We start from the raw sequence: 72089 nt of genomic DNA, 5'->3' as shown, positions 1-72089 counted from the left end.
CTAGTATGGTTCTCAGAGGCAAGTGTCATTAGTTGTCTCTGATTGAGAATCATACTTAGGTAGCCTGGGTTTCACTGTGTGTTTGTGGGTGATTGTTCCTGTCTCTGTGTTTGCATCAGATAGGACTGTTTTTGGTTTTCGCACATTTATTGTTTTGTTAGTTATTTCATGTATAGTTCCTTCATTAACGAACATGAATAACCACCACGCTGCATTTTGGTCCGCCTCTACTTCACCACAGGAAAACCCTTACAATATAGTTATAGAGGCCCAATAATTTGTTTTATTTTTATTTGTAATAATGACAATTACAACAATACTGAATGAACACTTATTTTAACTTAATATAATACATCAATAAAATCAATTTAGCCCCAAGTAAATAATGAAACATGTTCAATTTGGTTTAAATAATGCAAAAACAAAGTGTGGGGAAGAAAGTAAAAGTGCAATATGTTCCATGTAAAATATGTGCCATGTAAGAAAGCTAACGTTTCAGTTCCTTTCTCAGAACATGAGAACATATAAAAGCTGGTGGTTCCTTTTAACATGAGTCTTCAATATTCCCAGGTAAGAAGTTTTAGGTTGTAGTTATTATAGGAATTATAGGACTATTTCCCTCTATACCATTTGTATTTTATTCATCTTTGACTATTGGATGTTCTTATAGGCACTTTAGTATTGCCAGTGTAACAGTATAGCTTCCGTCCCTCTCCTCGCTCCTCCCTGGGCTCGAACCAGCAACACAATGACAATTAGCGCGCGCTAACTAGCTAGCCATTTCACTTCGGTTACACAAGCCTAATCTTGATAGGCTTGAAGTCATAAACAGCGCAATGCTTGATGCACAACAAAGAGCTGCTGGCAAAACGCATGAAAGTGCTGTTTGAATGAATGTTTACGCACCTGCTTCTGCCTACCACCGCTCTGTCAGATACTTAGATACTTGTATGCTCAGTCAGATTATATGCAACGCAGGACACGCTAGATAATATCTAGTAATATCATCAACCATGTGTAGTTAACTAGTGATTATAATTGATTGTTTTTTATAAGATAAGTTTAATGCTAGCTAGCAACTTACCTTGGCTTACTGCATTCGCATAACTCCTTGTGGAGTGCAAAGAGAGAGAGGCAGGTCGTTATTGCGTTATTGCGACTAGTTAAGGTTGCAAGATTGGATCCCCCGAGCTGACAAGGTGAAAATCTGTCATTCTGCGCCTGAACATGGCAGTTAACCCACTTTTCCTAGGCCGTCATTGAAAATAAGAATGTGTTCTTAACTGACTTGCCTGGTTAAATAAAGATCAAATAAAGGTGTAAAAAAAAAACGGCAAATCGGCACCCAAAAATACAGATTTCCGATTGTTATGAAAACTTGAAATCTGCCCTAATTAATCGGCCGATCTCTGCTCCAAATACACCTCTGCTGTTTTCAACCAAGATCTCAGGGATCACTGCCTCATTGCCTGCATCCGTAGTGGGTCTGCGACCAAACAACCACCCCTCATCACTGTCAAACGCTCCCTGAAACACTTCTGCGAGCAGGCCTTTCTAATCGACCTGGCTGGGGTATCCTGGAATGACATTGACCTCATCACATCAGTAGATGATGCCTGGCTATTCTTTAAAAGTGCCTTCCTCACCATCTTAAATAAGCATGCCCCTCTCAAAAAATGTAGAACGAGGAATAGATATAGTCCTTGGTTCACTCCAGACCTGTCTGCCCTTGACCAGCACAAAAACATCCTGTGGCTTTCTGCATTAGCATCGAATAGCCCCCATGATGTGCAACTTTTCAGGGAAGTTAGGAACAAATATACACAGGCAGTTAGAAAAGCTAAGGCAAGCTTTTTCAAACAGAAATGTGCATCCTGTAGTACTAACTCAAAAAAGTTCTGGGACACTGTAAAGTCCATGGAGAATAAGAGCACCTCCTCCCAGCTGCCCACTGCTCTGAGGCTAGGAAACACTGTCACCTCTGATAAATCCACTATAATTGAGAATTTCAATAAGCATTTCTCTATGGCTGGCCATGCTTTCCACATGGCTACCCCTACCCCGGTCAACTGCCCGGCACCCTCCACAGCAGCCCTGCAAAGCTCCCACCATTTCTCCTTTACCCAAATCCTGATAGCTGATGTTCTGAAAGAGCTGCAAAATCTGGACCCCTACAAATCAGCCAGGCTAGACAATCTGGACCCTTTCTTTTCTAAAATTATCTGCCGAAATTGTTGCAACCCCTATTACTAGCCTGTTCAACCTCTCTTTCGTATCGTCTGAGATTCCCAAAGATTGGAAAGCTGCCGCGGTCATCCCCCTCTTCAAAGGCGTTGACACTCTAGACCCAAACTGCTACAGACCTATATATATTCTACCCTGTCTTTCAAAGGTCTTCGAACGCCAAGTTAACAAACAGATTACTGACCGTTTCGAATCCCACCATACCTTCTCCGCTATGCAATCTGGTTTCAGAGCTGGTCATGGGTGCACCTCAGCCACACTCAAGGTTCTAAACGACATCATAACCGCCATCGATAAGAGACATTACTGTGCAGCCGTATTCATCGACCTGGCCAAGGCTTTCGACTCTGTCAATCACAACATTCTTATTGGCAGACTCTACAGCCTTGGTTTCTCAAATGATTGCCTCGCCTGGTTTACCAACTACTTCTCTGATAGAGTTCAGTGTGTCAAATCAGATGGCCTGTTGTCCGGGCCTCTGACAGTCTCTATGGGTGTGCCACAGGGTTCAATTCTCGTGCCGACTCTCTTCTCTTTATACATCAATGATGTTGCTCTTGCTGCAGGTGATTCTCTGATCCACCTCTACGCACACGACACCATTCTGTATACTTCTGGCCCCTCCTTGAACACTGTGTTAACCTGTTGCGACGAGCAATCCCGTATCCGAGATCCTATTTATAGCCTCAAACTCATTACCATAACGCAACGTTAACTATTCATGAAAATCGCAAATGAAATGAAATAAATATATTAGCTCTCAAGCTTAGCCTTTTGTTAACAACACTGTCATCTCAGATTTTCTAAATATGCTTTTGAACCATAGCTAAACAAGCATTTGTGTAAGAGTATTAATAGCCGAGCATAGCATTAAGCCGAGCATTCAGCATGCAACATTTTCACAAAAACAAGAAAAGCATTCAAATAAAATCATTTACTTTTGAAGAACTTCAGATGTTTTCAATGAGGAGACTCTCAGTTAGATAGCAAATGTTCAGTTTTTCCAAAAAGATTATTTGTGTAGGACAAATCGCTCCGTTTTGTTCATCACGTTTGGCTACGAAAAAAAACCTGTATCCAGGAGTGTAATTATCGCCGCAAGCTCATTAGCATAACGCAACGTTAACTATTCATGAAAATCGCAAATGAAATGAAATAAATATATTAGCTCTCAAGCTTAGCCTTTTGTTAAGCACCAGCTGTCAGAGCAGCTTACATATCACTGCACCTGTACATAGCCCATCTATCTATCTACCTACCTCATCCCCATACTGGTATTTATTTATTTATTTATTTTGCCCCTTTGCACCCCAGTATCTCTACCTGCACATTCATCTTCTGCCGATCTACCATTCCAGTGTTTAATTGCTATATTGTAATTACTTCGCCACCATGGCCTATTTATTTCCTTAACTTACCTCATTTGCACTCACTGTATATAGACTTTTTGTTTTCTTTTGTTCTACTGTATTATTGACCGTATGTTTTGTTTATTCCATGTGTAACTCTGTGTTGTTGTATGTGTCGAACTGCTGTGCTTTATCTTGGCCAGTTGCAAATGAGAACTTGTTCTCAACTAGCCTACCTGGTTAAATAAAGGTGTTCTCAACTAGCCTACCTGGTTAAATAAAGGTGTTCTCAACTAGCCTACCTGGGTAAATAAAGGTGTTCTCAACTAGCCTACCTGGTTAAATAAAGGTGTTCTCAAATAGCCTACCTGGTTAAATAAAGGTGTTCTCAACTAGCCTACCTGGTTAAATAAAGGTGAAATAAATAAAACAAATAGTTTAATATATGGGTGTGCAGTGGCGATATGTAACGTGTGGAAGGTGGGGTGGAGCCCTACCAATATCCAGGAGATTTGCCATTCTGTTATTGCATGTCACAACGATATAGGACAACAGTTAGCAACCATAATCTTAAATAATAATAATATTTATTATTATTATTATATTATTATATATTATATTATTATTATATTATAATCTTCTATTATTAAAATAAAGAAAATGCTTGATTTTATAAAGCATGGCGTTCCCATGGTATTGTTGTTTTGGTCGGTTTTCGTTGAGTGAGGCAGCTCCAGAATGCAGCTGTTTCAGCCTCGCGCTGTGCTTTCTGTGTTGGAGGGGCATGCAGAAAAAGTGGAGGCGTCGTTGATCTTCTCTGTTTGCGCGTGATTGGCTCAGGTTGCTGTCACTCATGGGCAGCACCTTGCTGGGAGAGCTAGCCAGAAAAAAACGTCTCTTCGGTGCTCCATTGGTTTACAGTAGCAGTGCCCGCCTAAGAAAGCTCATTGTCCACTGATAAATCAACGTCTTGCGTCTGCTAACTTTGATTGCACTGTCAACTTCATAGCTAGTTAGTAAAAGTACATAGTAAAAGTACATAGTAAAAAACTATGTACTTTTATCATCTTCAAGCTTGCTCGTCAACATGTTTCAGCAAGCTAAGCTAACTCCTAGCAAACAATTTTCAAACAGCCTTATGAAAGAAATGTAGAGATAAAATGTCTTGGTGCTCATTAGCCACCTAACCTTTAAAATATGTCCATCCGTTAAGATAAAGCACGCTGAAAAAGAAGATTCAAGTCGAGTGGTTGGTGGTGAACCATGGTGCAGTGGCTAATATCTGTTTTGAGGTAGGCTAGCTATAATATCCGATATGTCTTATTGTTGATGTTTGATGGCAGACTGTAATACCCATGGAACCACATGTTATAAATAAGTTTGATGTAACTGAAACTGTGCAATAGCTGAAGCGAGGGAATAACGTTATGAACTATGCATATTGTTAACAGGCAGGCAGACACACGATGTGTCGCAATATTACAGACCGATTACTAGCTAGTTTACTCTATAAAGTATGCTCCACTACAGTCGTCTTCTAATATGAGTAGCCATAAACTGATCATAATGAGTAAAGATATGGGAAGTAGCCGTAAACTGATCATAATGAGTAAAGATATGGGAAATAGCCGTAAACTGATCATAATGAGTAAAGATATGGGAAGTAACCATAAACTGATCATAATGAGTAAAGATATGGGAAGTAGCCATAAACTGATCATAATGAGTAAAAATATGGGAAGTAGCGGTAAACTGAACATAATGAGAAAAGATATGGGAAGTAGCCATAAACTGATCATAATGAGTAAAGATATGGGAAGTAGCCATAAACTGATCATAATGAGTAAAGATATGGGAAGTAACCATAAACTGATCATAATGAGTAAAGATATGGGAAGTAGCGGTAAACTGAACATAATGAGTAAAGATATGGGAAGTAACCGTAAACTGATCATAATGAGTCAAGATATGGGAAGTAGCCATAAACTGATCATAATGAGTAAAGATATGGGAAGTAGCCTTAAACTGATCATAATGAGTAAAGATATGGGAAGTAGCCATAAACTGATCATAATGAGTAAAGATATGGGAAGTAGCCGTAAACTGATCATAATGAGTAAAGATATGGGAAGTAGCCATAAACTGATCATAATGAGTAAAGATATGGGAAGTAGCCATAAACTGATCATAATGAGTAAAAATATGGGAAGTGGCCATTAACTGATCATAATGAGTAAAGATATGGGAAGTAGCCTTAAACTGATCATAATGAGTAAAGATATGGGAAGTAACCATAAACTGATCATAATGAGTAAAGATATGGGAAGTAGCCATAAACTGATCATAATGAGTAAATATATGGGAAGTAACCATAAACTGATCATAATGAGTAAAGATATGGGAAGTAACCGTAAACTGATCATAATGAGTAAAGATATGGGAAGTAGCCTTAAACTGATCATAATGAGTAAAGATATGGGAAGTAACCATAAACTGATCATAATGAGTAAAGATATGGGAAGTAACCGTAAACTGATCATAATGAGTAAAGATATGGGAAGTAGCCTTAAACTGATCATAATGAGTAAAGATATGGGAAGTAGCCTTAAACTGATCATAATGAGTCAAGATATGGGAAGTAGCCATAAACTGATCATAATGAGTAAAGATATGGGAAGTAGCCTTAAACTGATCATAATGAGTAAAGATATGGGAAGTAGCCATAAACTGATCATAATGAGTAAAGATATGGGAAGTAGCCGTAAACTGATCATAATGAGTAAAGATATGGGAAGTAGCCTTAAACTGATCATAATGAGTAAAGATATGGGAAGTAGCCATAAACTGATCATAATGAGTAAAGATATGGGAAGTAGCCATAAACTGATCATAATGAGTAAAGATATGGGAAGTAGCCATAAACTGATCATAATGAGTAAAGATATGGGAAGTGGCCATTAACTGATCATAATGAGTAAAGATATGGGAAGTAGCCTTAAACTGATCATAATGAGTAAAGATATGGGAAGTAACCATAAACTGATCATAATGAGTAAAGATATGGGAAGTAACCGTAAACTGATCATAATGAGTAAATATATGGGAAGTAGCCTTAAACTGATCATAATGAGTAAAGATATGGGAAGTAGCCTTAAACTGATCATAATGAGTAAAGATATGGGAAGTAGCCATAAACTGATCATAATGAGTAAAGATATGGGAAGTAGCCATAAACTGATCATAATGAGTAAAGATATGGGAAGTAGCCATAAACTGATCATAATGAGTAAATATATGGGAAGTAACCATAAACTGATCATAATGAGTAAAGATATGGGAAGTAACCGTAAACTGATCATAATGAGTAAAGATATGGGAAGTAGCGGTAAACTGATCATAATGAGTAAAGATATGGGAAGTAGCCTTAAACTGATCATAATGAGTAAAGATATGGGAAGTAGCCATAAACTGATCATAATGAGTAAAGATATGGGAAGTAGCCATAAACTGATCATAATGAGTAAAGATATGGGAAGTAGCCATTAACTGATCATAATGAGTAAAGATATGGGAAGTAACCATAAACTGATCATAATGAGTAAAGATATGGGAAGTAACCATAAACTGATCATAATGAGTAAAGATATGGGAAGTAACCGTAAACTGATCATAATGAGTAAAGATATGGGAAGTAGCCTTAAACTGATCATAATGAGTAAAGATATGGGAAGTAGCCATAAACTGATCATAATGAGTAAAGATATGGGAAGTAGCCTTAAACTGATCATAATGAGTAAAGATATGGGAAGTAGCCATAAACTGATCATAATGAGTAAAGATATGGGAAGTAGCCATAAACTGATCATAATGAGTAAAGATATGGGAAGTAGCCATAAACTGATCATAATGAGTAAATATATGGGAAGTAACCATAAACTGATCATAATGAGTAAAGATATGGGAAGTAACCTTAAACTGATCATAATGAGTAAAGATATGGGAAGTAGCGGTAAACTGATCATAATGAGTAAAGATATGGGAAGTAGCCTTAAACTGATCATAATGAGTAAAGATATGGGAAGTAGCCATAAACTGATCATAATGAGTAAAGATATGGGAAGTAGCCATAAACTGATCATAATGAGTAAAGATATGGGAAGTGGCCATTAACTGATCATAATGAGTAAAGATATGGGAAGTAGCCTTAAACTGATCATAATGAGTAAAGATATGGGAAGTAGCCATAAACTGATCATAATGAGTAAAGATATGGGAAGTAACCGTAAACTGATCATAATGAGTAAAGATATGGGAAGTAGCCTTAAACTGATCATAATGAGTAAAGATATGGGAAGTAGCCATAAACTGATCATAATGAGTAAAGATATGGGAAGTAGCCTTAAACTGATCATAATGAGTAAAGATATGGGAAGTAGCCATAAACTGATCATAATGAGTAAAGATATGGGAAGTAGCCATAAACTGATCATAATGAGTAAAGATATGGGAAGTAGCCATAAACTGATCATAATGAGTAAATATATGGGAAGTAACCATAAACTGATCATAATGAGTAAAGATATGGGAAGTAACCGTAAACTGATCATAATGAGTAAAGATATGGGAAGTAGCGGTAAACTGATCATAATGAGTAAAGATATGGGAAGTAGCCTTAAACTGATCATAATGAGTAAAGATATGGGAAGTAGCCATAAACTGATCATAATGAGTAAAGATATGGGAAGTAGCCATAAACTGATCATAATGAGTAAAGATATGGGAAGTGGCCATTAACTGATCATAATGAGTAAAGATATGGGAAGTAGCCTTAAACTGATCATAATGAGTAAAGATATGGGAAGTAACCATAAACTGATCATAATGAGTAAAGATATGGGAAGTAACCGTAAACTGATCATAATGAGTAAAGATATGGGAAGTAGCCTTAAACTGATCATAATGAGTAAAGATATGGGAAGTAGCCTTAAACTGATCATAATGAGTAAAGATATGGGAAGTAGCCATAAACTGATCATAATGAGTAAAGATATGGGAAGTAGCCATAAACTGATCATAATGAGTAAAGATATGGGAAGTAGCCATAAACTGATCATAATGAGTAAAGATATGGGAAGTAGCCATAAACTGATCATAATGAGTAAAGATATGGGAAGTAGCCATAAACTGATCATAATGAGTAAATATATGGGAAGTAACCATAAACTGATCATAATGAGTAAAGATATGGGAAGTAACCGTAAACTGATCATAATGAGTAAAGATATGGGAAGTAGCGGTAAACTGATCATAATGAGTAAAGATATGGGAAGTAGCCTTAAACTGATCATAATGAGTAAAGATATGGGAAGTAGCCATAAACTGATCATAATGAGTAAAGATATGGGAAGTAGCCATAAACTGATCATAATGAGTAAAGATATGGGAAGTGGCCATTAACTGATCATAATGAGTAAAGATATGGGAAGTAGCCTTAAACTGATCATAATGAGTAAAGATATGGGAAGTAACCATAAACTGATCATAATGAGTAAAGATATGGGAAGTAACCGTAAACTGATCATAATGAGTAAAGATATGGGAAGTAGCCTTAAACTGATCATAATGAGTAAAGATATGGGAAGTAGCCATAAACTGATCATAATGAGTAAAGATATGGGAAGTAGCCTTAAACTGATCATAATGAGTAAAGATATGGGAAGTAGCCATAAACTGATCATAATGAGTAAAGATATGGGAAGTAGCCATAAACTGATCATAATGAGTAAAGATATGGGAAGTAGCCATAAACTGATCATAATGAGTAAATATATGGGAAGTAACCATAAACTGATCATAATGAGTAAAGATATGGGAAGTAACCGTAAACTGATCATAATGAGTAAAGATATGGGAAGTAGCGGTAAACTGATCATAATGAGTAAAGATATGGGAAGTAGCCTTAAACTGATCATAATGAGTAAAGATATGGGAAGTAGCCATAAACTGATCATAATGAGTAAAGATATGGGAAGTAGCCATAAACTGATCATAATGAGTAAAGATATGGGAAGTGGCCATTAACTGATCATAATGAGTAAAGATATGGGAAGTAGCCTTAAACTGATCATAATGAGTAAAGATATGGGAAGTAACCATAAACTGATCATAATGAGTAAAGATATGGGAAGTAACCGTAAACTGATCATAATGAGTAAAGATATGGGAAGTAGCCTTAAACTGATCATATTGAGTAAAGATATGGGAAGTAGCCTTAAACTGATCATAATGAGTAAAGATATGGGAAGTAGCCATAAACTGATCATAATGAGTAAAGATATGGGAAGTAGCCATAAACTGATCATAATGAGTAAAGATATGGGAAGTAGCCATAAACTGATCATAATGAGTAAAGATATGGGAAGTAACCATAAACTGATCATAATGAGTAAAGATATGGGAAGTAACCGTAAACTGATCATAATGAGTAAAGATATGGGAAGTAACCATAAACTGATCATAATGAGTAAAGATATGGGAAGTAACCGTAAACTGATCATAATGAGTAAAGATATGGGAAGTAGCCTTAAACTGATCATAATGAGTAAAGATATGGGAAGTAGCCTTAAACTGATCATAATGAGTAAAGATATGGGAAGTAGCCATAAACTGATCATAATGAGTAAAGATATGGGAAGTAGCCATAAACTGATCATAATGAGTAAAGATATGGGAAGTAGCCATAAACTGATCATAATGAGTAAATATATGGGAAGTAGCCATAAACTGATCATAATGAGTAAAGATATGGGAAGTAGCGGTAAACTGAACATAATGAGTAAAGATATGGGAAGTAACCTTAAACTGAACATAATGAGTAAAGATATGGGAAGAAACCGTAAACTGATCATAATGAGTAAAGATATGGGAAGTAGCGGTAAACTGAACATAATGAGTAAAGATATGGGAAGTAACCATAAACTGATCATAATGAGTAAAGATATGGGAAGTAGCGATAAACTGATCATAATGAGTAAAGATATGGGAAGTAGCCATAAACTGATCATAATGAGTAAAGATATGGGAAGTAGCCATAAACTGATCATAATGAGTAAAGATATGGGAAGTAGCCATAAACTGATCATAATGAGTAAAGATATGGGAAGTAGCCATAAACTGAACATAATGAGTAAAGATATGGAAAGTAGCCATAAACTGAACATAATGAGTAAAGATATGGGAAGTAACCATAAACTGATCATAATGAGTAAAGATATGGGAAGTAGCCATAAACTGATCATAATGAGTAAAGATATGGGAAGTAGCCATAAACTGATCATAATGAGTAAAGATGTGGGAAGTAGCCATAAACTCATCATAATGAGTAAAGATATGGGAAGTAGCCTTAAACTGATCATAATGAGTAAAAATATGGGAAGTAGCCATAAACTGATCATAATGAGTAAAGATATGGGAAGTAGCCGTAAACTAATCATAATGAGTAAAGATATGGGAAGTAGCCTTAAACTGATCATAATGAGTAAAGATGTGGGAAGTAGCCGTAAACTGATCATAATGAGTCAAGATATGGGAAGTAGCCGTAAACTGATCATAATGAGTCAAGATATGGGAAGTAGCCATAAACTGATCATAATGAGTAAAGATATGGGAAGTAGCCGTAAACTGATCATAATGAGTCAAGATATGGGAAGTAGCCGTAAACTGATCATAATGAGTCAAGATATGGGAAGTAGCCATAAACTGATCATAATGAGTAAAGATGTGGGAAGTAGCCGTAAACTGATCATAATGAGTCAAGATATGGGAAGTAGCCATAAACTGATCATAATGAGTAAAGATATGGGAAGTAGCCTTAAACTGATCATAATGAGTAAAGATATGGGAAGTAGCCATAAACTGATCATAATGAGTAAAGATATGGGAAGTAGCCATAAACCAAATGTTACAATGTTCGTATGTCTGACTCCAGACTCGTTTCTGGGTATAGTTATTAGTCCATTCAACATGTATTCAGTGTAGTGTACTGGTGTAGTGTAGTGTAGTGTGTAGTGTACTAGAGTGGTGATGTGGACACATCAGGGGGAGGAGCAGAGTGGTGATGTGGACCCATCAGGGGGAGGAGCAGAGTGGTGATGTGGACACATCAGGGGGCGGAGCAGAGTGGTGATGTGGACACATCAGGGGGAGGAGCAGAGTGGTGATGTGGACACATCAGGGGGAGGAGCAGAGTGGTGATGTGGACCCATCAGGGGGAGGAGCAGAGTGGTGATGTGGACCCATCAGGGGGAGGAGCAGAGTGGTGATGTGGACACATCAGGGGGAGGAGCAGAGTGGTGATGTGGACACATCAGGGGGAGGAGCAGAGTGAGAAGAACATCTGGTGCACCTGTAGGAAAATGTCCTCCTTCAGTGAATGCCCCACACAACTGGTAACGTTGGTCCCTTGGTCCACACTGTTTTTCAACACTACTTATGAGCTGAAGGAGTGTTCCATTTTTCTCTACTTCTCTCACTCAATCCATTCCTTTTAGTGGGGACTGAGTAGTGAAAAAGTGCACAGTTCAGGGAAGAAGAATTTGTCTGGGATTCACTGACAAAAGCGACTAATAAATGTAGCATGTACTAAACAGCCTGGACTACTGTGTACCAATCTCTCAAATGTCAGGGTGTGACCGGTCATGCTGTTCATCGTGTTTATACACCGTCCTAACACATCATGTAGCTCTCCTGGCCTGGGCCCCGCAGGCCATGTCAACAGTTGATTTAATGGACTCGCACTACAGCTTCGCTCTGAACAAACGTGTGATGTCGGAGAAATATGATCCGGAACATTGTGGCTACCCATGTTTATTAGGCCCCCCCCCCAAAAAAAAATCCCTGTATTATCTCAACACAAAAACATGTGTTATCTTAACACAAAAACATGTGTTATCTCAACACAAAAAACACATATTATCTCAACACAAAAACATGTAATTTCTCAACATAAAGAAAACTCCCAGGAGACAGGACAAATCTGTCTTTCCCATGACTAAAGGTTGTACGTCCAAAAACAATGGTCCTATGCGGCTCTACTTATCCCTTTCCTCTGCCCTCACTCATCAGCCATGAAGATGTCATTGAGAGAGTGTGTGTGTGTGTGTGTGTGTGTGTGTGTGTGTGTGTGTGTGTGTGTGTGTGTGTGTGTGTGTGTGTGTGTGTGTGTGTGTGTGTGTGTGTGTGTGTGTGTGTGTGTGTGTGTGTGTGTGTTTATTTACATGTATTCAGAAAGAAGAGAAAAAACCATTCATTATAACTGAATAGTATAGGCAGTGGGTTGGTGATTTTATGTCTATAATTGGCTGTGTCTACAAACAAATTATGTTTCAAATAAATCACAGACCATTTGGGAGTGAGGGAAGAGGACGTGGAATATTCCAATGTCCCTCATGACTCTTCCAGTCAACACTAGTTAGAATGTGTTTTCCATCATTTTTTGGTCATTCAAAAACTGAAAGTGACTGTTGGATCACAAAGCTCTTCTATTTGAAATAGGATAGCTCAGAGACATATCGCTTTCAACGCCCACTTTCAACAGCCTAATATCCATTACTGATGAATAGGGTTGCCAAATTCAGCTAGCTTTCCCGAAATTCCCGGTCTTCCAGGAATCCTGGTTGGAAGATGTCTGGAATTACAAGGAAATCTGGGAATCCTCCAATCGAGATTTCTGGAAAACCACAGAATTTGTGAAAAGTAACTGGAATTTTTCCTGTATGTTTTTGCTATAACATTTAGTGGATTAGACTGCTGTAGACTGCTCTATACTGCTATAGACTGCTCTATACTGCTGTAGACTGCTGTAGACTGCTGTAGACCGCTGTAGACTGCTCTATACTGCTATAGACTGCTGTAGACTGCTCTAGACTGCTGTAGACTGCTCTATACTGCTGTAGACTGCTGTAGACTGCTGTAGACCGCTGTAGACTGCTCTATACTGCTATAGACTGCTGTAGACTGCTCTATACTGCTGTAGACTGCTGTAGACTGCTCTATACTGCTGTAGACTGCTCTATACTGCTGTAGACTGCTCTATACTGCTGTAGACTGCTGTAGACCGCTGTAGACTGCTATATACTGCTGTAGACTGCTGTAGACTGCTCTATACTGCTGTAGATTGCTATAGACTTCTCTATACTGCTGTAGACCGCTGTAGACTGCTCTATACTGCTGTAGACTGCTCTATACTGCTCTATACTGCTATAGACTGCTGTAGACCGCTGTAGACTGCTCTATACTGCTGTAGACTGCTCTATACTGCTGTAGACTGCTGTAGACTGCTGTAGACTGCTGTAGACCGCTGTAGACTGCTCTATACTGCTATAGACTGCTGTAGACTGCTGTAGACTGCTCTATACTGCTGTAGACTGCTCTATACTGCTCTATACTGCTGTAGACTGCTGTAGACCGCTGTAGACTGCTCTATACTGCTGTAGACTGCTCTATACTGCTGTAGACTGCTGTACACTGCTGTAGACCGCTGTTCACTGCTATATACTGCTATAGACTGCTCTATACTGCTGTAGACTGCTGTAGACTGCTGTAGACCGCTGTAGACTGCTCTATACTGCTATAGACTGCTGTAGACTGCTCTATACTGCTATAGACTGCTCTATACTGCTGTAGACTGCTGTAGACTGCTGTAGACCGCTGTAGACTGCTCTATACTGCTATAGACTGCTGTAGACTGCTCTATACTGCTGTAGACTGCTGTAGACTGCTCTATACAGCTGTAGACTGCTCTCTACTGCTGTAGACTGCTCTATACTGCTGTAGACTGCTGTAGACCGCTGTAGACTGCTCTATACTGCTGTAGACTGCTCTATACTGATGTAGACTGCTATAGACTTATCTATACTGCTGTAGACCGCTGTAGACTGCTCTATACTGCTGTAGACTGCTCTATACTGCTCTATACTGCTGTAGACTGCTGTAGACCGCTGTAGACTGCTCTATACTGCTGTAGACTGCTCTATACTGCTGTAGACTGCTGTAGACTGCTGTAGACCGCTGTAGACTGCTCTATACTGCTATAGACTGCTGTAGACTGCTATAGACTGCTGTAGACTGCTGTAGACTGCTATAGACTGCTGTAGACTGCTGTAGACTGCTCTAGACTGCTCTAGACTGCTGTAGACTGCTGTAGACTGCTCTAGACTGCTCTAGACTGCTGTAGACTGCTGTAGACTGCAGTAGACTGCTGTAGACTGTTGTAGACTGCTACCTTTCAGGTGTTCAGATAGTATGTCTAGAGTCTTACTGAGTATCATCAACATCTACCATCTATTTTTTTTGTCAGTAAAGAGTTCAGGCCTCAAGCTGGCATCATTATTACCTCAATTACTATTACCCCAATTACCTCGACATCGGCACATTGACTCTGTACCGGTAACCCCTGTATATAGCCCCGCAATTGTTATTTACTGCTGCTCTTAATTATTTGTTATTCTTATCTCTTACTTTTAATTTATTTAGATATTTTTAGGTATTTTCTTAAAACTGCATTGTTGGATAAGGGCTTCTAAGTAAGCATTTCACTGTAAGATACCTTGTAACATCTGCTTCCAGCTCACACTCTCAAACACATATATTCCCTGAACGCAGCTCACTCTCCAGATCCCAATCACCTGAATTCAAATCACCTATTCACACCTGTATGGCATTTACACACACTATTTAGTTCAGTTCTTTGCACCCTGTCATTGTTAGGTATTGTTAGGTATTAGACCTCCTCTGTATCATAGTTTTGGCCCTCCTCACTAACGACACCTTTTTGCCTGTTCCCTGCCTATCGGATTTCCTGTCTCCCGGACGATGTCACTAGCCTTTTCCCTGCCTGTATTGTTGCCGTTTTGGACCCCCTGTGTATGACCTTCTGCCAGCCCCTGGACCCAGCTACCTGCCTCCTCCTGTGTATGACCTTCTGCCAGCCCCTGGACCCAGCTACCTGCCTCCTCCTGTGTATGACCTTCTGCCAGCCCCTGGACCCAGCTACCTGCCTCCTCCTGTGGTCCTCTACAATAAACACCTGATGCGCCCTGCGCTTGAAACCAGCTCTCTGTCTCCCATCGTATTCATTACACACCTGTTGTATTCGGCGCATCTGACAAATAAAATTTGATTTGATTAAAGGGAAATTCCACCCAAACACTATATTTGATGAAAAAACACACACATATAAGGCAAAACGCAGCATCATTATGCAAAATGCATCATACTGATGTTTTCTGTATTTTGAAAGTTTCATAGCTTGAAAACTTGATTGCTAACAAGCAAAACATTTTTGGCATTATGTCAACAATGGACTAATGAAATAAATACCAAAAGATAGTTTTTGGGTGGAGACTAAGTTGTAGTCTAGCAATAGAGTTCAAGACTGGCTGCTGCACCAGCCTACAGAAAAATACATTACAGTCATTGCTATTCCATGCACTTTTCCCCTCAGCTCGTGGCAGTTAAAAAACTTGCCTTCCCAAATAAACACTCCACTTCCACCCTCAAGAATCATCAAAAGGTTACTAGGATACTTCCGGAGCAGATAATAGTCACTCAAATGGATACAGGCTTTGTTGCTTATTTCTTTTGTAATGAATGACAGATCAGGGAAAGAGAAAGTTCGCTGAAGTTCTGCTTTGATTGAAATGTGTAAATTGTGACGTGAGTAAAACATGGGCTACATTTGATATCTACAGTAGTTGTTGGGCCTACAGAGGTTGTGTCTATACACACATACACATATACACGCACACACACACGCACACGCACACGCACGCACGCACACACACACACACACACGCACACGCACACACGCACGCGCGCACACACACACGCATGCACGCACACACACACACACACACGCACAAACAGCTTCCAATATAATAGTTTTCTAAAGACGTAAATTGACAACCCAGGTCTACACCCTCGCCTCATGTCCATATTGTCTCGTTTCAAGCATCGTATTTCAGTTCTCTATTACCTAAATGTATTGGACTGTAGCATCGTATTATAGTTCTCTATTACCTAAATGTATTGGACTGTAGCATCGTATTATAGTTCTCTATTACCTAAATGTATTGGACTGTAGCATCGTATTATAGTTCTCTATTACGTAAATGTATTGGACTGTAGCATAGTATTATAGTTCTCTATTACCTAAATGTATTGGACTGTAGCATAGTATTATAGTTCTCTATTACCTAAATGTATTGGACTGTAGCATAGTATTTCAGTTCTCTATTACCTAAATGTATTGGGCTGTAGCATCGTATTTCAGTTCTCTATTATCTAAATGTATTGGACTGTAGCATCGTATTATAGTTCTCTATTACCTAAATGTATTGGACTGTAGCATAGTATTTCAGTTCTCTATTACCTAAATGTATTGGGCTGTAGCATCGTATTTCAGTTCTCTATTATCTAAATGTATTGGACTGTAGCATAGTATTTCAGTTCTCTATTACCTAAATGTATTGGGCTGTAGCATCGTATTTCAGTTCTCTATTATCTAAATGTATTGGACTGTAGCATAGTATTTCAGTTCTCTATTACCTAAATGTATTGGGCTGTAGCATCGTATTTCAGTTCTCTATTACCTAAATGTATTGGGCTGTAGCATCGTATTTCAGTTCTCTATTACCTAAATGTATTGGGCTGTAGCATCGTATTTCAGTTCTCTATTACCTAAATGTATTGGACTGTAGCATAGTATTATAGTTCTCTATTACCTAAATGTATTGGACTGTAGCATAGTATTATAGTTCTCTATTACCTAAATGTATTGGACTGTAGCATCGTATTATAGTTCTCTATTACCTAAATGTATTGGACTGTAGCATCGTATTATAGTTCTCTATTACCTAAATGTATTGGACTGTAGCATCGTATTATAGTTCTCTATTACCTAAATGTATTGGACTGTAGCATAGTATTATAGTTCTCTATTACCTAAATGTATTGGACTGTAGCATCGTATTATAGTTCTCTATTACCTAAATGTATTGGACTGTAGCATAGTATTATAGTTCTCTATTACCAAAATGTATTGGACTGTAGCATCGTATTATAGTTCTCTATTACCTAAATGTATTGGACTGTAGCATCATATTATAGTTCTCTATTACCTAAATGTATTGGACTGTAGCATCGTATTATAGTTCTCTATTACCTAAATGTATTGGACTGTAGCATAGTATTATAGTTCTCTATTACCTAAATGTATTGGACTGTAGCATCGTATTATAGTTCTCTATTACCTAAATGTATTGGACTGTAGCATCGTATTATAGTTCTCTATTACCTAAATGTATTGGACTGTAGCATAGTATTTCAGTTCTCTATTACCTAAATGTATTGGGCTGTAGCATCGTATTATAGTTCTCTATTACCTAAATGTATTGGACTGTAGCATAGTATTATAGTTCTCTATTACCTAAATGTATTGGACTGTAGCATCGTATTATAGTTCTCTATTACCTAAATGTATTGGACTGTAGCATAGTATTATAGTTCTCTATTATCTAAATGTATTGGACTGTAGCATCGTATTATAGTTCTCTATTATCTAAATGTATTGGACTGTAGCATAGTATTATAGTTTTCTATTACCTAAATGTATTGGACTGTAGCATCGTATTATAGTTCTCTATTACCTAAATGTATTGGACTGTAGCATAGTATTATAGTTCTCTATTACCTAAATGTATTGGACTGTAGGGAGAGGCAATAGATTTATCTGAGAGTAGCACTCTCTCTGAGGGGCTGTGTTTTCTCCCCCCTACTGCTATCTCCTGAGTAAATGTATGCCGTAAATCTGCTCTTAGTCCTGCTCTTGAACCCTCTGGGTCTCCAGAAGCTTAGCAAGCCAGAAGGCAATGGGGAGTATGGTGTGCTGTTCTGTTTCATGAGTAAAACTGTGTGAATTGTGACATGAGTGAAACTGTGTAAATTGTAAATTGTGTGTAAAACTTGGGCTACATTTGATTTGACCTAAATAGGCCTAACAACTATCTGCAGTAGTTTTTGTCTACAGTTTGATTCATTTTATCACTATGACCGACAGTATCGTCGCATTACAAATCTATTACTGAACGTTAATAACTCCACCTACATGTACATAGTACCTCAATTACCTTGACACTGGTGCCCTCGCACATTGACTCTGTACCGATACCCCCTGTATATAACCTCCACATTGACTCTGTACCGATACCCCATGTATATAACCTCCACATTGACTCTGTACCGATACCCCCTGTATATAACCTCCACATTGACTCTGTACCGATACCCCCTGTATATAGCCTCCACATTGACTCTGTACTGGTACCCCCTGTATATAGCCTCCACATTGACTCTGTACCGATACCCCCTGTATATAGCCTCCACATTGACTCTGTACCGATACCCCCTGTATATTGCCTCCACATTGACTCTGTATCGATACCCCCTGTATATAGCCTCCACATTGACTCTGTACCGATACCCCCTGTATATAACCTCCACATTGACTCTGTACCGATACCCCCTGTATATAGCCTCCACATTGATTCTGTACCGATACCCCCTGTATATAGCCTCCACATTGACTCTGTACCGATACCCCCTGTATATAGCCTCCACACTGACTCTGTACCGATACCCCCTGTATATAGCCTCCACATTGACTCTGTACCGATACCCCCTGTATATAGCCTCCACATTGACTCTGTACCGATACCCCCTGTATATAGCCTCCACATTGACTCTGTACCGATACCCCCTGTATATAGCCTCCACACTGACTCTGTACCGATACCCCCTGTATATAGCCTCCACATTGACTCTGTACCGATACCCCCTGTATATAGCCTCCACATTGACTCTGTACCGATACCCCCTGTATATAGCCTCCACATTGACTCTGTACCGATACCCCCTGTATATAGCCTCCACATTGACTCTGTACCGATACCCCCTGTATATTGCCCCGGAATTGTTTTTTACTGCTGCTCTTGAATTATTTGTTTTTCTTATCTTTTTTTTTGTTTGTTGGTATTTTCTTAAAACTGCTTTGTTGGTTAAGGGCCCGTAAGTAAGCATTTCACTGTAAGGTCTACTACATTACATTTACATTACATTTAAGTCATTTAGCAGACGCTCTTATCCAGAGCGACTTACAAATTGGTGCATTCACCTTATGACATCCAGTAGAATAGTCACTTTACAATAGTGCATCTAAATCTTAAAGGGGGGGTGAGAAGGATTACTTATCCTATCCTAGGTATTCCTTAAAGAGGTGGGGTTTCAGGTGTCTCCGGAAGGTGGTGATTGACTCCGCTGTCCTGGCGTCGTGAGGGAGTTTGTTCCACCATTGGGGGGCCAGAGCAGCGAACAGTTTTGACTGGGCTGAGCGGGAACTGTACTTCCTCAGTGGTAGGGAGGCGAGCAGGCCAGAGGTGGATGAACGCAGTGCCCTTGTTTGGGTGTAGGGCCTGATCAGAGCCTGGAGGTACTGAGGTGCTGTTCCCCTCACAGCTCCGTAGGCAAGCACCATGGTCTTGTAGCAGATGCAAGCTTCAACTGGAAGCCAGTGGAGAGAGCGGAGGAGCGGGGTGACGTGAGAGAACTTGGGAAGGTTGAACACCAGACGGGCTGCGGCGTTCTGGATGAGTTGTAGGGGTTTAATGGCACAGGCAGGGAGCCCAGCCATCAGCGAGTTGCAGTAGTCCAGATGGGAGATGACAAGTGCCTGGATTAGGACCTGCGCCGCTTCCTGTGTGAGGCAGGGTCGTACTCTGCGGATGTTGTAGAGCATGAACCTACAGGAACGGGCCACCGCCTTGATGTTAGTTGAGAACGACAGGGTGTTGTCCAGGATCACGCCAAGGTTCTTAGCGCTCTGGGAGGAGGACACAATGGAGTTGTCAACCGTGATGGCGAGATCATGGAACGGGCAGTCCTTCCCCGGGAGGAAGAGCAGCTCCGTCTTGCCGAGGTTCAGCTTGAGGTGGTGATCCGTCATCCACACTGATATGTCTGCCAGACATGCAGAGATGCGATTCGCCACCTGGTCATCAGAAGGGGGAAAGGAGAAGATTAATTGTGTGTCGTCTGCATAGCAATGATAGGAGAGACCATGTGAGGTTATGACAGAGCCAAGTGACTTGGTGTATAGCGAGAATAGGAGAGGGCCTAGAACAGAGCCCTGGGGGACACCAGTGGTGAGAGCGCGTGGTGAGGAGACAGATTCTCGCCACGCCACCTGGTAGGAGCGACCTGTCAGGTAGGACGCAATCCAAGCGTGGGCCGCGCCGGAGATGCCCAACTCGGAGAGGGTGGAGAGGAGGATCTGATGGTTCACAGTATCGAAGGCAGCCGATAGGTCTAGAAGGATGAGAGCAGAGGAGAGAGAGTTAGCTTTAGCAGTGCGGAGCAGTACTACACCTGTTGTATTCAGCATTTCACTGTAAGGTCTTTCACTGTAAGGTTCTCATTTCACTGTAAGGTCTACTACACCTGTTGTATTCAGCATTTCACTGTAAGGTCTACTACACCTGTTGTATTCAGCATTTCACTGTAAGGTCTACTACACCTGTTGTATTCAGCATTTCACTGTAAGGTCTACTACACCTGTTGTATTCAGCATTTCACTGTAAGGTCTACTACACCTGTTGTATTCAGCATTTCACTGTAAGGTCTACTACACCTGTTGTATTCAGCATTTCACTGTAAGGTCTACTACACCTGTTGTATTCAGCATTTCACTGTAAGGTCTACTACACCTGTTGTATTCAGCATTTCACTGTAAGGTCTACTACACCTGTTGTATTCAGCATTTCACTTAAGGTCTACTACACCTGTTGTATTCAGCATTTCACTGTAAGGTCTACTACACCTGTTGTATTCAGCATTTCACTTAAGGTCTACTACACCTGTTGTATTCGGAACATTTGATTTAATTTAATTTACTGGACTTTATAATCTGGGTGCTTCGAACCCTGAATGCTGATTGGCTGAAAGCCATGGTATATCAGACCGTAAACCACTGGTATGACATAACATGTATTTTTACTGCTCTAATTACGTTGGTAACCAGTTTATAACAGCAATAAGGCACCTCGGGGGTTTGTGGTATATGACCAATATACCACAGCTTAACGCTGTATCCAGGCACATAACAGCCCTGAGCCGTGTTATATTGGCCATATTCCACACCCCCTCGGGCCTTATTGCTTAAGTGTACTGTGAGAGATGTTTTTCATGCACGCACAGTATTAGGCAAGCTGTTTTTCAACACACATACCACACTGACTGAGATGGACAACTTCATATTACTCACCCAAAAGTTTCTCAATCCTAATGGTGGAAGGTAGGTAACCTAGCGGTTAAGAATGTTGAGCCAGTGACTGAAAGGTTGCTGGTTCAAATCCTGGGCCGAATAGGTGAATAATCTGCCAATGTGCCCTTGAGACAAGGCACTTAGCCGTATTTTCTCCTGTAAGTCGCTCTAGATAAGAGTATCTGTTAAGTCACGTAAATGTAAAATGTACCAAACACAACTCAATCACTGCCTAAATTGCTCAAGCAAAAGGTTTACTTGTATAATTTTATCTTTGTCAATATGCTCCACAGAATTCTTTAAAAAAAAACTTTAATCACTTAACCGTTTCACTTATTTTGAAAGTGTCTGAATTATTCATGATTATTTTTCTCATTCTGCTCCTTTTTATCTAATAGTAAAAAAGGAGCATGCCCTAAATGCTTGAAGACAACACTCAGTCTTTGCTTTTGATCGACTACTACACTGTCCTATACTATATTATATTGTACTATGCTATACTATGTTATACAGTACTATGCAATACTGTACTATATTATACTGTACTATGCTTTACTATATTATACAGTACTATGCAAAACAATACTGTACTATATTATACTATACTATAGTATACAGTACTATATTATTCTGCTATACCATATTATACAATACTATGGTATTCTATATTATACTGTGCTATGAAATACAATACTGTATTATATTATACTATACTATATTATACTGTTCTATGCTATACTATATTATACAGTACTATGCAATGCAATAGTGTACTATATTATACTATACTAAACCCAAAGGAGCAGTAGGCTACTGCAATGTCTGAATAAGCCTCATTCACTCATGAGCCCATGGTTAAGTCCATGCCTGTCTGCCTCTTTCTTTACTATCTAAAACACAGCTAACCGACATAGTGCTGTGTAAACAGAAAAGCTTTTAGAAGTCCTGCAGACTGTGACACTCACCTATCAACACATTGACAGGGCCCAGACAGCCAGTGCAACAGAAGTGATATCACGCCCCTGTCATTGCTTAGAGACTGCATGTTTGAGCCTATGGTTGCCACTGTGAGGGAGACATGTTTATTACCTTGGCAACCACTTGTACAACAATACAGTCCCATCCCCTCTGTATACCTGACAATGTTATTGTTGAATCCCAAAAGTTAATGCAATCTGTTCTCTAAACTATGATTTGAAGTGTCTGTTTAGGGTTGTGTGGCTATAGAAGTTTCCTAGGAGAGAATGGTTAAACTTTTCAAGAACTCTAGTGACTCTTTTTCTAGTGACATCTCGGATCTCAGGACAATTCTTCTGGAATGCAGGACTCTGGGAATGTTCCCAAGATGGATTGAAGAATGACAAGAGGCCTGGATTGCACATCACAAGTGTCAGAAGGATCTGACCAGCATCCAGCCCTACCACGGTATGTCATGGACACACATATGCACACACGCATTCTTACTTATACTGTGCTGCTTGTCTAATTATTTTTAAGTCTCATGGCCAGTGTTCTTCTTAAAGCCTTCAGACTTGAAGGTCCCCACTGTTTCTTTACAATTCAACAAGAAATTAAAGCAAAGCTGGAACATTTTCCCCTCAAACCTTTCATCTCGTCAGTCTAATGTTCTGTCTTGGGTGTTAGCTTTGGTCCAAACAGCACCCGTCCATTCACTCTGCTCCTTTCAATTAAACTCAAGAATGAGCAATGGAAAATTTGAGCACCATTGTGTTGTGTTTCATTTGCCTCGAACTACACGACCACTTAAAAGATGGACCTTTCAGGAGTCCTGTGAAAACACTTTTCATCACCCCTGTCAGTTGTTTTTTTCCCCTAAGTGCAAAATTGAATGATTTGACGATTTCACTAATGCATCTTGAGTTGCTAGGCAACATACACATGATATAATAACAACGCATTTGCAACTGGAGAAATGTGCAGGAGGGGTCATAAGAAAATGTTTCCATTTCACTTAGTTGTCAGCATAATACCATTAGTGTCAGAGCAAACATACAGTATAGACAGGACAGGGTCCGAACTAAAAACGCTTTTTTTGCGAAAGTGAATTAATGTGTTGTTTGGACAGTGTGTCTCATTGGTGTAATGGAAAATATTGTCTCAGATAGGTGCTGCTCGGTGGAAAAGCACGAGCCATGGATAACCTGTACACGTGCCTCAAGAGAGAGATAGCCTCCTTCCAGGACCATGTCCAGCAATGCAAACACTCCTTCAACATGGACGCTCTTCACCCAGTCTTGAGTGCCCTAACCACAAAGCAGCAGGATGAAATCCACACCTTGGAGCAGCTGCGGGTTCTCCTCTCCAAGGTTCAAGAGGAGCCTGCGGTGGCAGTCAGTGGCTACAGCGACTCGGAAATAAAGTGTTGCATCACCTGGCTTCTCTCTTTCGTGGAATATCTCGGCGCCATGAAAGAGACCTTTGACGAGAAAGTGGCAGTCCCTCTCTGCGAGAACCTGTACGTAACTGAGGAAGACGAGAGCACTGTCGCTTCTTCTGATCAGACTGTCCCTATCACCTCTGACCCTCAAAGCCCGCCCCATACATCTGTGACTAAGGTGGCCAATGAGCTCCTTGTTCTCCGACGCAGATGGGCTTTGATGCTCGCCCCTGGTCCAATCAAGGCAGAGAACTTCAGTCTACTGACCAATACTGATGGGGCTGAGCGGTTCACTGAGAGGTTCGCCAACGTCCAATCGCTTGTACCAGATATCCTCTATAAGAGCTCTAGGGCTGCTCAACTTGCCTATCAGTGGGTGAACCTGCACCAGTGTGGGCACAGGGGTAGAAGAGTAGGGGCCAGTGGGTTGGAGGTTACCAAGACAGCCCCAATGAGGTCTACTGGCCGGGAAGCGAGTGATGAATATATCCTGGTTGAGGCAGAAAGGAGAGGGGAGGGAATGGCCGGAGAGGCCCAAGCCAGACTGATGGAGTCTAGGATGGAGCTCATGGCTTTGGCCGGGAAAGAGCATAGGGTGCTATCTCTGGAGGTGAGGTTAGAGAAGGCCACCTACAGGATCCAGGACCTCCAGGCCAAGCTCCGACAGGAGAGGTTGATGGTAGAAAGTGGGGCCCAGCAGGAGGCCAGCGATGTGGGGGAAAGGAAGACAGAGGAGCTAGTCCTCAACCCAGGGCTAGAGCTGGAGAGGAGGCTGAGGATGGAAAGGTACCAGCAGAAGATACTTCTGGGAGACCTGCTGATGGAGCTTAAGATTCGCCCAGTTCTCATACGCTACACTGATATGGTGAGTGGAGAAGTGAAAAAGAACATTCACATTTCATCTAGCTGGCATCGTATCTGTGTACAGATAGCATCAGAGTCATAAAGAGTTGTTCTCAGACTCAGACTGTCCTAATATGGATGAGTTGGAGTCAGACTCAGGCTGTCCTAATATGGATGAGTTGGAGTCAGACTCAAGCTGTCCTAATATGGATGAGTTGGAGTCAGACTCAGGCTGTCCTAATATGGATGAGTTGGCATCAGACTCAGGCTGTCCTAATATGGACGAGTTGGCGTCAGACTCATGCTGTCCTAATATGGATGAGTTGGAGTCAGACTCAGGCTGTCCTTATATGGATGAGTTGGTGTCAGACTCAGGCTGTCCTAATATGGATGAGTTGGAGTCAGACTCAGGCTGTCCTTATATGGATGAGTTGGAGTCAGACTCAGGCTGTCCTAATATGGATGAGTTGGTGACAGACTCAGGCTGTCCTAATATGGACGAGTTGGATTCTGACTCAGGCTGTCCTAAAATGGACGAGTTGGAGTCAGACTCAGGCTGTCCTAATATTGATGAGTTGGCGTCAGACTCAGGCTGTCCTAATATGGATGAGTTGGAGTCAGACTCAGGCTGTCCTTATATGGATGAGTTGGTGTCAGACTCAGGCTGTCCTAATATGGATGAGTTGGAGTCAGACTCAGGCTGTCCTAATATGGATGAGTTGGAGTCAGACTCAGGCTGTCCTAATATGGATGAGTTGGCATCAGACTCAGGCTGTCCTAATATGGACGAGTTGGCGTCAGACTCAGGCTGTCCTAATATGGATGAGTTGGAGTCAGACTCAGGCTGTCCTTATATGGATGAGTTGGTGTCAGACTCAGGCTGTCCTAATATGGATGAGTTGGAGTCAGACTCAGGCTGTCCTAATATGAATGAGTTGGTGTCAGACTCAGGCTCTCCTAATATGGATGAGTTGGAGTCAGACTCAGACTGTCCTAATATGGACGAGTTGGAGTCAGACTCAGGCTGTCCTAATATTGATTAGTTGGCGTCAGACTCAGGCTGTCCTAATATGGACGAGTTGGAGTCAGACTCAAGCTGTCCTAATATGGATGAGTTGGCATCAGACTCAGGCTGTCCTAATATGGATGAGTTGGTGACAGACTCAGGCTGTCCTAATATGGACGAGTTGGATTCTGACTCAGGCTGTCCTAATATGGACGAGTTGGAGTCAGACTCAGGCTGTCCTAATATTGATGAGTTGGCGTCAGACTCAGGCTGTCCTAATATGGATGAGTTGGAGTCAGACTCAGGCTGTCCTTATATGGATGAGTTGGTGTCAGACTCAGGCTGTCCTAATATGGATGAGTTGGAGTCAGACTCAGGCTGTCCTAATATGGATGAGTTGGAGTCAGACTCAGGCTGTCCTAATATGGATGAGTTGGAGTCAGACTCAGGCTGTCCTAATATGGATGAGTTGGCATCAGACTCAGGCTGTCCTAATATGGACGAGTTGGCGTCAGACTCATGCTGTCCTAATATGGATGAGTTGGAGTCAGACTCAGGCTGTCCTTATATGGATGAGTTGGTGTCAGACTCAGGCTGTCCTAATATGGATGAGTTGGAGTCAGACTCAGGCTGTCCTTATATGGATGAGTTGGTGTCAGACTCAGGCTGTCCTAATATGGATGAGTTGGAGTCAGACTCAGGCTGTCCTAATATGGATGAGTTGGAGTCAGACTCAGGCTGTCCTAATATGGATGAGTTGGCATCAGACTCAGGCTGTCCTAATATGGACGAGTTGGCGTCAGACTCAGGCTGTCCTAATATGGATGAGTTGGAGTCAGACTCAGACTGTCCTAATATGGACGAGTTGGAGTCAGACTCAGGCTGTCCTTATATGGATGAGTTGGTGTCAGACTCAGGCTGTCCTAATATGGATGAGTTGGAGTCAGACTCAGGCTGTCCTAATATGGATGAGTTGGAGTCAGACTCAGGCTGTCCTAATATGGATGAGTTGGTGACAGACTCAGGCTGTCCTAATATGGACGAGTTGGATTCTGACTCAGGCTGTCCTAAAATGGACGAGTTGGAGTCAGACTCAGGCTGTCCTAATATTGATGAGTTGGCGTCAGACTCAGGCTGTCCTAATATGGATGAGTTGGAGTCAGACTCAGGCTGTCCTTATATGGATGAGTTGGTGTCAGACTCAGGCTGTCCTAATATGGATGAGTTGGAGTCAGACTCAGGCTGTCCTAATATGGATGAGTTGGAGTCAGACTCAGGCTGTCCTAATATGGATGAGTTGGCATCAGACTCAGGCTGTCCTAATATGGACGAGTTGGCGTCAGACTCAGGCTGTCCTAATATGGATGAGTTGGAGTCAGACTCAGGCTGTCCTTATATGGATGAGTTGGTGTCAGACTCAGGCTGTCCTAATATGGATGAGTTGGAGTCAGACTCAGGCTGTCCTTATATGGATGAGTTGGAGTCAGACTCAGGCTGTCCTAATATTGATTAGTTGGCGTCAGACTCAGGCTGTCCTAATATGGACGAGTTGGAGTCAGACTCAAGCTGTCCTAATATGGATGAGTTGGCATCAGACTCAGGCTGTCCTAATATGGATGAGTTGGCGTCTGACTCAGGCTGTCCTAATATGGATGAGTTGGAGTCTGACTCAGGATGTCCTGATATGGACGAGTTGGAGTCAGACTCAGGCTGTCCTAATATGGATGAGTTGGAGTCTGACTCAGGCTGTCCTAATATGGACGAGTTGGTGTCTGACTTAGGCTGTCCTAATATGGACGAGTTGGTGTCTGACTCAGGCTGTCCTAATATGGATACTGTACGTTTAAGCTTCTGACATAAATGCTTATACAAAATTCCCTATTGTGGTGTCCTATTTCCATCAGCCTGGTTTAATCTGGAATAATCTGAGCTGTGATCTAAACATGTGAAAACTGTAGCTTCAATCGAAAACACAGTTGTCAGTGTTCTAATCTACTGTGTTCCCTAATTTCTAGGTGAGGGATCGATGCAAACAGCAGGAGGAGACACTACAGGCCATAGAGGGCAGTATGGGTACCAGGTTCCCTTCAAAGCCTGAGAGCCTCAACCTCTCCAAACAGTGAATCCATCTTCTCTAGCCTGTTGTCCCTCACATAGACGCCCCGCAAGAGACACTCATCCTGGTGTACAAGTCTAGGCTGCCTCCTGCTCATACTCCCAGGGTTGAAGGAGTCCTTCATCCCTGGGCCTCCAAATGGACATTCAACCCAACAAATGGATTGTTGTCTGGGGGATGCATCCTAATGAATCCTGGACAATGCTCCAGCCTCACATTAGGCCCCTCAGAAGTGATACCACCCATATTTGATTTAGTTTCTTAGTTTAAGTCTTTCTTTTCATTCCATCTAATTTAGTCAACGATGAACACACACACACACACACACACACACACACACACACACACACACACACACACACACACACACACACACACACACACACACACACACACACACACACACACACACACACACACACACACACACACACACACACAGTCATGTATGACTGCAAATTGTTTTTATTACCAGTACCAACCAAATTAAGACGGAGACACTAACTACAGTAGTGACTGTCCTTAACCCAGTATATAACTACAGTAGTGACTGCCCTTAACACAGTCTATAACTACAGTAGTGACTGTCCTTGACACAGTCTGTAACTACAGTGGTGACTGTCCTTAACCCAGTCTGTAACTACAGTGGTGACTGTCCTTAACCCAGTCTGTAACTACAGTGGTGACTGTCCTTAACCCAGTCTATAACTACAGTAGTGACTGCCCTTAACACAGTCTATAACTACAGTAGTGACTGTCCTTGACACAGTCTGTAACTACAGTGGTGACTGTCCTTAACCCAGTCTGTAACTACAGTGGTGACTGTCCTTAACCCAGTCTGTAACTACAGTGGTGACTGTCCTTAACCCAGTCTGTAACTACAGTGGTGACTGTCCTTAACCCAGTCTGTAACTACAGTGGTGACTGTCCTTGACACAGTCTGTAACTACAGTGGTGACTGTCCTTAACCCAGTCTGTAACTACAGTGGTGACTGTCCTTAACCCAGTCTGTAACTACAGTGGTGACTGTCCTTAACCCAGTCTCTAACTACAGTGGTGACTGTCTTTAACCCAGTCTGTAACTACAGTGGTGACTGTCCTTAACCCAGTCTGTAACTACAGTGGTGACTGTCCTTAACTCTCTGTACACAAGCCAATACAAGAAAACAATGGATGTCCCAAGAGAGCACAACCCCCTTTTGTGTCCTCATCATTAAGAAAAAGAACAATATAATTCATCACCATGACACAGCTTGCTACGTGTTGCTTGATGACACATAGTACAGTACACTTTTACATAGCACTGATGATGATTCATCCACACAGATGGCATTTGGGTGACCAGAGACACTGCTAGTTCCATTCTCCTTACTCAGCAACATTATTTATATCCTTGCACAATAAGCTGCCTGTGTATTTTGGCATCAGACGCAGGGTCGCCATGGGTCAGCTCGTAGTTCAAAGGCCTCGTAAAGGCCGGCAGCGTAGCCTAGTGGTTAGAGCGTTGGACTAGTAACCGCAAGGTTGCGAGTTCAAACCCCTAAGCTGACAAGGTACAAATCTGTCGTTCTGCCCCTGAACAGGCAGTTAACCCACTGTTCCTAGGCCGTCTTTGAAAATAAGAATTTGTTCTTAACTGACTTGCCTGGTTAAATAAAGGTAAAATAAAAATAAAAAGGCCACATCAAGCAAATTGGCTGTGTTGTTTGGGTAAGAGTTAATTATAGGGCTGAGACATGTGTACACTGTGAGAAGGTTCACACATTCCATATATTATCATTCATCTGACCTTATGGGTCAGGGGACTGACATTCCATACAGCATGTGAATCAGCAACAAATGAATACTTGGTAAACTGTCTGGACTGGTGAGCTAATTGAGGGGTGGAAACAGTGCTGTATCTTCAGCTCACCACTGTACTCAAACTTCAGGGAGAAAGACATTGGTTGGTTATTGGCAGTCGTTTATTACATAAAAAGCTAAATCTCCACCACTCTGTCATTGAACTTGCCTGTGCACATTGGGGCTTGTCATGCTTAGTTTTTATTTTATTTGATTTAACCTTTATTTAACTAGGCAAGTCAGTTAAGAACACATTCTTATTTACAATGACGGCCTACACCGGTCAAAACCCGGACAACGCTGGATCAATTGTACGCCGCCCTATGGGACTCCCAATCATGGTCAGAGACCTGGCCATGTGGTGCCAGGACAACAACCTCTCCTTCAATGTGATCAAGACTAAGGAGATGATTGTGGACTACTGGAAAAAGAGGACCGAGCACGCCCCCATTCTCATCGACAGGGCTGCAGTGGAGCAGATTGAGAGTTTCTTGGTGTCCACATCACCAACAAACTAACATGGTCCAATCACACCAAGACAGCTGTGAAGAGGGCACGAAAAAACCTATTCCCCCTCAGGAGACTGAAAAGATTTGTCATGAAGTTAGAGGTCAGCTTTACAACAGGTAATATTACTGCACATTTCCAACCAGAAGGTATAACCCCCTCACTCCTAATCATATGAAATAATCCCAGGAGAACATGTATGGCCTCATCCGGCTGATGCTTATACATTCACAGAGTATTAAGACTGTTCTCACGTATGGTAAAAACACCATCCAAAGAAGAGTCCATAGTATCCCTTTTCTTATACACATTAAGATGATCATTTAAAATCTCACACTTGCATATGCACGTTATTATTTCTATATATATTTGTAACCTTTTACTTAAGTAGGCAAGTCGGTTAAGAACACATTCGTATTTACAATGAAAGCCTAGGATCAGCAGGTTGACCACCTTGTTCAGGGTTAGAACAACAGATTTTTATCGCATCAGCTCAGGGATTCGATCTGGCCCAACACTCTAACCACTAGGCTACCTGCCTCCCCAACCCTCTAACCACTAGGCTACCTGCCTCCCCAACCCTCTAACCACTAGGCTACCTGCCTCCCCAACCCTCTAACCACTAGGCTACCTGCCTCCCCAACCCTCTAACCACTAGGCTACCTGCCTCCCCAACACTCTAACCACTAGGCTACCTGCCTCCCCAACACTCTAACCACTAGGCTACCTGCCTCCCCAACCCTCTAACCACTAGGCTACCTGCCTCCCCAACACTCTAACCACTAGGCTACCTGCCTCCCCAACCCTCTAACCACTAGGCTACCTGCCTCCCCAACACTCTAACCACTAGGCTACCTGCCTCCCCAACACTCTAACCACTAGGCTACCTACCTCCCCTACACTCTAACCACTAGGCTACCTGCCTCCCCTACACTCTAACCACTAGACTACCTACCTCCCCTACACTCTAACTACTAGGCTACCTGCCTCCCCAACACTCTAACCACTAGGCTACCTGCCACCCCAACACTTTGAGGATATGAAGTTACCCCTAGTTTTGTGTTTCCCTTTCTAGTGGTTAGGATAAGATATTGGCGAAGGTATAAGCTCATTATATACATGTGCCTATGGATAATTTCAGCACTGAGGATATTACTGTAGAACAGTGGCAGTTGGTGCCATTTAAGATGTGGGAGGACAGACATTTGTTTTTATGAGCATAGCCTTATTTCTATAAGAACATACTGGATGACTGCCATTCATATTCCATTCACCCAGTTCAATGTAACAGCGATAGGTTTAGACTACTACGTGATGCTAGAATGTTCCCTGTACCCATCACGAGGTTGCTACAACCTAGCCTATGAATGAAAGTTTACAACGTAGGTGCACATAGTTTGAGAGAAAATGTTGAGGTGACAGTTGGTGATGCATTCAATACCGCCTTGCACACTCTTGCGTGCATCTAGGTGATCTAGGGTGTAATCATTAGTCGAACAGTTGCAAACGAGAATTTCTATTGGGCAAATGTATGTTTCTGTCACGCCCTGATACTGTTTCACCTGTTCCTGTGATTCTCTCCACCCCCTCCAGGTGTCGCTTGTTTTCCACAGTGTATTTATCCCTGTGTTTCCTGTCTCTCTGTGCCAGTTCGTATTGTATGTTTAGTCAAGTCAACCAGGGTGTTTTTCCCGTACTCCTTTTCTATTCTCTTTTTATAATCTTCCCGGTTCTGACCCCTGCCTGACTCTGGACTACTTTTCCGCCTGCCTGATCATCCTGCCTGCCCTGACCTTGACTCTGCCTGCCCTGACCTTGATTCTGCCTGCCATTCAGTACCTATTGGATCTGGTTTTGACCTTTAGCCTGTCCACAACCATTCTCTTGCCTTACCCTGTTGGATTAATAAATATTGTAAGACTCCAACCATCTGCCTCCTGTGTCTTCATCTGGTTCTCGCCTTGTGTCATGATAGTTTCATTCTGTTTGCTTCCGTTTAAGAAATGTTTTTCAACAGAATCATTGGAATGAATAAGCCCCGGATCACACGTAAACACAGTTCTCTTCCATAGCAACTCATTGCATTCCTTCTGGCATCTACGCGCTCTCCTCCTCTCACCTTTTGTCTTTGCTCGTCGACTTCAATGCACAACAAATCAGCTGTCTGTTACCAGGTGAAAAAACCTTTCCAAGCTAAACCTTCACATTATAACGCTAACCACTACACACATTGTCACCATATTAGCTAAAGTAATGTCATAGTCAACATAGCTAAGTAAACTAACAGGTTAGTAAACCCGCTACAATCATGAAGTACAGTGTACTGTAAGTAAGCAGTTTATCAGTAACACTGGTTATCCCTGGTGGCAATAAATGAGTAAAACCAAACGTTGACCTTGACTTGGAAGAGTTCCAGTGTTGGATAGTCATAGCCGGCTAGCTAACATATCACCCCCCTGTTTGTGCCGGATGTTTGAGTAGGCTGCATTAGCTAGCTAAGTAAAAGATAAACATATGAAATCTCTCTCCATTCAATTCAATAGAATTTATTGACATGGCAAGTTAAATTACTTACATTGTCAAAGTATACATAGAGCAAAAATGGGGGGACCAACAGCAATAATAATAGTGGTTGTGGAAATGGGATTACTATTAACAGCAACTACAACAACAATATTAATGAGAATAACTATATGTTAAAGCACTAGTAGTAGACCAGTCTCCACCTGAGAATCCACCTGACATGGTGTAAAAGCCAAAACAAAACAGGAAATATTATTGACATTACATTGCACTTTTCACTGGCTGTCCCTCAGGTTGTGGCAGGAGGACACATATTTGGCTTTTCACCCAATAAATATTCAATTTTTTTCTTCATCTTTTATAGTCTCAAATTCTTTGTACTGAATAATCATTTTGGGAAAGAAATTTTCTCTTAGGTCTGAGTATTTGTCACAGTGTAACAGGAAATTCAGGTCTGTCTCTACCTCTCCCCTGGTGCAGAGTGAGCACAGCCTGTACTCTCTGGGTAGCCAGGTTTGCCTGTGACGACCGGTCTCTATAGACAGACTGTGCTCACTCTGTACCTCGTCAATGTTTTCCTTGGTTTTCTATTAGCCACAGTAGTCAGATAATCAGTCACCACGTGCTGTCTGTTTAGAGCCAAATAGTATTGAAGTTGACTTATATTTTTGTGGTGTCTCTCCAATGGGTGATATATTTTTATTTTTGTTTTGTGATGATTTGTTTGGGCCAGATTTTCTGAGTGATGTCTTCAGGCTCTATGGGGTTGGTTTGGGTTGGTGAACTGAGCCTCAGAACCAGCTGGCTGAGGGGAATCTTCTCTTGTTTCATCTCTTGGCATTGTAGAGCTGTGTGATGGAATGTTTTGGGGTCACTTGTTTTTAGATGGCTGTAAAATATGATGGCTCTTTTTTCTATTCGAATAAGGACGGGGTATTGGTCCAATTCTGTTCTACATGCGTTATTTGGAGGTTTTCTTTGCACTTGCAATACAGTCTTGCAAACCTCTGCATGCAGTACATCGATTGATGTTTGTCCCATTTGGTAAATTCATTATTAGACAGCGGACCCCATACTCCGCTGCCATATAGAGAAATTGGTTCTGTAACTGATTGAAACATTTTGAGCCAGATTTTCTGACCTTTTATGAATATCATTCAATTTGTTTTTTTGTTTCATTTTATTTGTATTTTTATATTCGTGGTCTGTTGTACGGTAACTTTTTAGACATCCAATGCTCAGGACGTGACATATGACATAGTAAATAGGGACTGAAAATAGGAAATTACATAGTCTGCTATTTATGATACTGCAAGGAATTTTCCCCAAGTTGCTCAAGTTCCTCTGTAATTATTTTGGTCAAATTTGTCTACATTAGTATGACCAATCCTTGGTTCCAAATATTGGGGGAAATACCTGCAGTAAGGATAATGTTTTTTTTACAATCATTATCAAACCATTTTTCATTTTCTCTTCTTTTTGGTTTTCTCTTATGTTTCTTTAGATTAGCCAAGGAGGCTAATTTGTAAAACAAAATAAAGTTTATGTTCCAAACGGCTGTGGAGAATGTTAAGGCTAAAAAGTTGTCCAGGAGAGATTGACTGTGATCCAGTGTTCGACAGAGCTTCAGGAGCTGTACTACATTTTAGTTTTTCACTTTGTCATAGTTGTTTCTGGGGGGCTCTGTGGGGAGGGAAAGGTTGTTACTTCCTGTCTGTCTGTGGGGAGGGAAAGGTTGTTGCTTCCTGGTAGGTGTTTGTCTCCGTGACTGTTAATAGTGTCTAGTTCTTCTGCTGTTCTAGCATGCAGGTCTCCACAGACCAGTACGTTGCCTTGCGTTTCTCTAACAATTTAATATATTTTGTATTGTTGTATCTAAAAAAGGATAACTTTTTAAATGCTTCAGTTTTTACATTTTTCTGAAAATTCACTGACGAGTATGGTCCTCCTCTGAGGAGCATCCACTGCTGTAGATTATCTTGTAAGTCTCTGCTGTCCATGTCACAGGAGGTTGCTAAGGGGGAAGGGCTCCTGGTGATGGCTGGAGAGGAATCAGGGGAATGGTATCAAACACAGCACACACATTGTTTCCTCGTTTTTGATTACATTCTATTGGCTTCATTACAGCCATTATTATGAGCCATCCTCCCCTCAGCAGCCTACTGTGGTCCATATGCATACTAAATATAATAACCCATTACACAATGCACATTTAATGAGTATTCACTGTTCCCTTAAATGGTGACCACAGCCAAGACAGGCAGCACTCCACCAATCAGACCTTTATCGTAAAGTGACCAGATGAAAGCCACTCCTCAGTAAAAGGCACATGACAACCTGCTCGGAGTTTGCCAAAAGGCACCTAAAGAATCTCAGACAATGAGGAACAACATTCTCTGGTCTGATGAAACCAAGAATAGACTCTTTGGCCTGAATGCCTTGCGTAATGTTTGTTGGAAACCTCGCACCATCCCTACGATGAAGCATGGTGGTATATATCCTTTCTGTTTGGCCCTGTCCGGGGGTGTCCTCGGATGGGGCCACAGTGTCTCCTGACCCCTCCTGTCTCAGCCTCCAGTATTTATGCTGCAGTAGTTTATGTGTCGGGGGGCTAGGGTCAGTTTGTTATATCTGGAGTACTTCTCCTGTCCTATTCGGTGTCCTGTGTGAATTTAAGTGTGCTCTCTCCTATTCTCTCTTTCTCTCTTTCTTTCTCTCTCTCTCGGAGGACCTGAGCCCTAGGACCATGCCTCAGGACTACCTGACATGATGACTCCTTGCTGTCCCCAGTCCACCTGGCCGTGATGCTGCTCCAGTTTCAACTGTTCTGCCTTATTTTTATTGGACCATGCTGGTCCTTTATGAACATTTGAACATCTTGGCCATGTTCTGTTATAATCTCCACCCGGCACAGCCAGAAGAGGACTGGCCACCCCTTATAGCCTGGTTCCTCTCTAGGTTTCTTCCTAGGTTTTGGCCTTTCTAGGGAGTTTTTCCTAGCCACCGTGCTTCTACACCTGCATTGCTTGCTGTTTGGGGTTTTAGGCTGGGTTTCTGTACAGCACTTTGAGATATCAGCTGATGTACGAATACATTTTATTTTATTTTATTTTATTTGGTGGAAGCATCATGCCGTGGAGATATTTTTCAGCGGCAGCGACTGGGAGACTAGTCAGGATCGAGGCAAAGATGAATGAAGCAAAGTACAGATAGATCCTTGATGAAAACCTGCTCCAGAGCGCTCAGGACCTCAGACTGGGTTGATGGTTTACCTTCCAACAGGACATTGACCCTAAGCACACAGCCAAGACAACGCAGGAGTTGCTTCTTTAAAACAAGTCTCTGAATGCCCTTGAGTGGCCCAGCCAGAGCCCGGATGTTCCGATAGAACATCTCTGGAGAGACCTGAAAACAGCTGTGCAGTAACGCTCCCCATCCAACCTGATAGAACTTGAGAGGATCTGCAGCGAAGAATGGGAGAAACTCCCCAAATACAGGTGTGCCAAGCTTGTAGCATCATACCCAAGAAGACTCAAGGCTGTAATCACTGCCAAAAGGTGCTTCAACAAAGTACTGAGTAAAGGGTCTGAATACTTACGTAAATGTGGTATTTCAGTTTTTATCTTTTTTTAAATAAATTAGCAACATTTTCTAAAAACCTGTTTATGCTTTGTCATTATGGCGTATTGTGTGTGTGGATTGGTGAGGAAAAAAATAATCAATTTTAGAATAAGGCTGCAACGTAACAAAATGTAGAAAAAGTCAAGGGATCTGAATACTTCCGAAGGCACTGTACATAAATTCACTGAAAACACACACTAACACACAGCTATATTAACAGTATTGTACTTTTCATGTAGCCTAATTTTGGCCAGCTAATAGCCTAACCACAGTTCAAAAACACATTATGGACTTAACATAAAAATCATGTTGAATTCTTAATTTACTCTTAAAATTAACATATGGTGTAATCTAAGCCCCCAAAGCATTCTTTGACCCCTCAAATGCTGATGTATCATTGGCTCCCAGCTACAGAATTGCTTTGCTTGTCATGTGAAAGTTTATGTTTTTGTGGGTAAATTACATTTAGTTTCATACTGTAGATGTTTGAGAGATCTGTATAGCATATTGTGAATCCTCAAATTAATGAACTGTGTGTTGATAAGTTGCTTTTAAATAAGTGGTTTAAGGTTCTACATAAATAGACATCTCCACCCAAACTAGCTTCTCAGTTTCCTCCTCCTTCACTTCACAATTCATTCCAGATAGGTAACCCGCTGCCCACACATATGTATGTACACAAACGCGCTATCTTTGTCCCCCTTGAGTCAACAACCATTGCTCTCAACGGTGGCCAAGAGATACAGACACCCTGTATGGGTTTACAGAAGCCTGTTTGGTGGATAAGCACAACAACCGCTACTCGCTACCAAGAAATCAATGGGACGTACTGGAGAGGGAGAGACATTTTTTTTTGGTCCAAAAGGCACATCTTTAATTAAGTGTCAATGAACATGCGAGAAATGGAGTGGTCAGGTCAGAGACACTCAGCACACGCTGTAATATTATTTTGTATTCTTGTCATTTAAACATACTCTTATGAAGAGCAAAAATGATCTTGACATAACGGCTGAAACGCATGAATGCTTAGGATCATTTTTCACTAGGGACAGCAGTGCAGCCTAAGATAAAATATAATGTTTTCTTATTAGAGATAATACCATTAGAAAGCACACAGCAGGCTCTTGCTATTATAGAAGCATGGATATTAACACACAAGCACATAATTATTCAAATATTGACATTGTACAATTTGTTCCTTCAATAATTTGTAATCCATTGCACACAAACGTTATGTAAGAGACAACCCACTACTAGATGCATGTCGTCACCTTCGATTCTGACATACACTATCAGAAACATGACAGGTGATAGGACCCTGAGGCATGCACCACTGGGTCTCTCTCCTGTTTGCTATGCTAACACAGATGACAGTTGCACTTTTGGACACAACGTTTACATCCTTATCTTTTCCTGTTACTCTTTAATAAACAGTACAGCTAGAGGCAGAATGGTGCTATATTTTGGCTGCGGTTTGTTTCTGCTTACGTTACTTGTTCTGCCGGGCCTATTGCTCGGGGACTTGGTATTTTATTGTCCGAAATGCACTGCGGAGCGCCAAACTGCATGTCCTAAGCTCGCCACCAACTGTACTGAGATAGTCAGGGAGCCCGCCTGTGGCTGCTGTCCGGTGTGTGCCCGGTTAGAAGGTGAATTCTGTGGCGTCTACACACCGAGGTGTTCCACAGGGCTGCGTTGTTATCCCACTGTAGATTCAAAATTGCCCTTGGAGCAGCTGGTTCAGGGGTTAGGGCGATGCTCACAAAAAGTGGACACAGTACCCAACCGCACTGAAGAGCACCGGGACACGAGTGGTAAGTAACTAGACTGTCACTAAGAGAAGGTTATCGTTAATTTAGGGTAAGTATTCTGTGTTATACATAGGGCCCTGTGTTTTGGTTAATCATGTCACATGACCTGGATTTTAACCTTTATTTTAAGCCTTTTCCAGAAATGAGAATTAGACAACAAATTACAGCATTTGTCTGAGGATGGTGCTGAACCATCTGATATAAAAACAAAAGGGGACAGTTTAATGAAAATGATTTAAATAAAGAGTAAAACCCAGGTCATGTGACATGATAAACCAAAACATAGTGTGTGAGTTATTTAATTGGCCACAAAGGTCTCCACACAATGAAAGTGCATGGCATCTGCTAAATGTCATGTCACATAACCTGGTATCATACGGAATATATATTGCTTCTCTGGGTGTTTCTATCATAATTAGATCAGCAATATATCTGTTGTCTTTTTTAATGGCTTCCATTGTTAAGCAGCATGCAAAAATTCCTTCATTAGTTGTAAATGGCACCAGGCCAGAGACAAAACATGTATTTTGTTTCTCCAAACCAAAATATGTGTTAAAATGGGTCACTATTGATATCTGGGAATAAATGTTGACATGGTATGTTTGGACTAACTGGTAGATGCTATTGATCTTTGAGGCAAAACAAGCTAACCTCTTTTTGTCAAACTTGTTTTTTTTTTTCATATCATTTAGTTTCTTAGAGAGTAGATCAGCTTTAATATTGCAGATAGATTGTACCTTCCATCAATGTAATTGTCTGCATCATTTCCAATACACCCATAAAAAACATGTTGAGTGGAGGATGGGACAAAAAACAAACAAAAGATAACTACTGTAAATTATACTGTGTCCGTAAAATGTATATACTGTAGTATGTAAATGTATATACTGTAGTATGTAAATGTATATACTGTAGTATGTAAATGTATATACTGTAGTATGTAAATGTATATACTGTAGTATGTAAATGTATATACTGTAGTATGTAAAAGTATATACTGTAGTATGTAAATGTATATACTGTAGTATGTAAATGTATATACTGTAGTATGTAAATGTATATACTGTAGTATGTAAAAGCTGGAAGTAGAAGCCTAAGAGTTATTGTCCATTCGTTTACTCCAACAAGGGGAAAATAAGTACCAAAATATATATCTCTGAACACCATCAAGATTTGATTGATTTCTGTCATATATTTTTCAACTGTGCTGTGATGTTTCACAAAAGTTCTGAACCTTTCTAGGTTCATAGATTCGACAGATTGTAAATTAAAGACAACATTTTTTGCGAATAGTATTATTATATTATTAATCGATTGTCTATAACTTTTCAATCACCCAGCAGTGCTATTTGCAGAGTTATCTCCAGGTAAATGTTGCAATTATTCAGCCATTCCTGAACTTGCGACCAAAAACAAGCTACATATGGTACCAAAACAAATAATCTAATAATTCTGTCTCATAAAAGCAAAATCTGCAGAGCTGGGATTGTTGTATCACCCATAAATATAACATTCTATTGGGTGCGAGAATTTTGTATAATAATTTAACAAGAATTTAAATAGAACATTTTTAAAGTTTTGAATCCAGCGTTGTTTTGTGTATCAGTTCATAGACCATGTGCCGTGGAATCAGTACGTTGAAAATCTCTTCCCAATTATTTTACAATCTACATGACACATCTGTCAATGTTTTGGTCCTTAAATGAAACTGGTCTATTTTTTTTTATTTAGCACAATTTTCTTTAGCCAATGATGGTCTTTAATGCAGGGTCATCAGACAAGTTCCCTACTTTCTCCCCTTTCCACTTTCCTCTTCCATTTTTGCTGTAATGCTGCAATTAGTTGGTTGTAATTTTGAGTAGAGCAGACATTTCCATATATTGTTGTTGTTTGCTGCATGTGACATAACTCCACCAGTCCTATTATGACATCATTTACAAAGATAATACTTCTACTTCTATCCATTAGTATATATATTTTGTTGAACTGCTAATCATGTTTGGCTGACCCCATTTCTCCCATTTCTTTAACCGGAAAGTAAATGTTTAACAATTTCCCCCGTTTCTAGTTCCCAGAGCAGAGGTCAAACATGAATACTGCTGCCAGTAACTATGTGCCATCTGACATACAGCATTTTTTATTTTTTTTTATTATTATTTATTTTTTACCTTTATTTAACCAGGCAAGTCAGTTAAGAACATATTCTTATTTTCAATGACGGCCTGGGAACAGTGGGTTAACTGCCTGTTCAGGGGCAGAACGACAGATTTGTACCTTGTCAGCTCGGGGGTTTTGAACTCGCAACCTTCCGGTTACTAGTCCAACGCTCTAACCACTAGGCTACCCTGCACATCACATTTCCATTTCATGAGCCAGTCAAGTGTACAGAGGTGCTATCAGTTGTCTTTTACTTGAGGGGAAATGTCCCAGATCTAGCACCTTGGGGCTCTCTACATCCTCATGAATTAGTTAGCACGTCATACACCCATACAGATTATTCCTCTTTCCACCCTCCATCGTGTGTTTGTTTCATAACAGTTTTTTGTTATTGGCATGACATCACATCTTGTAGCAAATTGAAGAGCTGCATGAACTCATGCACCATGTGCTTTCGTTCCCCAATACACTCAACAAAAAAACTTGAGAGTACACACAGTACACCGTTAACTCAATGGTTTCACTCATCACTTTAAAGGGATTATGTGCTTGGATGGATATTTAAACCTTTGTCCTCATCTGCTTGAGTGCACATTGCACAGGCTGGAGCTGCATTCAGTCTCTCAAAGACACTGTTCTGACACAAAAACATTCCCAGATGTGGAAGAGTTAATAGTGGCAGTTTGGAAGCAATCAAATCCATTTTCCTGTTGTCGCCCCATGACTGATGTTTGACCATAAGTCTGTTTAGGGTTGCAAAGTTACCTGCATTTTACCAAAGTTACCAGAAACTTCAGTACCTTTGGTAATGAACAGAACATCTATGGCAATCGATCGTAGCTTTGATCATTTATAATTAAATAATTGCACATATAGTATTCATGTTTTATATTTGTGTCTATGTTGTCCATGAGTTTCTAGTAGATTGACCATATGGTTGAAGAGGAAATGACTCATTTTCAAAAAGCATGTCATCAACAATGATTATTATTTTTAAATAACAATGCAACTCTTCAAAATATTTTTTTTTCTTCACAACTGCCACCAGTTTGACGACAACATATTGACAACAAACACATATTGACATAGTAAAATAAATACATTTGTAAAAAATAAAGAAAAATGCATAAAGGATATTTGATGCTGAAACCCTCCCATTAAACACCAATGGTATTCAAAAAGTTCATGGTTTGTATTTAGGATAATATTTTACAGCTTTGGCTTTCTATTGTTTATTTAAAAATCATCTTATTTAATTATTTCATATATCTTTTACATGTGATAAAGCCACACAGAGGAACAAAAAATTCTTACAGACACCTGTGATAATCTGTAGTACCTAACAGGGCCACTAGATGTCTTGTGATAAATTACAATCCTTGAAAGGTACCAAAATTCTGATAGTTTACTGGTAAACTGAGAATGTTTTCAATAATACACCCTCTCTTGCGACCCTAAATCTGTTACCTATTTTTGAATCTCTATTTTCTCTCTTTCTCCTCTCAGTGTGTTGTCTTTGGACTGGCATTGCCCTTGTAGCCCTGCAGGTAATGGTGTGCTCAGACTTGGTGTGCTCACACCCCTACAGGTGTTTTATTACTGTGTGTGCGCATGCGTGCATGTGTGTGGGCGTGTGCGTGTGTGTGTGTGCACGTGCACGTGTGCATGTGCATGTGCGTGTGCGTGTGTGTGACAGAGCGAGAGATAAAGATAGAGAGGGAGGGAGTGCTCTGGGTGGAAGCTGCATTTTAGTACATGTGACCCTGAAGACACACCCTTTAGGTGGATAAAGAACTCCCTTTTCCAGGAAGGCAATCAGCTGATGTTCTCCTTAATTGAATGCCATTAGCTTTACATTGAACCTGTTCTGAAAGGAGAAGCTATGGGCCAGGAGAGTTGAAAAAGGTGGTTTTCTAAACGAATCAAATACTGAGCTCACAATAGTCAAAAACGGCAACTTGTTATCATAAGTTAGCCTATTTTAGCACATCCTAATCTTGTTCATCAGACTTCCTCCCAGTGCTCAGAAGGTCTGGTAAGCCAACACTTCAAACATGGCCTTTGTTGGGCCAGTGGAAAGTTCTGGAAAATGTCCATAAGCTAATATAAAAAGTCAGGGAGAAAGTCCAGATGCATAGCCATTGGCTTAACACTCATCAATCATCTCCCACAACACCTCCCCTGTCTTGTGTATGTCTGTGTATGTTTGCCTTTTCTGTGATCGTCTGATGCAACATGGAGATTTCATCAAATTTAGCTTGGTGTTTGAGTCCATTGTGTCGTTTATTTTTAGGGTTGTTAGTTTTCCCAACGATTCCGGGCACATATTGATCACAGATTTGGATGATATATAACCAGCAAGGCTGCTATATTAAGCTAGCTAGAGTTCAGCCACTCAAGTAAAGTTGAATGAAAGTTTTTGCTAGCACACCACATGTTTCTGATTCACAGTCGTGTGATTCGCTATGTTCAAACAATGACAAATACTTAAGTTCACTCCCATAAAGGACACCTTTTTGTTGATTGGTGTTCCAGGCTCATATGCACAATTAGCCCGGGGACAAGGTTAGGCACATCATGACTATTCCCGCAGGATAACTTTGTGTGACTTTTTGTGAACTTCCTGTGATTTATTGCAAGTTGTTTTTTTTTACCATAAGTAAGCCACGTTGCAAGACACATACGACAGCCATGCCTCTCCTTCCCTTTGGAATAATTGCTAAGTCATCAAATACAAGACTTCTGGACTTTTGACTTTGAAGAGTTGGTAGAAGCAGCAACTCATCTAATGTTCGGGGTTTTTTGGCTCGACAAAACCTACTCAATTATTTAACTTGTTTGAAGTGGTTTAGCCTCGAGTGTAGCCTAATACTGTTTTAAGTATCGACATTTCCTTGGCAGACAAGGAAGGTTTTATTTGGAACATAATGTAGTTACCACATTTTGAGAGCACAGTTCTACTGTAAATGACAACCACTATCGAGAAAATAAACTAACATCGTAAATAACATTGTAAACACTGTATATTACTCACTCTTAGTATATTGCTGATTTGAGCAGTGAATGTGTACCCAAAATCATTCAGAAAGTCCCCAGTTCAGATGACTTTCCACAGGTAAGATGCCGTTTCTATGGCCAAGACTGGATCACCACGAGTGTTGCAAAGTGACTCTAACAAGCTGAAACGTGTATATTTCTGTTTGAAAAGTGTAATTTCAACAGCTTCTGCCACAGTGCATTTTAGCATTGAATCTGGGTCACCTTTATTTGGACTGCCAGAACACTATACTCTCTACTGCTGAGGACATTTTGACCTGACATTTTGACAGCCATCCCTGACATTTTAAGGAGAAGCATACTGAGTAAAGTCATGCCAAACTAGATATGAATACCCCCTCTCTCATTCCCTTGTTCTCTTTCACGCTCTCTCTCGCTCGCTCGCTCTCTCTCTCTCTTTCGCTCACTCGCTCTCTCCGACTCTCCCCCTCTTTCTGACTCTTCCCCTCTCTCTCTCACTCTTGCTCTATCTCAGACACTCAGGCACGGTCACTGTACTCTGTATGAATACCTTTGTCGAGTCATCGGGTTGCTCTCCCTCCCGGGAGTGATTTAATGTCTCAAAGCCATACTCCTCAGTTTGTGCCTCCCTAATTACAGATAAGAGTTAGTGGAGTGAGACACACACACACGCTCACACAGTGCCCCCGGCAGGTAGTTCACCTCCCCTGAGAAGGCAGGCAGAGAGTCCTAACTCAGCAAGAAAACCAGACTAAAAGTGCTTCCATACTATTCTGTGCTCACTTCCCGTGACGTTTCGCTCCTTAGTAAACAATTTAGTCACCAGTGTTCTCTATTAGAATAGCAACATTCAGCTAAGTTATAAACATCGTTTCTGGGTTTCAAAAAATGAATGGGAAATGAGTGTAAGAACATCAGAATGGAGACATTGTGTAATATTGAGCTTCCTAAACTGCATTGTTGGTGTCACGTCCTGACCTTAGTTCCTTTTTTATGTCCCTATAGTTTAGTTTGGTCAGGGTGTGAGTTGGGGTGGGCATTCTATGTTTTTGTTATATGTTTTGTATTTCTGGTTTTGGCCTGGTATGGTTCCCAATCAGAGGCAACTGTCTATCGTTGTCTCTGATTGAGAACCATACTTAGGCAGCCTGTTTTCCCACTATGGGTTGTGGGTAGTTGTTTTCTGTTTTGTGTCGCTGCACCTCACAGGTCTGTTTTGTTTTCGTTTCACTCTTTGTTATTTTGTTTAGTGTTTCTGTTCCTAATAAATAACATGAACACTTACCACTCTGCGCATTCGTCCGATCCTTCATACTCCTCGTCAGAAGAGGAGGAAAATCGTTAGTTGGGCCAATTCAGCCTGCTCTTAGTAAGCCGAGCGATGCTGCAGTGTGAAAGACAGTGTAACTGGGCCAGCATGAAACATTGTAACGGGGACAGCATGAAAATCAAATTACATTTACATACATTTACATTTAAGTCATTTAGCAGACGCTCTTATCCAGAGCGACTTACAAATTGGTGCATACACCTTATGACAACCAGTGGAACAGCCACTTGCATCTAAATCTTGTTGGGGGAGAAGGATTACCTACCCTTACTTACCCTATCCTAGGTATTCCTTGAAGAGGTGGGGTTTCAGGTGTCTCCGGAAGGTGGTGATTGACTCCGCTGTCCTGGCGTCGTGAGGGAGTTTGTTCCACCATTGGGGGCCAGAGCAGCGAACAGTTTTGACTGGGCTGAGCGGGAACTGTACTTCCTCAGTGGTAGGGAGGCGAGCAGGCCAGAGGTGGATGAACGCAGTGCCCTTGTTTGGGTGTAGGGCCTGATCAGAGCCTGGAGGTACTGAGGTGCCGTTCCCCTCACAGCCCGTAGGCGAGCACCATGGTCTTGTAGCGGATGCGAGCTTCAACTGGAAGCCAGTGGAGAGAGCGGAGGAGCGGGGTGACGTGAGAGAACTTGGGAAGGTTGAACACCAGACGGGCTGCGGCGTTCTGGATGAGTTGTAGGGGTTTAATGGCACAGGCAGGGAGCCCAGCCAACAGCGAGTTGCAGTAATCAAGACGGGAGATGACAAGTGCCTGGATTAGGACCTGCGCCGCTTCCTGTGTGAGGCAGGGTCGTACTCTGCGGATGTTGTAGAGCATGAACCTACAGGAACGGGACACCGCCTTGATGTTAGTTGAGAACGTCAGGGTGTTGTCCAGGATCACGCCAAGGTTCTTAGCGCTCTGGGAGGAGGACACAATGGAGTTGTCAACCGTGATGGCGAGATCATGGAACGGGCAGTCCTTCCCCGGGAGGAAGAGGAGCTCCGTCTTGCTGAGGTTCAGCTTGAGGTGGTGATCCGTCATCCACACTGATATGTCTGCCAGACATGCAGAGATGCGATTCGCCACCTGGTCAGAAGGGGGAAAGGAGAAGATTAATTGTGTGTCGTCTGCATAGCAATGATAGGAGAGACCATGTGAGGTTATGACAGAGCCAAGTGACTTGGTGTATAGCGAGAATAAGAGAGGGCCTAGAACAGAGCCCTGGGGGACACCAGTGGTGAGAGCGCGTGGTGAGGAGACAGATTCTCGCCACGCCACCTGGTAGGAGCGACCTGTCAGGTAGGACGCAACCAAGCGTGGGCCGCGCCGGAGATGCCCAACTCGGAGAGGGTGGAGAGGAGGATCTGATGGTTCACAGTATCGAAGGCAGCCGATAGGTCTAGAAGGATGAGAGCAGAGGAGAGAGAGTTAGCTTTAGCAGTGCGGAGCGCCTCCGTGATACAGAGAAGAGCAGTCTCAGTTGAATGACTAGTCTTGAAACCTGACTGGTTTGGATCAAGAAGGTCATTCTGAGAGAGATAGCGGTAGAGCTGGCCAAGGACGGCACGCTCAAGAGTTTTGGAGAGAAAAGAGAGAAGGGATACTGGTCTGTAGTTTTGACATCGGAGGGATCGAGTGTAGGTTTTTTCAGAAGGGGTGCAACTCTCGCTCTCTTGAAGACGGGAGGGACGAGCCAGCGGTCAGGGATGAGTTGATGAGCGAGGTGAGGTAAGGGAGAAGGTCTCCGGAAATGGTCTGGAGAAGAGAGGAGGGGATAGGGTCAAGCGGGCAGGTTGTTGGGCGGCCGGCCGTCACAAGACGCGAGATTTCATCTGGAGAGAGAGGGAGAAAGAGGTCAGAGCATAGGGTAGGGCAGTGTGAGCAGAACAGCGGTGTCGTTTGACTTAGCAAACGAGGATCGGATGTCATCGACCTTCTTTTCAAAATGGTTGACGAAGTCACATACACATGGTTAGCAGATGTTAATGCGAGTGTAGCGAAATGCTTGTGCTTCTAGTTCCGACAATGCAGTAATAACCAACGATAAATCTAACCTAACATTTTCACAACTACTACGTTATACACACAAGTGTAAAGGGATAAAGAATATGTACATAAAAATATATGAATGAGTGATGGCACAGAATGGCATAGGCAAGATGCAGTAGATGGTATCGAGTACAGTATATACATATGAGATGAGTAATGTAGGATATGTACATTATATTAAGTGGCATTGTTTTAAAGTGGCTAGTGATACATTTTTTACATAAATGTCCATTATTAAAGTGGCTGGACTTGAGTCAATATGTTGGCACAGCCACTCAATGTTAGTGGTGGCTGTATAACAGTCTGATGGCCTTGAGATAGAAGCTGTTTTTCATTCTCTCTGTCCCTGCTTTGATGCACCTGTACTGACCTCGCCTTCTGGATGATAGTGGGGTGAACAGGCAGTGGCTCGGGTGGTTGTTGTCCTTTGATCTTTATGGCCTTCCTGTGACATCGGGTGTTGTAGGTGTCCTGGAGGGTAGGTAGTTTGCCCCCGGTGATGCATTGTGCAGACCTCACTTCCCTCTGGAGAGCCTTACGGTTGTGGGTGGAGCAATTGCCGTACCAGGCGGTGATACAACTCCACAGGATGCTCTCGATCGTGCATCAGTAAAAGTTTGTGAGTGCTTTTGGTGACAAGCTGAATTTCGGCTTGTGCTGAGGCCCAGCGTCTCGAGCTTGATGACAAGTTTGGGGGTACTATGGTGTTAAATGCTGAGCTGTAGTTGATGAACAGCATTCTAACATAGGTATTTCTCTTGTACAGATGGTTTAGGACAGTGTGCAGTGTGGTTGCGATTGTGTCGTCTGTGGACCTATTGGGGTGGTATGCAAATTGGAGTGGGTCTAGGGTGGAGGTGATATGGTCCTTGACTAGTCTCTCAAAGCACTTCATGATGATGGAAGTGAGTGTTACTCAGTTACCTTAACTTCTTGCGCTGAGCCATGCCGGATCCGGCAACGTTAACTATTCATGAAAATCGCAAATTAAATTAAATGAATATGCTAACTCTCAAGCTTAGCCTTTTGTTAACAACACTGTCATCTCAGATTTTCAAAAATATGGGGATGCCGTCTGGGCCTGCAGCCTTGCGAGGGTTAACACGTTTAAATGTTTTACTCACGTCAGCTGCAGTGAAGGAGAGTCCGCATTTTTTGATAATGGCCATCTCAGGCACACTGTATTGTCCTCAAAGCGAGCAAAGAAGTTGTTTAGTCTGTCTGGGAGCAAGACATCCTGGTCTGCGACTGGGCTGGTTTTCTTTTTGTAATCTGTGATTGACTGTAGACTCTGACACGTACCTCTTGTGTCTGAGCCATTGAATGGCGACTGTACTTTGTCTCTATACTGACGCTTAGCTTGTTTAATTGCCTTGCTGAGGGAATAGCTACACTGTTTGTATTCGGTCATGTTTCTGATCACCTTGCCCTGGTTAAAAGCAGGGGTATGTGCTTTCAGTTTCGAGTGAATGCTGCCATCAATCCACAGTTTCTGGTTTGGGAATGTTTTAATCGTCGCTGTGGGTACGACATCGCCTATGCACTTGCTAATAAACTTGCTCACCAAATCAGCGTATTCGTCAATGTTGTTGTTTGACGCAATGCGGAACATATCCCAATCCACGTGATCGAAGCAATCTTGAAGCGTGGAATCAGATTGGTCGTACCAGCGTTGAACAGACCTGAGCGCGGGAGCTTCCTGTTTTAGTCTCTGTCTATAGGCTGGAAGCAACAAAATTGAGTCGTGGTCAGCTTTTCCGAAAGGAGGGCGGGGGAGGTCCTTATATATATATATAAACACTTATCTCCCTCGCTAGCTTTAAGCACCAGCTGTCAGAGCAGCTCACAGATTACTGCACCTGTACATAGCCCATCTATCATTTAGCCCAAACAACTACTTCTCGCTCTACTGTATTTATTTATTTATTTTGCTCCTTTGCACCACATTATTTCTATCTCTACTTTGCACATTCTTCCACTGCAAATCTACCATTCCAGTGTTTTACTCTGTATATTTTATTTACTTTGCCACCATGGCCTTTTTTTGCCTTTACCTCCCTTATCTCACCTCTTTTGCTCACATTGTATATAGACTTATTTTTCTACTGTATTATTAACTGTATGTTTGTTTTACTCCATGTGTAACTCTGTGTTGTTGTATGTGTCGAACTGCTTTGCTTTATCTTGGTCAGGTCGCAATTGTAAATGAGAACTTGTTCTCAACTTGCCTACCTGGTTAAATAAAGGTGAAATAAATAAAAATAAATAAAAAATATGCATCGCGGAAGTTAGAATTACAGTGATCCAGGGATTGACCAGCCCTGGTAGCACAATCAATATGCTTATTGAATTTAGGGAGTCTTGTTTTCAGATTGGCTTTGTTAAAATCCCCAGCTACAATGAATGCAGCCTCAGGATATGTGGTTTCCAGTTTACATAGAGTCAAATAAAGTTCGTTCAGGGCCGTCGATGTGTCTGCTTGGGGGGGAATATATGCGGTTGTGATTATAATCGAAGAGAATTCTCTTGGTATATAATGCCGTCAACATTTGATTGTGAGGAATTCTAAGTCAGGTGAACAGAAGGACTTGAGTTCCTGTATGTTGTTATGATCACACCACGTCTCGTTAACGATAAGGCATACACCCCCGCCCCTCTTTTTACAAGAAAGATGCTTGTTTCTGTCGGCACGATGCGTGAAGAAACCAGCTAGCTGTACCGACTCCGATAGCGTGTCTCGAGTGAGCCATGTTTCTGTGAAGCAAAGAACGTTACAGTCTCTGATGTCCCCTCTGGAATGCTACCCTTGCTCGGATTTCATCAACCTTGTTGTCAAGAGACTGGACACAGCTTGACCATGTGGTAATACAGATTAGTCATGTTATCAACAATAGATAAGATCTTGCTACCATGGTAAGGTAAATACCTGTCTTTGTGGGAAAATCACCCTGATTAACTCTCCAGTCATATCCCTGTTTACCTTGGTGCTTATGGTCTTGCCTACACCTAGTGAAAAGTGATTGAAATCATTTGAGAAAATAATGTTACAATTTATTTGGAATGGCAAGCCAAAATTAAATGGGCCTATTTATAAAATGAATATGAATAGGAATTCATATGAATTCAGAAGGCAAAAATGATTAAATATTAAAGCATTAGACCTCTCTCTAAAGGCTTCAGTCATACAAAAGTTATAATTAAATCCAAACTGGTTTTCTAACAAATTAGTTAGAATGTCTCACGCCATGTTCAAGAATGGCCTTTCCTCTTTATTCTGATTACAAACTCTCACTTTCAGTTATTTGAAAAGAAAAACATCTCCCAAATATTGCTATTTTTAGAACAAGGCAAAGAAAGTTGGTTGCAATTTCAATTTAATCCACCAGAGAAGACAGAAAGAAATAACACAACAATAATAAAACAAATATACCAACTGATAAAAATACATAATACTTTAATTAACAAAAATGTATTAAACAATAATCTTCATCAATGATATCATAAATAGGACTAGTGGAGTTATGCCAATAATGCAGCTAACAAAAAGATATGGAAATGTCTGCTCTACCCAACATTACAACCAACTAATTGCAGCATTAGAATGGAAAAAATGGAAGAGGAAAGTGGAAGGGGGAAAATTATTATACAAAATTCTTGCAACCAATAGATTGTTATTTATATGGGGGATACAACCTTCCCAGTTCTGCAGATTTTGCTGGGAAAAGACAGAATCATTAGATCATTTTTTTTTTTTTTGCCAGACACCCATTTTCAGGTCTTGCCATAGATTTTCAAGTTGATTCAAGTCAAAACTGTAACTCGGCCACTCAGGAACATTCACAGTCATCTTGGTAAGGAACTCCAGTGTAGATTTGGCCTTGGGTTTTAGGTTATTGTCCTGCTGAAATGTGAATTAATCTCCCAGTGTCTGGTGGAAAGTAGCCTGAACAAGTTTATCCTCTAGGATTTTGCCTTGCTTAGCTCCATTCTGTGTATTTTTCATCCCGAAAAACTCCCCAGTCCTTAACAATTATAAGCATACCCATAACATGATGCAGCCACCACTATGCTTGGAAATATAGTGGATTTGCCCCAAACATAACACTTTGTATTCAGGACAAAAAGTGAATTGCTTTGCCACGTCTTTTGCAGTATTACTTTAGTGCCTTGTTGCAAACAGGATGCATGTTTTGGAATATTTTTTAGTCTGTACAAGCTTCCTTCTTTTCACTCTATCAATTAGAACTGTGGAGTAACTACAATGTTTTTGATCCATCCTCAGTTTTCTCCTATAACAGCCATTAAACTCTGTAACTGTTTTAAAGTGACCATTGGCCTCATGGTGAAATCCCTGAGCGGTTTCCTTTCTCTCCAGCAACTGAGTTAGGAAGGACAACCGGTATCTTTGTAGTTACTGGGTGTATTGATACACCATCCAAAGTGTAATCAATTACTTCACCAGGCTCAAAGGGATATTCAATTTCTGCTTTTTTCCCCCCCATCTACCAATATGTGCCCTTCTTTGCAAAGCATTGGAAAACCTCCCTGGACATCTGTGTTTGAAATTCACTGCTTGACTGAGGGATTTTACAGATAAATGTGTGAGCTACAGAGATGAGGCATTCATTTAAAAAGCGTGTTAATATTGCACACAGAGTTCATGCAACTTATTATTTGACCTGTTAAGCAAATGTTTGCTCCTGAACTTATTTAGGCTTGCCATAACAAAGGTGTTGAATATTTATTTACTCATGACATTTTAAACCTTTTCATTTTTTATTCAAAGGTAAAAATGTCACACTTTTGACATTATGGGGTATTGTGTATAGGACAGTGACAAGAAAAATCACCAATTAAACTCAGGATGTAACTCAACAAAATGTGGAAAAAAGTCAAGGGGTGTGAATACTTTCTGAAGGCACTGAACTAAGCCTTTGTGTGTGTGTGTGTGTGTGTGTGTGTGTGTGTGTGTGTGTGTGTGTGTGTGTGTGTGTGTGTGTGTGTGTGTGTGTGTGTGTGTGTGTGTGTGTGTGTGTGTGTGTGCCTGTGTGTGTGTGTCTGTGCCTGTGTGTGTGTGTGTGTGTGTGTCTGTGTGTGTGTGTGGACCTATAGGGGAGCTTCCGGGCACTGAGGGCCCCACTATGAAGAAGCCGACCAAAGATGTCAGGATCTGGATATGGTCCAAAGATATGGCTCCAAAGCAGGCCCAGAACGAGCTCAAAACCAAGATGAAGACCAACAACTGTCCCGAGGAACCTAAGACCCAGCAGCCCATGAAGGTCAGGAAAAACCATTACAAAAAAAAAGAAAAATACGTCTTTGTTCACATCTGAAATTCGAGAGATGCAATTCAGAAACTTAATGAGCATTAGTATTATCGAACTACATAGTTTTTAGCTCTAAGCGTTGGATTTTGGTAGGGTTAACTCATTCTAGAACTGTGTCATAGGAGCCTCCCTTCCTCCCTAAACATGCTGCTGTGTAATTTTATTACAGTATAGAAAGTGGTATTTGTAATTCAACTATCTGTAGTTTATTGAATACTGGCCTTAATGCAGAGGTCAGTGGTGACCCTGGTCGGCATGGTATTTGGTACGGCAGTGCCCTCGCCTGGACACACGCTGGCACGCTCACACAGATTGTTATTGATTCAAATAAATTATTCAGATTATTTATTTTAATACTGCAATTGGTATAACTGTTGCGAAATACCGTCAAAAATAGACAGCATTTTGACCTTCAATACATTTCTATTACAAAGTAGAAATACCAAAGCCGAGTTGTGGGTTTGCAGAGGGACAGCTAATCTGAAGATTCACAATTTTTACAGCCTGCTGGAATGGTTAAAGATGGATTTTCTGTTTCCGTGAGTTGTCAGAGTATGATGTAGATAGTGAGATCATCATTTTCTCCAACTAGAGATTAGAAGACTTGTTAAGTTTAGAGGAGCCTGCTTTTTCTACATTATCCTTCCCTCAACAGAATGTGTTAGAACTATGCATCCATATGGTATTGTAAGATCCAAATAAGATCGCTGGCAGGCCATGCCCCACTCCTCCCAGGCCAAGCCATCAGAGGACCCACTTTGACGCTTGTCAGATACACTACTGTACAATATAGAGCAAACCTACAGCCATCAGCTCTGTTACGCTCCGGCACATGTCATACAAACCTTCAGCCCTCAGCTCTGTTACTCTGGGCATCTGTCATACAAACCTTCAGCTCTGTTACTCTGGGCATCTGTCATACAAACCTTCAGCCCTCAGCTCTGTTACTCTGGGCATCTGTCATACAAACTTCAGCCCTCAGCTCTGTTACTCTGGGCATCGGTCATACAAACTTCAGCCCTCAGCTCTGTTACTCTGGGCATCGGTCATACAAACCTTATAATAATAATAATATATGCCATTTAGCAGACGCTTTTATCCAAAGCGACTTACAGTCATGTGTGCATACATTCTACGTATGGGTGGTCCCGGGGATCGAACCCACTACCCTGGCGTTACAAGCACCATGCTCTACCAACTGAGCTACAGGACCTTCAGCCCTCAGCTCTGTAACTCTGGGCATCTGTCATACAAACCTTCACCCCTCAGCTCTGTTACTCTGGGCATCTGTCATACAAACTTCAGCCCTCAGTTCTGTTAATCTGGGCACCTGTCATACAAACCTTCAGCCCTCAGCTCTGTTAATCTGGGCACCTGTCATACAAACCTTCAGCCCTTAGCTCTGTTACTCTGGGCATCGGTCATACAAACCTTCAGCCCTCAGCTCTGTAACTCTGGGCACCTGTCATACAAACCTTCAGCCCTCAGCTCTGTTACTCTGTGCACCTGTCATACAAACCTTCAGCCCTCAGCTCTGTTAATCTGGGCACCTGTCATACAAACCTTCAGCCCTCAGCTCTGTTACTCTGTGCACCTGTCATACAAACCTTCAGCCCTCAGCTCTGTTAATCTGTGCACCTGTCATACAAACCTTCAGCCCTCAGCTCTGTTAATCTGGGCACCTGTCATACAAACCTTCAGCCCTCAGCTCTGTTACTCTGGGCACCTGTCATACAAATCTTCAGCCCTTAGCTCTGTTACTCTGGGCACCTGTCATACAATGCAATCCATTATTTGCTGTATGGTGCTGACTTGAATGTCTAAATTCAACAGTCATGGAGACAACTTGCTGCCATAACAGACAATAATATCTTACAGTAGGCCTGCCTTGTGCTGCTGATGGTCTATTTCTGAACTTTTTTATTTGGTCGGTGCTATTCAGGGCCCTTGTGCACAGGAGCTGGAGAAGGTGATGGAGGAGATCTCCAAGATGAGCTTCCATGATAACAGGGGACATGTTGATAATCTGTACCAACTCAAATTCCCCAACTGTGAAAAGATAGGCCAGTACAATCTCAAACAGGTATGTCTCAAATCGTTGATATGTTTAATGCTATTTATCCTTGTTAGCTCAACTCATTCTGGTAAAAGGGTCAACTGAAAATGGTAGAAGAAAAACAATGTTGTCGTGATTTTCATTTTATCCACACACACACACACACACACACACACACACACACACACACACACACACACACACACACACACACACACACACACACACACACACACACACACACACACACACACACACACACACACACACACACACACACACAGGGTAGAGGCACAGTGTGTGTGTAAAAGTATACCCCCTTACCCCCCGCCCTCACTCTCACCCACCCTAAGCCCGAGAATGGGGTGATGTTTTTAACAGTTACAAGGTAATATTTGCAGACAGACTGTGGCAAGGCATTGGGAAGATTTCCACACTACACCAGTCAAAACATTGGTCACCAATGATAATTTTCTCAGTTTCCTCTGCAAGCTTGTCTTTGTTGCTGGAACGACCCACTTATTTTTAGAATGTGGTCAAAACAATGATATGACACATCTGTATTCTGAACATACAGCATCAAGGCATCTGTCTGAAGTTGTAAGAGAGAAAGAATGAATGAGGGCATTGTTTTGATGACAAAACCCCTCGGTTCCCAGGGCTCAAAAAATACTGCACCTCCAACAACACTTAATCGTTCGGTAATCATCTTGTTCCTCTGGTTAATACTGTAAGTGTAACTTTTTGTTCTTTCTCATTGAAGGAAAAAATGAAGTGTGTTTTTGGCTCTCTCTCTCCTCCCCTTATGTCCCTATCCGGGGGGGATCCAGTCCCGCGCAGTAGAGTTATGACCTCATTCTCGGGGTAGAGAGGAGGGTCTCCACAGGGAGGATGGGGAGCAGGGGAGGGGTGGTTGACACAGTGGGGATGGGGGGCATGACATGAGGATGGGCTGTTATTGGGGGGGGGCAGAGCCCCACCCCTCCATCTCACCTCATCCCGGCCAATCCAAACGCAAACGCCCTCCTGTTACGTCGCCCCCACCAGCCCCCTGAAAACGCCCCATCTGACTGGATCCAGGGCCTCATTTAACCCTCCACCTCTCTCCATCACCCCATCGTCCTCCTACCCTTTTCTCTCTCATTTTGCCCTTGTGTGTTCCAGTGCCACATGTCCACCCACGGTCAGCGGGGAGAGTGCTGGTGCGTTAACCCCTTCACGGGTGTCCAGATCGCCCAGTCCACCAAGGTGCGGGGGGACCCCAACTGCAGCCAGTATGTGGATGAGCAGGAGATGGAGACCGGAACACAGTCCACTGCCGTCCTGCAGATGGCAGAGATATAACAGCACTTCACTCACACACAGATACCCCCCCCACCCACAGTGGAATGGTCCAAATTGACTGACAGCTGACATAGTTGTCATGTGCATGGGTTTCTTTCAATGTAGCTGTTTACCTGTCCCTTGCCCACTAAGATGCAAAAGAATGATAAACTTGCTAAAGGTGCTTTAACAAAGTACTGAGTAAAGGGTCTGAATGATTATGTAAATGTGATATTTCAGTTTGTTATTTTTGATACATTAACTAAAAATTCTAAAAAACTGTTTTTGCTTTGTCATTATGGTGTATTGTGTTTAGATTGATGAGGAGAAAAAAAAACAATTTAATACATTTTAGAATAAGGCTGTAAAGTAACAAAATGTGGAAAAAGTCAAGAGGTCTGAATCCCTTCCGAATGCACTGTATTTGCCTAAAACATATTTTTTTTTGAGAAATGGGGGGTAAAATAATATAAGTTTCTAAAACTCTCATCCCTATGGAACGAGTGCAACCAAAACAATAGTCATCTACAACACAGCAAAACGTTTAGTCAGAACAAATTGTGAGCCCGGGCTACACACCGAACAAACACAAAACACAACCTATTGACTGCCCACCATTGAAAGTCAATCAGCAATCAAGTTGTCCTTACCATGGACATGTCTGATTTCAAGGGGGAAACTCTTGCAATATTCGTAACAACTTTCCTCTGGTGATTTTCCTCAGTGGAATGGCCTCAGGGAAACGAGTGGCCAGTGGAATGGCCTCAGGGAAACGAGTGGCCAGTGGAATGGCCTCAGGGAAACGAGTGGCCAGTGGAATGGCCTCAGGGAAACGAGTGGCCAGTGGAATGGCCTCAGGGAAACGAGTGGCCAGTGGAATGGCCTCAGGGAAACGAGTGGCCAGTGGAATGGCCTCAGGGAAACGAGTGGCCAGTGGAATGGCCTCAGGGAAACGAGTGGCCAGTGGAATGGCCTCAGGGAAACGAGTGGCCAGTGGAATGGCCTCAGGGAAACGAGTGGCCAGTGGAATGGCCTCAGGGAAACGAGTGGCCAGTGGAATGGCCTCAGGGAAACAAGTGGCCAGTGGAATGGCCTCAGGGAAACGAGTGGCCAGTGGAATGGCCTCAGGGAAACGAGTGGCCAGTGGAATGGCCTCAGGGAAATGAGTGGCCAGTGGAATGGCCTCAGGGAAACGAGTGGCCAGTGGAATGGCCTCAGGGAAACGAGTGGCCAGTGGAATGGCCTCAGGGAAACGAGTGGCCAGTGGAATGGCCTCAGGGAAACGAGTGGCCAGTGGAATGGCCTCAGGGAAACGAGTGGCCAGTGGAATGGCCTCAGGGAAACGAGTGGCAGCCACATGATGGTCAAGAGAAACGGTTTACCCCTCTTTGCTTTGGGGAAAGGACTAACATAATCCACCAGAACCCTGCTGAAAGGGTTGTGAAAAGCAGAAACAGACTGCAAATGTGCAACCGGTAACAACTGGTAACAGCTTGGTTCGGTGTACCCATCATCTGGCAAACGCGATGATTTACAGTAAACCATAACATCCTGTTTCAGACCAGGACAGAGGAAGTTACGCAAAATACATTCATACGTCTTGTTGAGCCCAAGACTATGGGTCTTGTTGAGCCCAAGACTATGGGTCTTGTTGAGCCCAAGACGGCCATACTACCATTGTGAGCCAACCTCAGTATCTCTTGTCAAAGCGCAATTGGAACGACTTGCGACACACTGGGCCAATTAGACCACCATCTCTGTCAAAGTAACCCACATGAACTTCATCAAACTCCTCCTCTGGATGTATATCAGAAAAAAAGAGGGAAGAGGGAAACATTTTTACTCTGCTCAGCAATCAAATGCTTCCTAGTCATCGAAGCATGTAGGTACGCTTTCTTCCTTCAGTGGTCCTACAAACTCGCACACCTTTGACTTGCTACTTGCAACTTTCTTAGACATAGTATGTGTAACGGCACATGTTGGGAACAATCTCCAGCCAAATAATTTCCCAAAATGAATGAGACCCCCTTCACCGGTAGACTAGGCCTCACTCCACCGACAACCGAAACACAAATAAGATCACATTTACATTTACATTTAAGTCATTTAGCAGACGCTCTTATCCAGAGCGACTTACAAATTGGTGCATTCACCTTATGACATCCAGTGGAACAGCCACTTTACAATAGTGCATCTAAATCTTTTAGGGGGGGTGAGAAGGATTACTTATCCTATCCTAGGTATTCCTTAAAGAGGTGGGGTTTCAGGTGTCTCCGGAAGGTGGTGATTGACTCCGCTGTCCTGGCGTCGTGAGGGAGTTTGTTCCACCATTGGGGGGCCAGAGCAGCGAACAGTTTTGACTGGGCTGAGCGGGAACTGTACTTCCTCAGTGGTAGGGAGGCGAGCAGGCCAGAGGTGGATGAACGCAGTGCCCTTGTTTGGGTGTAGGGCCTGATCAGAGCCTGGAGGTACTGAGGTGCCGTTCCCCTCACAGCTCCGTAGGCAAGCACCATGGTCTTGTAGCGGATGCGAGCTTCAACTGGAAGCCAGTGGAGAGAGCGGAGGAGCGGGGTGACGTGAGAGAACTTGGGAAGGTGTCCCGTTCCTGTAGGTTCATGCTCTACAACATCCGCAGAGTACGACCCTGCCTCACACAGGAAGCGGCGCAGGTCCTAATCCAGGCACTTGTCATCTCCCGTCTTGATTACTGCAACTCGCTGTTGGCTGGGCTCCCTGCCTGTGCCATTAAACCCCTACAACTCATCCAGAACGCCGCAGCCCGTCTGGTGTTCAACCTTCCCAAGTTCTCTCACGTCACCCCGCTCCTCCGCTCTCTCCACTGGCTTCCAGTTGAAGCTCGCATCCGCTACAAGACCATGGTGCTCGCCTACGGAGCTGTGAGGGGAACGGCACCTCAGTACCTCCAGGCTCTGATCAGGCCCTACACCCAAACAAGGGCACTGCGTTCATCCACCTCTGGCCTGGTCCCTACCACTGAGGAAGTACAGTTCCCGCTCAGCCCAGTCAAAACTGTTCGCTGCTCTGGCCCCCAATGGTGGAACAAACTCCCTCACGACGCCAGGACAGCGGAGTCAATCACCACCTCCGGAGACACCTGAAACCCCACCTCTTCAAGGAATACCTAGGATAGGGTAAGTAAGGGTAGGTAATCCTTCTCCCCCAACAAGATTTAGATGCAAGTGGCTGTTCCACTGGTTGTCATAAGGTGTATGCACCAATTTGTAAGTCGCTCTGGATAAGAGCGTCTGCTAAATGACTTAAATGTAAATGTAAATGTAAGGTTGAACACCAGACGGGCTGCGGCGTTCTGGATGAGTTGTAGGGGTTTAATGGCACAGGCAGGGAGCCCAGCCAACAGCGAGTTGCAGTAATCCAGACGGGAGATGACAAGTGCCTGGATTAGGACCTGCGCCGCTTCCTGTGTGAGGCAGGGTCGTACTCTGCGGATGTTGTAGAGCATGAACCTACAGGAACGGGCCACCGCCTTGATGTTAGTTGAGAACGACAGGGTGTTGTCCAGGATCACGCCAAGGTTCTTAGCGCTCTGGGAGGAGGACACAATGGAGTTGTCAACCGTGATGGCGAGATCATGGAACGGGCAGTCCTTCCCCGGGAGGAAGAGCAGCTCCGTCTTGCCGAGGTTCAGCTTGAGGTGGTGGTCCGTCATCCACACTGATATGTCTGCCAGACATGCAGAGATGCGATTCGCCACCTGGTCATCAGAAGGGGGAAAGGAGAAGATTAATTGTGTGTCGTCTGCATAGCAATGATAGGAGAGACCATGTGAGGTTATGACAGAGCCAAGTGACTTGGTGTATAGCGAGAATAGGAGAGGGCCTAGAACAGAGCCCTGGGGGACACCAGTGGTGAGAGCGCGTGGTGAGGAGACAGATTCTCGCCACGCCACCTGGTAGGAGCGACCTGTCAGGTAGGACGCAATCCAAGCGTGGGCCGCGCCGGAGATGCCCAACTCAGAGAGGGTGGAGAGGAGGATCTGATGGTTCACAGTATCGAAGGCAGCCGATAGGTCTAGAAGGATGAGAGCAGAGGAGAGAGAGTTAGCTTTAGCAGTGCGGACTCGAGTTCAGACTCGAGTTCCACAGTTTGTTCTTTCTAACGGCAGTAATGACAAACTGGTGGATACGAAAAAAAAAACAGTTTTCTGCCGATCTTTATCTTTGTGTACTGTAGAAATGGATTAAAATCTTGCAGTATTCGGTGAGTTCTCTGGATTGCTTCTTGCGTAGGGATTACTACTGGGTGCTTTGTTTGTGAAGGTAGGTTTATGTGTCAACACAAACTCATCTGCAAGACATGCTTGTTGTCTTGCCAACTCAACATGCCTATGTGATTCTGTCTTCATAATTTACGGAACTGTTGTCTCTATACCTCTGGGATCAACTCGTAAGCTCGAAGGATAGCTGCTTAAACAGTGTCATAATCTGAACTCTGGTCAAGAGATAAAGTAGCATACACTTTCTGAGCTTTTCCCACAAGAACTCTTTGAAGGAGCAGTGACTAAATATCTCGTGGCCATTTTAGGGATGTGGCAATCCCCTCAAACTGAGTAAAATATACGTCCACCTCCTTTTTTCTTGAAAGGCGGTACAAGTCAGCTGTTTCGACCAAGATCAAACTCTGTTGAGGGTGCAGGATTGGTTGACTGGATGGCCTCTCTTGTAATCAAATGGAATTTTGAAGTCTTTCTTGTTTGGCTGCACACTCATCTTGTCTTTCCCTGTGCTGTAGTCTCTCCTCATGTTTTCTTTCCCTTTCCTTGTCTTCAAGTCTTCCTTGTCTTTATTTCTGTTGGTCCGTTATTGCCTTTAGTTCTACCTTTCGCAGTAGCATGTCCATAGTGCTAATTTCATCAGCCTCTCTCTGAGAGGATTTCCTCCTCCACCAGAACAGTACCGATCAACTCTTTGATTACTGCTTTTGTATCACCAGATGCCACTGATGTTATAATGCTTTGCAAAAAAAGAGCAGATTCACCTTAGTACTTTTATCTAGCATCTCCCATTTAGGCTTTTCCACAAAGGCTTCCAACTTCAAGTCCATGGCTTTGTTATTTATAAGCTTGTGTGTTTATGCAACTTTCAAAAATTATTCCACCGATCTTATAACCCCTCAAGTTGGATGTCAGTGACATAAACTCTATCTCAAAGGTGTATTTGAAATATTCAGGCGTAACCCGTACTGACTAACGAGGTGATACCAATCGGTATGCCCTACGTGCTAACGTGCTATACTTGCTAAAGTCCAACTTCCAAACATAAATAATAATTCAAATATATATATATAACAGTAGCTTACATGTTGTTGTTTACGTGCATGCATAGGTGGGGTGTTGTTGTATGCATTCATGAGTTGCATGTTTCCTCCCAAAATTGTTTTGAACATTCCGTTTGGACTGATGCCCAACTGAGCATTATACTCAATGCATTGTCAATGAGTTTTGATGAATATTTCATCAAAGGTGTATTACAGTAACTTGGAAATACAATGATATGTCACAACAAGGAGGCAAATAATTAATAGGAAAAACCTTTTGTCACCATTTTGATGTTGCCAGATTGATTTTAGATACATTGTTACATTAGCTAAGATTGACGGGAGAACACTGGATTTTATTGTTAGCAAAGATAGATATTTATGACAAAGCTTGCTAGCTAATGACAACATTGCCAACTGTCTAAAGTAAATTTCACGACATGCTAATGTTGGCAAAGTTGTTTCCTACTAAATATTTGTCTACTTTCGCAATGTCATCGTATTTCCAGGCACTATAGTGTAATTTAGACTAAACTGTGGTTAGCCTCCGCCCAGAAGGCCTGGGCTCATCATCACAATGTCGCTCATCAGACATTATCTATATTACAATTCAAAGCAGGTTTTATAAAGCTGTATTTACAGTGTGTGTGCATATCTATGTGAGCTGTCCCCTGTAGCTGGGAGTAGCTGTCCCCGGCTACTCCCAGCTGTGGTCCTTCTGTAGCACAGTTGGTAGAGCATGGCGCTTGTAACGCCAGGGTAGTGGGTTCGATTCCCGGGACCACCCATACGTAGAATGTATGCACACATGACTGTAAGTCGCTTTGGATAAAAGCGTCTGCTAAATGGCATATTATATTATATTATATTATTATATTATTATTACTCCCAGCAGGATAGGATAGCTGTCCCCAGCTACTCCCAGCAGGATAGGATAGCTGTCCCCAGCTACTCCCAGCAGGATAGGATAGCTGTCCCCAGCTACTCCCAGCAGGATAGGATAGCTGTCCCCAGCTACTCCCAGCAGGATAGGATAGCGGTCCCCAGCTTTTCGCAGGATAGGTGCTGGGAGTAGCATTTAATGCCGGAGATAACACTATGCTAATCACAGGGCTCTCGCTGCATCTGGTTCAATTGGTTCTATCAGGCGGCAGATAACTTCCCGTTTTTGCAGCTGCTTGTCTTCCATACCGCGTTCCATATATAATTATTCAACCTCTTCTCTCATCACATCCAGTCGATATGTGTGGAGGACTCACAAAGCCTCACATGAAGCCCCTGGCATATAGAAAACCAAACTAATGGACCCTGGGTGACACTTTATGTTCATGTCCATATATCATAAACACACTAATCTGTTTTAAGTGTATCATTCCATTGATGACGATGTAGTTACATGCTAATGCTAATTTGAATTGTTGGCAACGCTTTACCATAGCGACCTACACCACTGCATTCTGTTACCCATGTAATTACAAAGCAGTTCCATACAGGTATTACTGTGTAGTTACATAGGTATGTTGTAGGGGCAACTTAAGGTACAGTGTTACTGAATTGTTTCTTGTTAATTTGAAACGTTTAGAGATTTCTGTAGGGGCAACTTAAGGTACAGTGTTACTGAATTGTTTCTTGTTAATTTGAAACGTTTAGAGATTTCTGTAGGGGCAACTTAAGGTACAGTGTTACTGAATTGTTTCTTGTTAATTTGAAACGTTTAGAGATTTCTGTAGGGGCAACTTAAGGTACAGTGTTACTGAATTGTTTCTTGTTAATTTGAAACGTTTAGAGATTTCTGTAGGGGAAACTTAAGGTACAGTGTTACTGAATTGTTTCTTGTCATTTTGAAACATTTAGAGATTTCTGTAGGGGCAACTTAAGGTACAGTGTTACTGAATTGTTTCTTGTTAATTTGAAACGTTTAGAGATTTCTGTAGGGGCAACTTAAGGTACAGTGTTACTGAATTGTTTCTTGTTAATTTGAAACGTTTAGAGATTTCTGTAGGGGCAACTTAAGGTACAGTGTTACTGAATTGTTTCTTGTTAATTTGAAACGTTTAGAGATTTCTGTAGGGGCAACTTAAGGTACAGTGTTACTGAATTGTTTCTTGTTAATTTGAAACGTTTAGAGATTTCTGTAGGGGAAATGACATGTTCCTAATTTGCCTTTTTTTAATACATGTTGTCTTCTGATCTTTTCTCTTTCTGGTGTACAGTTCCACATTTGTGTTGTTGATATACAGCTCTGCCCTAAAAACATATTAGGTCAAATCGCCTTTGCATAAATGTATCATGAAGGCCACTCCCTTCAACAAGGTTAGGAAATGTTACATTTTGTTCAGATAACTATCACCTCCTCTACTCTCTCTTCCACTATATCACCCTCTCTACTCTCTCTTCCACTATATCACCCCCTCTACTCTCTATTCCTCTATATCACCCTCTCTACTCTCTCCTCCTCTATATCACCCCCTCTACTCTCTCTTCCACTATATCACCTCCTCTACTCTCTCTTCCTCTATATCAGCCCCTCACTCTCCCTCTCTATATCACCCCTCTCTCTCTCTTCCACTATATCACCCTCTCTACTCTCTCTTCCACTATATCACTCCCCTCTATATCACTCTCTCCTCCTCTATATCACCCCTCTACTCTCTCTTCCACTATATCACCTCCTCTACTCTCTCTTCCTCTATATCACCCCTCTACTCTCTCTTCCTCTATATCACCCTCTACTCTCTCTTCCACTATATCAGCCCCCTCTACTCTCCTCCTCTATATCACCCCTCTACTCTCTCTTCATCCCCTCTACTCTCTCTTCCACTATATCACCCCTCTCTTCCACTATATCACCCTCTCTCTCTCCTCCTCTATATCACCCCCTCTACTCTCTCTTCCACTATCCTCTACTCTCTCTTCCTCATCACCCCTCTACTCTCTCTTCCACTATATCACCCCTCTACTCTCTCTTCCACTATATATCACCCCCTCTACTCTCTCTTCCACTATATCACCCCCTCTACTCTCTCTTCCACTATATCATCACCCCCTCTACTCTCTCCTATTCTGTATATCACCCCCTCTACTCTCTCTTCCACTATATCACCCCCTCTACTCTCTCTTCCACTATATCACCCCCTCTACTCTCTCTTCCACTATATCACCCCCTCTACTCTCTCCTATTCTGTATATCAGCCCCTCTACTCTCTCTTCCTCTATGTCAGCCCCTCTACTCTCTCTTCCACTATATCACCCCCTCTACTCTCTCTTCCTCTATATCACCTCCTCTACTCTCTCTTCCACTATATCACCCTCTCTACTCTCTCTTCCTCTATATCACCCCCTCTACTCTCTCTTCCTCTATATCACCCCCTCTACTCTCTCTTCCTCTATATCACCCCCTCTACTCTCTCTTCCTCTATATCACCTCCTCTACTCTCTCTTCCTCTATATCACCCCCTCTACTCTCTCTTCCTCTATATCACCCCCTCTACTCTCTCTTCCACTATATCACCCCCTCTACTCTCTCTTCCTCTATATCACCCCCTCTACTCTCTCTTCAACTATATCACCCCCCTCTACTCTCTTCTTCTGCATCAGCCCCTCTGCTCTCTCCTATTCTGTATATCAGCCCCTCTACTCTCTCTTCCTCTATGTCAGCCCCTCTACTCTCTCTTCCTCTATGTCAGCCCCTCTACTCTCTCTTCCTCTATATCACCCCCTCTACTCTATCTTCCTCTTTGTCACCCCCTCTACTCTTTCTCTTCCTCTATATCATCCACCTGGTGTCTCCTCTCCCTCTCTCCATACTTTTTACCGCCCGCCACTCTCCCTTTCACCAATCAATCTACCTTCTGCACCCTATCCGTCCACTCCTCCTTGTTCTCTCTCTGTCCACTCCTCCCATCTCTCTCTCTTTCCACTCCTCCTTTCTCTCTCTCTGTCCACTCCTCCCATCTCTCTCTCTTTCCACTCCTCCTTTCTCTCTCTCTGTCCACTCCTCCCATCTCTCTCTCTTTCCACTCCTCCTTTCTCTCTCTGTCCACTCCTCCCATCTCTCTCTCTTCCACTCCTCCTTTCTCTCTCTCTGTCCACTCCTCCCATCTCTCTCTCTGTCCACTCCTCCCTTCTCTCTCTCTGTCCACTCCTCCTTTCTCTCTCTCTGTCCACTCCTCCCATCTCTCTCTCTGTCCACTCCTCCCATCTCTCTATCAATGGGGGTTGATAGAGGGAAGGGTACATTGAGGTTGATGGATTTCTAATGAAGTGTTGACAGTGGGGAGAGATTAGAACCAAGTTCTGACATTGACAAATGGGATACAAAGTGTCTAATAATAAAAGCAGGTTCTCAAATGTATGTATGTCCACTATTTCCATCGCTGGGGCATGGATGCTAAACCTCCAGTCCACACTGCTAGGCAGAGGGCGAAGAGGGAGGGAGGGAGGGAGGGAGGGAGGGAGGGGGGAAGAGGGAGGGGAGGGTTGTGTGAGGAAGGGAGGGAGGGAGGGAGGGAGGGAGGGAGGGAGGGAGGAGGGAGGAGGGGGAGGGAGGGAGGGAGGGAGGGAGGGAGGGAGGGAGGGAGAAGGGGAAGACGTAGGGAGGGGAGGGTTGGTGTGAGGAAGGTAGGGTTCAGTGGGAGCAGGTGGGTCTTGCTCTAATTTGCCCTATTTTAACCACTCCTGGAACTGGATTTCTGCCCACAATTCTGACTGCCAACTACTGAGTGTCTTAGATACTCATATTATGTCCATGATATGATGAAAATACAATCCAATAACGAGGAGGTGGAAATGTAAGTGCACTATTTTCATCCACCTCTGGCCTGCTGCCTCCCTACCACTGAGGAAGTACAGTTCCCGCTCAGCCCAGTCAAAACTGTTACTGCTCTGGCCCCCAATGGTGGAACAAACTCCCTCACACGCCAGGACAGCGGAGTCAATCACCACCTTCCGGAGACACCTGAAACCCCACCTCTTCAAGGAATACCTAGGATAGGGTAAGTAATCCTTCTCACCCCCTAAAAAGATTTAGATGCACTATTGTAAGTGGCTGTTCCACTGGATGTCATAAGGTGTATGCACCAATTTGTAAGTCGCTCTGGATAAGAGCGTCTGCTAAATGACTTAAATGTAATGTAATGTAAATGTAAGTTTAGGCTATTTACACAATGCTGTTGGCAGGTGTCCTTCCGCACCGATGGGGCACGCATACTATATCTGGCAGTGTCTGTGCACACATCTTAACATGCCCACCACCAATACACCCAATACACAACAGCTCATTGACCCAATGATGATACGAGGACTAACAGGCAAGCATGTCCTACCATATCAATGTATCAATGTAATGATCTGCAACTAAAACAAAGAAAGTCAGGCCAAAACAATAACATAAGTTGTGTGTGTGTGTGTGTGTGTGTGTGTGTGTGTGTGTGTGTGTGTGTGTGTGTGTGTGTGTGTGTGTGTGTGTGTGTGTGTGTGTGTGTGTGTGTGTGTGTGTGTGTGTGTGTGTGTGTGCCCGGTGGGGAGGGTTTTGGCAATGAGCAGAGTAAAACTATCAGAGCAGGTCCCTGTGTTTGGAGAACCATACTATGGGTGACCTGATGACCTTTTGGGTTGCCAGCATGGTAGACTGGCACCATGTTGGCAAAAGGTCATAAGGTCAGTGCCAGTCTGCCGGGATGGTGCCAGTCGTCACCAACCATTCCACCTGCAATTAGGGCTGACATTTTCCCTTTTGGTAGGGTGAATTACTTGTGTTTAGGGGGATTCCAGTTCTTTGAGGATGTTGACAGTTCCGACTCATTTCCTGTATAGATCTCTCTGTACCCTCTGGTAGTGTACTGCATTTCACGCTAGTTTGACGCTGGCCTACTTTGAAAACAAAGAGAAACTAATCCCTGTGGTTTTGGGGTATATTGATTTGTCAGAGTGGGCTAAAGTGGTGTGTGTGTGTGTGTGTGTGTGTGTGTGTGTGTGTGTGTGTGTGTGTGTGTGTGTGTGTGTGTGTGTGTGTGTGTGTGTGTGTGTGTGTGTGTGTGTGTGTGTGTGAGATTGTGTGTGTGTGTGTGTGTGTGTGTGTGTGTGTGTGTGTGTGAGATTGGAGTGTATGTGTGTGTGTGTGTGTGTGTGTGTGTGTGTGTGTGTGTGTGTGTGTGTGTGTGTGTGTGTGTGTGTGTGTGTGTGTGTGTGTGTGTGTGTGTGTGTGTGTGTGTGTGTCTGTGTGTGTGAGATTGGAGTGTATGTGTGCCCGGTGGGGAGGGTTTTGGCACTGAGCAGAGTAAAACTATCAGAGCAGGTCCCTGTGTTTGGAGAACCACACTGTGGGTGATAGAGGGAATTCTACCCTTGTGTAGCCTTAACAATCTGTATACTCCTCTTGTCCTAAGGGTAAAAAATGACCCGGATTCACTAAACCCCTAAAATAAAGCGGCTTAATTGAAAGTTAAACCCTAAATCGATTTTCCATGAAGAAACAGCCTGTCATTCATCACAAACGTTGTGAATTTCTGGGGATTCCCTCTTCACAATGCAGAAAGACTGCATTTAGTAAGTGGACACCACTCGTTTTTATTACAACACACCTGTCATAATTGTTTTCTTTGCTTAAGTAGAGGGTTATTATTATTATTGCTAAGGGTACTCCATAGGTGTAAACATGTGTTTTTTAGCAAGAGATAGCACTTGTATAGCCTAAGAAAGTAGCAGTAATGTGGAGAAAGTAGTTTTGAATGCATTATATCGAAGCGAAGCAATAACAGTCTTGAATTTTTTTGCCAACATAATGATATATTCTTATATACTGTACAATGAGCAATTCAACTACAAAGTATGTCTTCTCCCATTTTTTGAACCATTGCCCCGACTCACAAGGTGTATAAACAATGACAATAAATAAGAATAAAATAAGATAATAGATACAAAACATGAATAACATAAATCATTCAACTCTAATTAGCACATGTAGGACAGTATGCAAATGTTTGTGCATGGACTTTGCAGGTGTATTCCTCAGAGGTGCAGCACATAGTATTTGTTTTACAGTCCTTCTATGGGGGGCAGAATTGGCATCTCCTCCTCTTGCCTGCCCCAGCTGCAGCCTCAGGTGGATCAGGACAAGATTCATCCCCCTGAATAGCTTTCACAAGCGCTGCAGAGGCTGCTGTGCGGGGAGGTGCTCTCTTCCCTGAATGTGTGAGGTTACAGGTGCCTTTCCAGGCTGCTCCAGGCACACCACTTGTTACGCTTATCAGGCATCCAGGTAGGGTTGATATTGTTCCATATCACAAAGGCATTGTATGAGGACATATCAATGATGTTATGGAAGATGACCAGGGGCCAGCAGGCAGTCATCCTCCTGCAGCTGTAAGTTCCAATCACCTTGTCCAGGTTGTCCATGCCTCCTTTGTTGTGGTTCTAGCCCAGGATGATGCCTGGCTTCCTGTCCTCACAATAACTGATCTCAGCCGGTTTGTGCAGTGTGCTCAGGAGGACCGCATTTTTGTTCCTCTTTGGGAGGTAAGAAACCAGAGTTGTGGTTTGGGTGAAGGCAAACTTTGATGAGAAGGCCTCTCTCCCCCTTGTAGCGAGGAGTGCAGGGTTGTTCTTTATAACTCTGCCAACCATTTTGATCTTCCTCTTCAGGAGCTGCTGGCTGAATTCATAAAGGGTAAAGAAATTGTCACACATGACATTGTGCCCCCCAGTCCATCTATCACAACAAGCACAACCCGCATCCCCTGGTTCTTCTCTGGGCCTCCACTTGTCGGCTTCCCTGTGTAGACTAGCATCTTTCAAGTGTAGCTGGATTGTGCATCACAGGCCACCCATATCTTGAAGCCATAATTTGCTTGCTTGCTGGGCATATACTGCCGGAATGGACAGCGATCTTTTGACAAAAGAGATTAGTATCAGTAATTACTATCAGTGTCACAGAAAACAATCACATGAATCAATGATATTACAGCAATACATAATCAAATTAACAGTGAAAATCATTTACATTACAGATATGAAAGTAAAAATGTACCTCTGAATGGAACCAGGTGCTCATCCACTGTTACTTCGGGCCCAGGGTCGTAAAGGTATGTCAGACGCTCCACTCACTTCTCCCAGACCTCTCTTATGGCTCCACCCACTTCTCCCAGACCTTTCTTTTGGCTCTCACACGTCTTGCAGGTCTTGAACTCATGGTTATCAAATCTTAGCATTCTCGAGAAAGTGTGAAAGACCCTCCAAATTTGTCATCTCTACGATTGATGAAAATGTTTAAAGTTGAGGCAATGTCCTGGGCATGGGCAACTGCATGTCTTGTGGGCCCTGGGTTCCTTATGACATCCTTATGAAATTTTGTGCTGCCGTCCTGCCCTGGTTGTCATATGGTGACAAGGACCATGTTATTTTGATGTTCTTTGACAAAAATGTCTCTCTTTCAGCTTGGGGGATTTCTTCTTCATCTGAAGATGATGCATCGTGCTTTGGGATGTATTCTTCCTCATCTTCTTCTTCAGATACCTCCCCCTCTTCTAGATCATTGTTCTCTTGTTCCTCCTGGATATCTGATAAAATCAGACCTGCACTCAGGGCTTCAGCAAAGAGAGAACTGGGGGGACTGTCATCTGCAGAACCTTTATAGCCTCTGACTGCATTCCTCATTAGTAAACACGCTAGTAAAACCAAATGCATGCTTTTCAACCGATCGCTGCCTGCACCCGCATGCCCGACTAGCATCACCACACTGGATGGTTCCGACCTTGAATATGTGGACACCTATAAGTACCTAGGTGTCTGGCTAGACTGCAAACTCTCCTTCCAGACCCATATCAAACATCTCCAATCGAAAATCAAATCAAGAGTCGGCTTTCTATTCCGCTAAAAAGCCTCCTTCACTCACGCTGCCAAGCTTACCCTAGTAAAACTGACTATCCTACCGATTCTCGACTTCGGCGATGTCATCTACAAAATCGCTTCCAACACTCTACTAAGCAAACTGGATGCAGTTTATCACAGTGCCATTCGTTTTGTCACTAAAGCACCTTATACTACCCACCACTGCGACTTGTATGCTCTAGTCGGCTGGCCCTCGCTACATATTCGTCGCCAGACCCACTGGCTCCAGGTCATCTACAAGGCCATGCTAGGTAAAGCTCCGCCTTATCTCAGTTCACTGGTCACGATGGCAACACCCATCCGTAGCACGCGCTCCAGCAGGTGTATCTCACTGATCATCCCTAAAGCCAACACCTCATTCGGCCACCTTTCGTTCCAGTACTCTGCTGCCTGTGACTGGAACGAATTGCAAAAATCGCTGAAGTTGGAGACTTTTATCTCCCTCACCAACTTCAAACATCAGCTATCTGAGCAGCTAACCGATCGCTGCAGCTGTACATAATCTATTGGTAAATAGCCCACCCATTTTCACCTACCTCATCCCCACAGTTTTTATTTATTTACTTTTCTGCTCTTTTGCACACCAATATCTCTACCTGTACATGATCATCTGATCATTTATCACTCCAGTGTTAATCTGCAATATTGTAATTATTCGCCTACCTCCTCATGCCTTTTGCACACAATATATATAGACTCCCCTTTTTTTCTACTGTGTTATTGACTTGTTAATTGTTTACTCCATGTGTAACTCTGTGTTGTCTGTTCACACTGCTATGCTTTATCTTGGCCAGGTCGCAGTTGCAAATGAGAACTTGTTCTCAACTAGCCTACCTGTTTAAATAAAGGTGTTCTCAACTAGCCTACCTGTTTAAATAAAGGTGTTCTCAACTAGCCTACCTGGTTAAATAAAGGTGTTCTCAACTAGCCTACCTGGTTAAATAAAGGTGAAATAAAAATAAAAATAAATAAAAAGGTTTGGTGTAGCGAGGCCCATGTTGCAGTTAGATGTGGTACTCCATAGTCATTGGTCTAATTATGTAATAAAAGAGGGATGAATGCTTCAAAGCCCTAAGTGTGGTCGTCAGTTTCTTTGAAGGCAATAGTAATTGTCATGTTCACTACCTCACAAATCAAATCTCCTACACATGTCCCACTTCCCCAAAATCTACCCCGCTTCCCCTTATAATACTGACGCCTATTCAGGCGAACCAAGGTACCAAGTGCTCCTCCCTCAGTGCCCATTTGCCGACATTGCGTCAATCACACACATCTGGAGCTGTTCAAGCCCTAGCATCCCCAGGGAAGAACTAACTTACCTCAACATCCCTGTCTCGTCATGTCGCTTCCTGGAAGCCATGAGAAAGCAATGCCCCCTCCACCCGGCCATCTCCCCCGAAACAAGCAAGACTCCCTTCAGAGGAAGGAGTGTACAAGAAGAGCTGATAATACCCTCCTCTTTCCTGTTATTGAGCCCACAAATTATATGTGTGTGTGTGTGTGTGTGTGTGTGTGTGTGTGTGTGTTTGTGAGAAAGAGAGCCAAGATTTATAACACAGTTGCAGAACTTTTGCCTAAGCAAACTGGGAATTGACATGGGCAGAACGGTCATTGCTTCCATTCCTGACATACCAACCATGGGACAACCCCCATACTGTTTACCCCTTAACAACCTCCATACTGTTTACCCCTTAACAACCTCCATACTGTTAACCCCTTAACAACCTCCATACTGTTTATCCCTTAACAACCTTCATACTGATCCCTTAACAACCTCCATACTGTTTACCCCTTAACCCCTTAACAACCACCATACTGTTAACCCCTTTCAACCTCCATACTGTTTACCCCTTAACAACCTCCATACTGTTAACCCCTTTCAACCTCCATACTGTTTACCCCTTAACAACCTCCATACTGTTAACCCCTTTCAACCTCCATACTGTTAACCCCTTAACAACCTCCATACTGTTAACCCCTTAACAACCTCCATACTGTTAACCCCTTTCAACCTCCATACTGTTTACCCCTT

General features: G+C 42.6%; 2 protein-coding genes and 1 long non-coding RNA gene across 3 annotated transcripts; all 3 read left to right on the top strand.

Annotated features, from left to right (window-relative positions):
* Positions 1 to 22972: 22972 nt before the first annotated feature.
* On the top strand, positions 22973 to 28679 carry LOC118366456 (uncharacterized). Its single transcript, XM_035749087.2, has 3 exons — positions 22973 to 23391; positions 24089 to 25229; positions 28229 to 28679. Exons 2-3 carry the CDS (start codon positions 24120 to 24122, stop codon positions 28334 to 28336), a joined length of 1218 nt encoding a protein of 405 aa, XP_035604980.1. The 5' UTR covers positions 22973 to 23391; positions 24089 to 24119; the 3' UTR covers positions 28337 to 28679.
* Positions 28680 to 38118: 9439 nt separating this feature from the next.
* LOC118366713 (insulin-like growth factor-binding protein 2-B) lies at positions 38119 to 56160 on the top strand. Its single transcript, XM_052493052.1, has 4 exons — positions 38119 to 38636; positions 52283 to 52449; positions 54440 to 54580; positions 55718 to 56160. The coding sequence occupies exons 1-4, from the start codon at positions 38123 to 38125 to the stop codon at positions 55895 to 55897; spliced, it is 1002 nt and encodes a 333-aa protein (XP_052349012.1). The 5' UTR covers positions 38119 to 38122; the 3' UTR covers positions 55898 to 56160.
* A 3824-nt stretch (positions 56161 to 59984) lies between these two features.
* LOC127914981 (uncharacterized) lies at positions 59985 to 63361 on the top strand. The gene is made up of 2 exons (XR_008089706.1): positions 59985 to 62913; positions 63050 to 63361. It is a non-coding gene; the product is annotated as an uncharacterized LOC127914981 (long non-coding RNA).
* Positions 63362 to 72089: the final 8728 nt, after the last annotated feature.

Source organism: Oncorhynchus keta, chromosome 34 (genome assembly GCF_023373465.1).
Source record: "Oncorhynchus keta strain PuntledgeMale-10-30-2019 chromosome 34, Oket_V2, whole genome shotgun sequence".
NCBI classification, from domain to species: Eukaryota; Metazoa; Chordata; class Actinopteri; order Salmoniformes; family Salmonidae; genus Oncorhynchus; species Oncorhynchus keta.
The sequence above is the reverse complement of the archived record's forward strand: the minus strand, read 5'-3'. Positions and strand labels throughout refer to the sequence as shown.

Excerpts from the sequence above, each read along its gene's own strand:
- LOC118366456 (XM_035749087.2), top strand. The coding sequence starts at position 24,120 with ATGGATAACCTGTACACGTGCCTCAAGAGAGAGATAGCCTCCTTCCAG. Across the intron at positions 25,230-28,228 it reads TCATACGCTACACTGATATG|GTGAGGGATCGATGCAAACA; the intron begins GTGAGTGGAGAA and ends CCTAATTTCTAG.
- LOC118366713 (XM_052493052.1), top strand. The coding sequence starts at position 38,123 with ATGACAGGTGATAGGACCCTGAGGCATGCACCACTGGGTCTCTCTCCT. Across the intron at positions 38,637-52,282 it reads AGAGCACCGGGACACGAGTG|GGGAGCTTCCGGGCACTGAG; the intron begins GTAAGTAACTAG and ends GTGGACCTATAG. Across the intron at positions 52,450-54,439 it reads AGACCCAGCAGCCCATGAAG|GGCCCTTGTGCACAGGAGCT; the intron begins GTCAGGAAAAAC and ends GGTGCTATTCAG.